Below are 72,089 nucleotides of genomic sequence, written 5' to 3' on the forward strand. Positions count from 1 at the left end.
GTTTGGAATGGCGAGTTAATAAATATGATACAAAAACAATGCAATGACACGGTTAATAGTAATAGAGCCACTCTTTACCTTCGCCTTGCCGCCAAAGAAGTGCAAACGAGCTTGGACAACAATAACAACAACAACAGAAGATCATTGATCATTAGAGTGTCTGTTGGTGCAAGTTTTGCATTCTTTAGTCTATTGTCACTCTTCTTTCTATTAATGGTTAGGAGAAGAAGGAGTTTGTCTGCTCATAGGATGATTTTTCGTGAAGATAGTGTTGGCATTACTTCATTCAGATACCTTGACTTGCAACATGCAACAAAAAACTTCTCGGAGAAGCTAGGGGCAGGTGGTTTTGGTTCTGTATTCAAGGGGTTTCTAAATGATTCTTGTGCCATAGCAGTTAAAAGGCTCGATGGTTCTCGTCAAGGAGAGAAGCAATTCAGAGCTGAAGTGATGTCAATTGGAATCATTCAACACGTCAATTTAGTTAAACTAATTGGCTTTTGTACTGAGAGGGATAGTAGGTTGCTTGTCTATGAACACATGCAAAATCATTCTCTTGATTCTCATTTATTTCAGAGTAATCATACAGAAATGAAACTAACGTGGACCATAAGGTATCAGATAGCTCTTGGAGTTGCTAAAGGATTGGTCTACTTGCATGATAGTTGCCAGGATTGCATTATACATTGTGATATTAAGCCTGAGAACATACTTCTTGATGCTTCATTTGTCCCGAAAATAGCAGATTTTGGGATGGCAAAGTTTCTTGGAAGGGATTTTAGTCGAGTTCTCACGACAATGAGAGGAACTGTAGGATATCTTGCGCCTGAATGGATTAGCGGAACTGTTATCACACCAAAAGTTGATGTCTATAGCTATGGCATGATTTTGTTGGAACTCATATCAGGAAGGAGAAACTCGGGTGGAAACAGTACTTCTGATATTGATGTTATTTATTTCCCTGTGCTAGTTGCAACTAAGCTACATAAGGGCGATGTGGGGAGTTTGGTGGACCAGAATTTACACGGTGATATCAGTTTGGAACAGGTTGAAAGAGCTTTCAAGGTTGCGTGTTGGTGCATTCAAGATCATGAGTTTGATCGACCTAGCATGGCCGAAGTTGTTCAATATCTAGAAGGTTTTCTTGAAGTTGACATACCCCCAGTGCCAAGATTTCTTCAAGCTATTGCTGGGACTCCACACTCAGAATGTAAGCAAGATTTTATTTGTACATATTTATTAAAACATGCGTTATTATAGTCCAAGAATAGATGCAGGAAACATGCCAACCTTTTCAGCTATTGCCTTTTTATAGTACCATCAGAAGCATTGCTAGCATGCCGAACAACCTAACTATGTTCTATTTCTATATAGGTGTGCTAGCCAATCTGTAGCTGACCAAAGTTCAGAAGAGGCGGAGAATCTGGAAGATTTCAAATTAATCAAATTACGAAGCTCACACTATGTAGGAAGACGCATCACAACCTACAATCATGGAGCAAATCTTCCCTCCAGGGGCTGCGTGATGGACGAAAACTCCCAATTTAGCAGATGATCTATTACACTGAGTATCATTGAAGTTTATATGCACAATAATAGTAGCATGCAACTTAAATTGTATTATCGGGTTGTACCTCGTACTTATTGGGATCCATGCATAGCTTAGGCCAAGCCCACTATTTCTAACAGGTGCCGTAGCTCGTTGCTGGCCATGGCCACCTGCATGCGGACCCCGAGACCATGCACAATACTTCTATAGCTAGGAAGGGGCTGGAATAGGATACTAGAGGAGATAATTGTTTTTTTTCTCTTTTTATGAGAAAAGTATATTTGTAGTCCCTCAAGTTTACAAGAAGTCAACATCTAGTCCCTCATCTTTTTTTGTTGGCAATTTTTAGCTCATCGCGTTTCAAAACAAGAGACATTTCATCCAACCCGGAAAGAAGGGGGTAAATTGCCAATGTGTTCCCTGTTTTGGAATCCCACTTTGCCATGTGGCATTCAAAGTCAGCTCCATTACCATTTCCTCGACACTACTAGTAAGCTTGCACGTGCAATGAACGATTACACAATAGAAAAAAAATCTCGTTCATCTAATTATGAATAGACAAAAAAAATCATCATATTTAAATTCCCACATGCAAGATTCAACTGAATAGTTGCAGAGAAAATATTCCGGTAAGATTTTTGAACCTCTCTAGTTGCAAATTGAAATGCATAATCAATCTAATCATTGTAATAAATGCTTGATCATCTAAAATTCTAACAGCATGAATGTTCTATAATCATCTCAAGCATCAGATAAAAACATATTCATGTGAAGCAAATTGATTATACAAGTACATATTTCTTTTGATCACAAAAAAAGTACAATATTCCATTCACGAAATCCTTAAGTATGCACACACAATGGAATCAAATATATCCATATTACATCGCAACAAAAAAACTCTGATCTTAAATGTTTGCGTCACTGATTCCTGTAACTTGTGTTGTCTCATGCCAATGGACAAGCTCCAAGGTTTACAAAATAAGTCCTAAAGCCACATCTTTTGAAAAGGCACACATAAAATTCGAGAATTCCATTGTCTGCACTCATTAAGTCTAGTACGTTCTCTTCTTTGCCATGAACTTCAGGAACTTGAGGCGTCCGATTTCTTCGTGTGAGTGCCAGCTTGCCATTTATGTGTATGCAACAGACAATTAGCTGAAAATCTAATTATATACAACTTAAAAAATACAAATGATAGGAATATTTGGCAGAGGTTTGAGTTGTGCAATGCCGGAACTTCCTGCCATAAGAATCGAAAGTACAAAAGAGTAGCAAACATCATTAATGAAAGAGCCAACAAGAATCCTATGGGTTTTATGTTACAGATCAACACTGACACCCTTAAAATGGTCATCACTAAAAAGACCAACTAAAAATATTAAGAATGCAAAGTACAAGATCCCAATTTGCATCCTAAAAAGATAAATAAATTGTTGTCGATTGGAACTGGTAGCATCCACAATAGCAGAAACCGGACTCTCAAAACCGACATGCATACAGGCTCTCAGGATTATTATATAGTTGATAGAAGGATACATGTTTTTGCGCCTTGTTCCCATGGTAAATTTGTGCCCCCCCCCCCCCCCCCCCCCAAACCCAACAACCCCTGTTCCGAGTGCTATGAGCATGAGAAGGGTAAATAGAAACACAACTGTAGGCCTACAAAGTGAGAGCTGGAAACTTAATAGAAGGTCATGTATACCAGGTGGTTGCCAATAGACAATCGCCCAAGCTTCTTGGTTTATGTTTTTCCTTCAGAAGCTCCACATAATCACCTTCGGAAGAACACTTCAGTAGACCAAGAAATGAGTTCACATCTTGATAGTTAAAAAATCACTTATTAGATTTAAAAAGATTTACGGATGAGTATTAGATGATACACAGCGAACAGTAAGCATACGCCTCATTCTGCACTTGGGAGCCTAATGACTTTTTTAGCCAATATATGCAGCTATGCGTGTCAGGAACAACTTTACACATTCAGTTACATCCGCGTGAGCATCCGTGCTGCTGGTATCGTGCTCTCAGCCATTTATGCAGGGCCAAAAGTTGCATTACAAAAAAATTAGACATTGAAGACAGTGTCATGGGTTGAATCGAGATGCTAACATGCATGTACATGTGGTTACAATTCCTATAGGATTTTAAAAAGATCAGATTACCTATAGGATTTAACAGAAGATCAAATTACCTAATCAGGTCCAGGCGTATTCTTGATGATGCAGAGTGCGGGATGGCCACCGACGCGTACACCTACGCCCGGATGCTCCATGCTGCGGCCGCACAGCCGGGATGCCGCATCGCCGTCCACGGAGGGGTGGGCTATGCACGCCCTCAGAGCCGGGCTCGACGATGCGCAACCCACTCGCCCCTGGGTTCCTCGCTGGCGTGGACTGCCGCTCTGCCCGGTTCGATGCCCAGCTCGGCCTCGTCGAGCTCCTCGTTCATGTGCTGCACGCCCGACTTTGTCCTGGCAGTTGGTGGGGAACAAACTCCAACAAGATATCCTGTGTGTCTTCCTCACGGACAGTCCCAAGGTACCTCTCCTCAAAGCACAGAAAATAGATCAAGCAACTACAGGAGCTAAATAGATCAAACCAGCAGTCCTAATGAGCGTATATTGCTTTCAACACAACCAACAGTCCTAATGGGCGTATAAGGGAAGGGAGTACTATTGAAAAGAACCTCAAGATCTATTTGGTCAAGCAAAGCTTGAAATTACCGCAAGTTGTAATCGCCAAAAGCCATGCATTCACTTTAGCTTCTTGTATTGTAAGTATGGATTGCAATCTAAGAGTACCAGTTTAATCGGCTAAAATATACTGTAACTCAGATCTCTCGTCGCATCTAGAGTTTTACTCGAGCAAAAATAAAATGAAGATGAAACTGAGCCAAACACATACACAGTGTCTAACTCCAACCATGGATTGTTTGAACAAGTTACTCGCTCAGGAGATAAACGTCACCCATAATCCCCACGAAAAAAATTATATGAGACCAGGTCTCACGGTTAGCAGGTGAGACCCGCCCTGATGAATGACACGTGTCATTCACAAATCAAAAAGTATCTAATCTCTTCCCGTCCTGATTTCAAGTAGGAGTAGGGTAGATGCTTTGTGATTTGTGAATGTCACGTGTCATCCATCAGAATGGGTCTCGCGTGAGACACGGTCTCATAGAATTCTTTTCCTCTAATCCCCATGTCTACAGGGAGATAGAAACATACAGGACAACCAAATTTACACACATTTATTTGATTTGAAAAGCACTAAGAAGGATTTGCAGACGAACCAACACGGAAATAAGATGGCCACTTCCCTTACCTTGGATCCAGACGGCGGCACTGTCGACCTGAGGGACAACGGCCGCGGTGGCAGACTCGAGGCGACAGGCGGCGGCTTCGACCCGAGGCCGGCTGCGTCGGTGGGAGGTGGGGCAGCGCGACGGGGAGAGTGGAGAGGGCTCGCTGGAAGATAGCAGCGGGGGTGGGTGGGTCGCGGCCTCGAGAGGGCAGGGTTTGGGCAGGAGAACGCTACTGGAAGAAAAAACGGTGGCCAGCTTGCGATTTGGGTGGCAATTCGATCCACATAATCAGGGTGTTGCGGCACGTAGCGGAGGAAGGTTTGGCAGACGTCTGTCCGGGCAGAACATTTAATCCGGACCCTTAGATTAGATCGCAGACCATAAAAAAAATCTGAACTGTTCAATCTCATTAGGCGGAGAAGATCATGCGGTGCTGGTTAATCCGTGTACAGTAAGTTTGGGTGGCTGTAGAAAAGAAAATGTTTGCTTTTCTAATAATAGTGTAAGTGTAGACGTAGATATAGATAGATGTAGATGTAGATGTAGATTTTCTTCTTCTGTCTGTGTGGGGTAGGCATTTTGTCGAGCACCTTGTGTGCCACCAACTCTTTACATATATACTCGGGAACGGTCGGCTTCTTGCTGCTTACCAGCACAGACCACGGTGCGGATTCTTGGTTCGTCCCCTGCTGCTCCTGCTAGCCCTCACCAGGGCATGTCCATGCACCAACTTGCAGACGCGGTTCCACGATGACGACCATCGCCTCTGGTACTACGCCTTGCACCCAATCACGTCTGTGTGAGCCAACATTGCTGAGGCTCTGCAAGCCTGCATCCCGTGCGCTTGCCTACGCCACTCCACTCTCTCTTATCTCTTCTTCCTCTACTGACTGGTGCCGCACACACAAATACAAGCTCACGCTCCATGAAAATTGTGTTTGCGCTGAACCTGCTCCCTCACTTTTCTCCATTTACCCTCTGTGTATCCACCGAGCATAGTGGTACTACCGCGGCATGCCGTCCTCGCCCATATTATCACCTTTAAAATCCACCATGGACATCATCCACGGTACAACTCTGCACGCTCCTATAAACGGTCCATCCGAGCATCTCTTCTCTCACCACCCTCCTTGTAAACATCCCAATCGAGCCTGAGCGAGCCATCTCTCCTTTCCAAACTGATGTCCTGCAAGTGCACATAGCTTGTAGCATAATCTACGATAAGTAAGTGTCCAACCCACGTGGAACAAATTGTATGACACTACTAACCTCACAAAAAGTTTTCACCAAGTAGTTAGGGACGTGCCCAAACAAGAGTTTGGAAATAGTTTACTTTTATCGGGTGCTAGGGGAAATAAATAAAGAGGGGTTTTATCTAACTACGAATGAAAAGGTAAAAACTGAAATAAAAAGGGACTAAATGAAATGAGGTGGTGCTTGAGTAGTAAAGGCATTCTCAGGGATGGTTCAGAGTCAATCAACACTACTAGTACGGTCTGCATAACATATGCACACATATAGTTCTAGGTCTGCATCTCTAATCCACTTTGTAGGATCAAAGAGTATCGACTAGATGATGGGAGGTGAATAGGAGATTTAATTTTTCTTCTGAAAAGCAAACCTCTTGGCACAACACAGCTGAATAAAATGAACAGGGGCAATTCCACTTGAAGATGAACGATAGATATAATTGACTTAGATGAAAAACTAATATAAGCTACTGCGAGATAGTCTCATCAGAATTAAAGCTAGAAGAACAACTAAGTAACAGTAGATGAAAACATGCGACACATAGAGACATGTCATCTTAAGATGAGCAGGTTTCTTTCCTTTTCACATCAAGGTGAGCAGAGCACTCCCATCCCATCCTATCCAAGTTCAGCAAGACAGTACATAGCTCTGTCTGTAGCAAGTTGACCAACACGGCAATCAGGTTTCTCGTGCACAATACTATCATTCCTGAGATGCAGCAGTAAGAGGTGATTTTGGGTACGTAGAAGCAATGTACATAGAAGCCCCCAAATCCATTTTACTTTTTTACACACATGGTGCACACACACTGAGACCCACACGAACATGAATGAGCAGCAGGGAAGCACACTGGCAATGAAGCCCCCTGAATTTTTATCATTTGTATGATAAGGTTTTTCACTGATAGTGAGCAGTGTAGAAATGCATGCTCTAGCCAATGCAACCAAAAAACTGATCTGATGGAAGAGACTGTGCAGCACATTATACGTCAACACTCCCCTTCACGTGTGGCTCCCTCAGGCCTAAACGTGGACTGAAAGTGGGCTGCAATTTAATTGCGTCATCCGGTTCTTGAACTCAAGACCTCTTGGCTCCGATACCAGCAAGAGAGCGAAAAAACCAGGAGCAAGGGCTCGGGAAAAAGACTCTCTAGGGCAGCCGGTCAACACGACCGGCGGACGAACCCTAGGTCGGTGGCGGTCATGGAGGCCGACCGCCCTGGGGGCAGCGCGCGGGTGTGGAAGCCGCGGAGGCTAGGGTTTAGAACCCGAAAACTGATACCATGTAGAAGTGCATGCTCTAGCCAATGCAACCAAAAAACCGATCTGAAGAAAGAGACTATGCAACACATTATACGTCAACAAGCAGTAGTACACGTTCAGAACACACGTTGGTGATGCGGAAATCTACTTTGTTCTGCCCCCATTTAGAGCTGAAAAACAGAGTTCCAGTTCGGTGTAACTAGCTAGTAAGCAAAGGTGCATCAGTAAAAACATGTAGCTATCTCGCAGAGTTGCACTTCATTGGGGCCTTGGTACCTGGCATGAATGAACGTTCTGCAGTGTTGTAGGCACACCCATTAATTGTTGGAGTCGTCGGGTCAGTGAATAGCAATCCTTGGTGCATTCTGTCTTCCTTTGGGTGCCCTGAACTGTTCAGCAGCATCTACACCTTCTCCATTGCAGTCATACCTGCAAAATTCGGCCAGCCATTTAGCGGCATCTAAACCTTCTCCCTATACATAATGTCCCTCTACTCAGAGTAGAGGGGAATCCATAATCTCCTTCTTCCCTTTGCAGTGCCAGTGTTCAGTAAACAAAGTAATCATAGAACTCAGAATAAAGACAGAACAAAGTAGTGCTTGATAAATGGAGGGTTTCTAGATTTCATAAGCTGCATTACCTATAGCTGTTGTGCAAAAACAATAACCAGCAGTTTTTACTAGACAGGCGTGAGAAAATTAGTGTTTGGGTTGAACGCTGTCAGTATGTATCTATTTAATATAGGCGATTAGAAAGCTTGAGCACTGAAAAGTGATATGGCTCAAAAATGAAAAATAAGTAATGTTCACATTAAATGGTTTTGAGGTGTTCTTGGTACAAATGATAACCGGCACTAGTCCTACTGTCAGGGCAATAATATATGAGGTTATTGATCCTACAATACTTCAAGATGATAGCATTAATGCACCCGAATCAAGCATGTCACATGGGAAAAAGAAAAGAACAGGCGGTTGGTGACAATGAGAAGACAACAGGAAGTGCCACCATGTCAGATACCTGGCTGCTTGGTTACATCTTCAAGCGTACAGAAGGTTTCAAAGTTGAATTCTACCACATGAAGTTATGTTCACAAAGCTACAACTGGATAAAGAACACTAACTTACCAACAGCTTTATCATCTATTTAAGTTGTCTGGAGCTACCTAGATAGGCGTGGGAAATTAGTGACCTATGAACTTAGCTTGGGCCCGTAATTAAATAATTATATTCCATTTAAACACTTAAGCAGCTGGCCTTCATTTTACGTGGTGGTCAATCCATGAACGTACACCTACTCCACATGATATTAAATATTACTAATACCATCACATAATCAATGAGATCATCATTACTAAACGTATGGTTCACTCTAACCAAAAGTTGCCATCGGATAAAATATATAAAATAAAATAATAACAAAGAAAAAGTAAGACAACCTTATTTTTTGGGTTCGCCTCTACACGTTGTTGGTTGGGCCACATAAACAAGAGTAAGTTGCACTAGCTCCTTGCTAGCTGCAACTATGACACTCAAATTGCTATTAGTTTTAAGCCAACACCTGGCATGTTCGGTTACAGCAACTCTAGTTGATTTTGCATATCTTCCTCCCTTTATAATAATTGTCAATATGGAGGCTAGAGGGACAAAACATATATCAACAGAATCATCGTAAGCTCATTTGTCTCCATAATTTTTGGGGGACGCTCCACCAAAAGATGGGGTCTAGACTCCGTATTTGAAGAATGTGGGGGGCTATTTTGTAGAACGCCCAATCCAATCAATGCGTGGGAGTGTAGTTTTAGCCACATCTTTCTCCAATATTCTCTTCAGTTTCTCCCCAGTTCTACAAGGTTTTTGTTGTGTTCGTGTTCTCCCTAGTTTATGGTATAACCCCCCCCCCCCCCACACACACACACACACCATTTCCCACTGGTAAGAAGGTACCACATTAATGGCGTGTCGCTCACAGACCCACCATTTCCATCTCATCCTTCCCATTTCCCGACATGCACCGCCTTCTGCGCGTGCTAAAAATGCCCATTAGTGACACAGGTAGGGGCACACCACCCAATCCCTAGCCACCTCTCACCAGATCCGGTTCCACTACCCCTTTCCGTCAGTCGCATCCCTTGTTCGTCCCTTTCCTGCAATATTGTTGCGTTACAATGCCTCGTACTAGTTTAACCTCCTAGTAGGGGGAGAACAAGCCCCCGCAGGTGGCGCAGGGCGACGGGGCATCCTCACCATTATTCTTTGCGGCTCTCTCTGTCTGCGATGAGGATGCCCGCTGCGGCAATGATATCTAGCGTTGCCGGCTCTGGACTCTACCCTTGACGCAACATACGAGCAACAATAGCTAGAGCTTGCGACGCGCAGGTCCATTGATGACACCACATTTCAGGAAGGAGCGCCAGTGCCACTTGGCCACAGATGAGCCTTTGGACTCCAACAACAAGCTCAGAGTCGACTTCGACAACGACAATGGCTCTGAGTAGATGTTCGTGATCCCAAAGTCCGCCGCAAATACCAATGTCGATTAGTGATGTCATTCCCCTACAAACTAGTAGTTTGTAGTTTAGTTTATGAAAATGGCATATTACCCATTTGCAACTTTGTTGTCAGTGTTATTCAACTTTAACTGGATGTTTAGATGCCTCTAATTAGAATTAGAAATACCTAGTGTGTGCAAAGAAATGAAGGAAAATTGAGAAAAAGATATGGAGGCAGCGTTTTGGTGAATCGCCTCCACGGTCACTAAAAAAAATCCTGATTCGTTGATTATCACCTAGATGAGAATTAACAAATTATCATCTATAACTCCAATGCAAATATGATTTTACGCAAACGTTTATGCCAAAAAGATTTTTCTCTTTTTATGTTGACTTACATTTTATATTTTATATTATGAATTTCATTTACGCTTCTTTTTCATGTTGCACCTCCATGCAACTAACCCTATATATAAGCTCACCAGGTCACGGCAACTGTAGTTGCATGCCGTGTACACTTTCAGTTGCATGCGTGCCGTATCTGTGTCCAACTACAAGTCCATTGGGTGCACATAACTGCAGTTGCACGCCCATCAGTGTTCGCATTTATATTATTTTAGCTTCATTTTTTTGTCATTTCCACGCCGCACTCAACTACACTTTCATGCATGGTCATGCATTTGGGCGCAACAACTACAGTCGCACATCCGCGTACAGGCACGCAAATTTAGTTACACCTCTGTGTACGGGCGCACAAGTATAGTCTCACCACCATCAGCTATGTACAACTGCATATCCACTCGTCGCACACAATTGCATGTCACCGAAAACGCACAATTGCTTGTCCGTCGATCCTACACAACTGCAGGTGCACGCCCACAAGTGTGATGCGTCAGTGGCTGGAGTGATTGGACCTTTTTTATAGCTGGTAGAAGGGTTGAAGGTCTTTAGAGGATTGAGGTGGCGAGCCATGTAGGAAGCCTCAGCGAGCGCATGAGAACGGAGGCGCCCACCCTTAATCTCCGCGTCTGTTGTGGTCAGGCAAGCATGGCAATACACTTGCAGGAACATGTCGAAAGAGCACGGGAGAAGACGAGGGGTGACGCGTGTGCACATGTTTATGCTTATACACCCATGTGTGATACAACTTACATTACACATGACCATTTCTTAGTAATCGTGCGAACTAAGTCGCTGACGATTCACACAGACAAATATGCATTGGACCTAGTCATTGCACACTTTGGCTATCTATGAAAAGTGTGCAAATCATGGCACACAATTTCTGCAGACAAGCTGTTTGTGATGTGAAACCTCACTGCTAACGATTGAACTATGTGAATCATGTGTACGAGACATGTCGGTTTTAACAAGGTATGAATGATGTGTTCTCTATCTCACATCATTGATCTGCACGCACATGTTTGTTTCCTCTAACTATATCACACACACTAGGACGGGGGGAAACAAAATATTAAATTGGATGTACTCATCACATCAATTTGTGATCGACGTCAGAAGGCTATAAGTTTGTGAGTACATAATTAATACTCCCTCCATTTCATAATGTAGTGCATATAAATTTTCTGGAAAATCAAACTTTACAAACTTTGACCAAGTTTATAGAGAAAACTATTTATATCTACAATACCAAATATATACAATATGGAAGTATGTCTTGTAATGTATCTAAGGATATGTATTTGGTATTCTAGATGTATCTGTTCTTCTCTACAAACTTGGTCAAATTATATAAAGTTTGACTTCTCAAAAACTGTATACGCACTACATTGTGGAACAGAGAGAGTATAAGAAATACCGCCACACACTGTACGAAATGCAGAAACAAAATACTAAACTGAATGTAATCATCACTGTAATTTCTGATCAACTTCACAAAGTTTGTGAGTATATACAATAAGAAACACTGTTCATGGTCGCCGGGATGGAAAACAGAGAGCAGCAAATCAATACAAAAAAATGATGGCAATGGTGCATGCGAGAGCAGCCGTACTCCTGCTGTTCAAATATATAGGACCTGATACATTTTTTGAGGTTACCTTTGACCACTGGTTAGAGCAAAAAAATGAAATGCATGTTACACAAAGCATACTGTCAAATTCATGTGAAAGTAGGTTCTAATGATATAAATTTTATATCATACATCTCATATTTGCCACTATATATTTGGATGGAGGGAGAATGTGTTCTTTCTTTTTTTTAACACGGGAATATGTATTCTGCTGGGTGACAGCTGTACGACTCAATAACAGCCCAGAGTCCAAGTAAATAAGAAACAACTTGTTATTATTGGGAAAATATCACATGATACCACCATTCAAGTGATACCATGATACCAGTTTAAAAAAAAATCCAATTTTAGATGTGTCAAAAAAATTCGATTTTTTTGTGAATATTCATCGCATATATGTCTAACTCCCATAAAAAAATTCAGATCAAATTGTGAATATTCATCGCATTTTGATCTGAATTTTTTAGGGGAGGTAGACATATATGTGATGAACATTCATAATTTTTTCGAATTTTTTTGACACATCTAAATTGGATATTTGAAACTGGTATTATGGTATCACTTGAACGGTGGTATCATGTGATATTCTCCCTGTTATTATTGTGCCGTTTGTGACTCATAATTTTAATAATTGATTTTCCTTTCCACACGGCGAACTAAAGCACACGCTCTTCGGCATGCCGTGGTGAGGTGAGTGAGCACTTGCACGCGTTGTTGTATGGTGTTATATGTTCCAAGGAGGTGGTAGAGAGAACCCCTTATATCGTGGTACCAAGTCTGAATTCCCTTCCGATCTTCTTGTGGGACTAGATTTTACAGATGAAATGCCACCGTAAATAGGCCGTTGAAAATGTCCAGTAATTTATTTGTCTATGTATGTTCTTTTTTCTTGCGGTCTATATATTCTACGTCTCTCCAAGCAGAAAGAAGCCAACAGATTGGTTATCTTATCACTGCACTTCCAAGCTGCTGGCCATGGAGATGGAGCGCTGCTTAAGCTTGTATTTCATAGGCATATCCACGGTGCTAGCCCTCTGGTTTCTCATATTCTTTGGCAGCAAGAGAAACCCCAAGAAGAAGCAAGTGCCTCCCGGGCCGTGGACTCTCCCGATCATCGGAAGCCTCCACCACCTCGTTGGTGACCTCCCACACCGCAGGATGATGAAGATGTCTCGCCAGTATGGGCCGCTGATGCATCTCAGGCTAGGTGAGGTCCCAACAGTAATCGTCTCAAGCGCTGAGGCAGCGGCACTGGTTATGAAGACCAACGACCTCGACTTCGCAAGCCGGCCCCGCAGTCCGTTGCAGGATATCATGGGCTGTGGCGGTATGGGCATCATCTTCGGCCCCTACGGTGATCGGTGGCGCCAGATGCGCAAGATCTGCATCGTGGAGCTCCTCAGTTCCAAGCAGGTGAGGCGTATGGAGGGCATCAAGGCCAACGAGGTAGGTAACCTCCTCCATTCCATCGACGCCGCCGGTGCTACTGTAAATGTGAGCGCGAAGATGGCAACACTCAGCAGCGATGTCGTGACGCTGGCAGTTTTCGGCGGCAAGTTCACACGGCAGGATGAGTACCTCCACGAGCTAAGCAAGGTGAACGAGCTTATGGGCAGCTTCTGCCTCGTGGACCTTTTCCCGTCATCACGGCTGGTGCGGTTGCTCAGCAATGGTGAGCGCCTTATGAGGAGGAGCTATGGCCGTATCCAGCACATCATCACTGAGATCATCGAGGGGCGCAAGGCTGCGCGAGCTGCCGGTGGCCATGCCCGCAGCACCAATGATGAGGACCTACTGGACGTACTACTCAGGCTGCAGGAAGATGACTCGTTGACCTTCCCTCTAACTTCAGAGATTATCGGAGTCGTCATTTTTGTGAGTACTTTTTCCTCAAGAATCTACAATAATTTTATTGGTTGAGGATTTCGTTGAAAATTTTGATGTTGACTTCAATCATTTTTCAACACATGGGCTCAACTAATATAACGACATAAAAGATATAGAGTAGATGGACCATGTCATGCCATGAAGCAATTTACAATTTTATATACTATATTTGTCATATGCATCATCAGATTCTTGGCACGCAGAGTCAAAATAAATCCCGAATAGATTGGTACTACTGGTACTTCTGTAGGTGAAACGATTTATGTTTGCATTTACACATACACAGTGGTTCATCCCATAGGACATATTTTGTTTCAACTTAATATTTTTCTCTTTACAATATAAATCGTAAATACCCATCGTTGTTTACAGGACATATTTGGAGCTGCTACTGAGACCACCGGAACTGCAGTGGAGTGGGCTATGTCAGAGCTATTGAACAACCCTGAAGCAATGGCTAAAGCACAACAAGAAGTCCGAGAAGTGCTAGGCCAAGGTCGACATGTCATCAAAAGTACCAACCTCAACGAGCTCCGATACATGCAGATGGTCATCAAGGAGGTGTTAAGGTTGCATCCTCCGGCTCCGTTGCTCGTCCCCAGAGAGACGAGAGAGGACTGTGAAATCATGGGCTATAACATGCCTAAAGGCACTAATATATTTGTTAATGTCTTTGCAATTTCCCGGGATCCCAAATATTGGGACAACCCCAAAGAGTTCAAGCCGGAGAGGTTTGAGAACAGCAATGTCGAATATTATGGGACGCATTTTGAATTCACTCCTTTCGGGGCTGGGCGAAGGCAATGCCCTGGGATATTGTTTGCCATGTCGACCGTGGAGGTTGTCTTGGCAAACCTACTCTACCACTTTGACTGGGTGCTTCCTGGAGGGGCAAGTGCAGAGTCAGTGGATATGTCTGAGAAATTTGGGGTCAGTGTAAGGAGAAAATTGGACCTGCAGCTGATAGCCATTCCATATAAACGTTCCAAGGCTATTTCGATATAGACATGGTAATGCATATGCATATAACAACACCTTTACTGAACCAGGATGCCTGTGTTGCCCTGTATCTCTATACATTACTGTAATAAGAATAGGGCTCTCATTGGAAAAGTTGCACTATCAAAATATTTTCAACATTTATTCGACATTAGCTATGTAAAGAATTATCTCTGTATAAATATTTACAAGTACCTCTATGAAAAAAGGTCTGAGCAAGTTTGTCACTATATAGCAGACCACATACTTTTCTTGCTCACCATGATTCTTGCATTACCAGCTCCACTCCATGAGCAACGGCGCAACACGTGGAGTAGGGGTGAGGCTGTGGGTGGGTCTCTCTACAGCATATCTACGATGGTACGCTCGTGCCTCTGCGAGTGGGCCAGTCTGCCTCTCCGCCTACATGAAATGTGTCGCGTGGGTCCTCAGTGTACTACAAGTGGGTCTCTTTAGTGCCACTAATGGCAATGACGCTGATCTTCTCTTGGAGATTTTCTTCTGTTACCTGTGTTTTTTGTTGGGGATTTTATTGGTAGTTTTTGGTGTAGTTTTTTCAGGTGAGGGGGTGCATGTCTTTTCCTTTTGCTTAGTGCCCCTGCCATGTAGCCTTGAGAGCGAGAGATCACAACGTTCTTTTTTTCTATCTTGTAATATATAAAGAAGGGCGCACAAAATACGTGTTCTCTAATATTGTCGGGGAAATATACCATCTAGAGACAGAGACGTAGTTTTGAAGTTACTGCATACTGCACATGGTTCAAACTTATTCCACACCTCTAGTAAAAAGTGTAACAAAAATTAGTAAACTTTGATCTACACTTTCTTTCAGCTGGGCGGCCTGGCCGAGTAACATATTGGCTAGCAGTTAGCTAGCTTATCCGCTATTTTAAACCAAGCTGTAAACTAGCTTTAAGTTTGTAAGTACATGCATAATTAATAATTAGTCAAAGAGTATTTCGCAACACAAACATGACCACACCCATCTAGTACCCATCAGAAGCTCGTTTTCTATTCTCAACCATAAAGTAGACCAAGGAAAATTTCGAATACATTCCAATCGATGACGCATTGCCGTGTGAGTTAGTAGAAAATCGTATGTTTTCTCCTTGTCCGAGCTAATTAGCCATCACTATATTATATGTTATAAGGCTGCTGCTAATAGCCGCCCCTACGTCATATAATATAAAACATTTGTTCCGAGGATTACCAACAAAAGTCACTATGTTATATGTTCTAAGGCGGCTAATAGCCGCCGCTATGTTATATATTAACAGGGAGCCATTATGTTATATGTTATAAGACGTCTAGTAGCCACCCCGATGTTATATTTTATAATGGTCAATTTGCACCTGTTGATCATTTCTTGTTTGACTGTTGTTGAGAGAAATTTTACACTAGAACTTCTCCCTGGGCTTGTTGGGGGAGATTTTAGATGGCTAGGCTATAGGGGTGATCAGAAAAATTGGTAGACTCTTTGAAATATCAGGATTAAGTTGACATTTCACAAGTGTTACATCGCCCCAAAGATGTTGTTTCTATGAAACAACAATGGATTGTATTATGGGATCATAGTACTCAACAACTCTTTGAAGCTTTCGTGAGGCAATGTAAGCATGTGTTGAGGCATTTGAAGTACCGACCACTATAGAAAAAAAATCAATTTTTTGCGTAGTGTACAGCTATTTGCCAATTGTTTTCCAGGGGTCCCCAGCAAAGTTACTGAGTAGCATATAAAAACACACGGCAAATAACAAAGACATGGTATAGCTCTATCTTTGTTGAGAGCCAACAAAAATAACTCGAGAAACGCACCACACTCGGCAACATTGGAATAAGGCACTCATCAATCACAAGGTGCTTGTCAAACAGGTAGCCACTTGTCCAACCTCGATACACTTGACAGAGCCGTTATGGTGGGGCCTGTTTGCCGAGTTCCCTGGGTTAGGTATGATATTCTCTTGGAGATGTTCTTTGGTTATCTGGTTTTTTTCTTGGATATGATATTGTGTGAGATATGATTTTGGGGTGTTTCTAGTTTTGGGGTGTTTCTGGTAAGAATGATAACCCGCAGTATTCTTGCTCTCAGGGTAATAATATATGAGGTTATTGATCCTACAATACTTCAGCATGACAACAATACAACCGACGGACTAATTAAGGCATAGCCTAGTGGTAAAAAGGGCCTGATGCATTCCCACTCTCTCATATGGGCATCCCTTACAGTCTTTCTGTAAAAAAAGAGACTGCAATGCAACCGAATCAAGCATGTCATAGGGGTAAAAGAAAAGACCCGGTGGTTGCTGACAATGCGAAGATAACAGGAAGTGCCACGATGGAGGCATGGTGATACTGAGATAGCTTGCTACTTGGTTACACCTTCAAGCGAACACAGGGTTTTAAAGTGGAAATGTACTGCATGAAGTTATTTGCACAAAAATACAACTGGATAAAGAACACCAACTTTCCAGCGGCTTTATCATCATCTATTTATTCCGAGGGAACTAATTTAACTTGTCTGGACCTACCTAGCTAGGCGGGGGAATGAGTTACCTAATGATCTTAGCTTGGCCTTGTAATTAGCTAATTGTATCCCATATTAAATGCTTAAGCAGCCAGCCTTCATTTGACTTGGTGGTCAATCCATGTACGTACACCTACTCCACGTGATATAATACCATCACGTAATCAATGGCATCATCACTATCTAACATATGGTTTCACTCTCACCAAAAGGTGGCATCATATATAAAATAGTACTCATTCTGTCGCAAAATAAGTGGCTCAACTTTGTATTAACTTTAGGGGTACATATAATATAAATAAAATAACAAAGATAAATTAAGACAACCCTATCTGTTGTGTTCACCCCTACACATTGGTTGGTCCATATAGATTTCTAGCCAACTGCAGCATGGCCTCCAGCGATCTTTGAGAGAGTGTGGTCTGCAGCAATCTTCGAAAGAGAATATGGCGAGCGAAGAATTAATATTGTAGTATATGATTAGCTATTGACGAAATAGCGATGAGATAGATTTAGCAGAACCATAATCTAAAGAGGCATGCACAGAATAAATTTAAGCATCATGATTTGAACTCTAGCGTGTCAAGTCATGCACCCACAATTTCGCCATTGCACCCAGAGCAATCTTCTTCAGCCATAGTATGTCACCATCCATGACTAGTCTTCCATTGTCCTTTTTTCTCCAGGAGTAGAAAAAAATTGTGGGCATTGTAATCTGGTCTCTGGGCAAGGTGGTTTTGCAAAGTCGTACTTGTGCATGTTTACTAGCCGAGCATTAAAAAAAACAATTCATGTTGTTTGAATATATTTGTGCTGCTCTCAGCCCTGCACTGATCCCTTCACGTGCTTTCACTATATAAAGCATGGGATCAGTACATTCATAGCCATAGACCCAGTGACAAATCCTAGCCGTGCAAATGGCAACCAAAAACTCTATACCTCCTCTGGTACAGGACGACGTGCACAAGCCCCGGCCTTACCCGGCAAGCCAATGGGGCGATTTCTTCCTCGACTACAAGCCATGTACCCCACAACAGGTAAGAGTTCCATACCACATGTATTTCCTAAAGACAGTCCGCAACAAGCTATGTCCTTTTCATCTCAGCAATCAGCAATGTGTCTCTGCAGTATCGGTCTATGGAGGGCACGGCTGAAGCTAAAAAGGAAGAGGTGAGGCAAATCATAATAGACACTGCCAAATGCTCTGACCTACCTCAGAAGCTGGAGCTTGTCGACACGTTGCAGCGTATTGGGGTTGACTATCACTATGGAAAAGAGATTAATGAACTTTTGTCTGATATACATGATGAAAATATTGAACTTTTGGACCTCCGTACAGCTTCCCTGCAGTTTTACTTGCTCAGGAAACATGGTTACTGTGTATCTTCTGGTACGTACGTACACTTCTACGGGTAAATGTTGTGGTACAAAAAAAAATTATATTTGCAGATATGAGTTACGGTATTACGAATTGAACTCGTGCAATGGTAAATATATTGTTTGCAAAAATCTATTATTTATTTACTTACCTGAATATCTGGATGTAAATATATATGCAGATGTGTTTTCCAAGTTTATAGACGACGATGGAAATATTGGAAGCACTGATGCTACATCTTTGTTGGGCCTCTACAATGCTGCATATCTCAGAACCCATGGAGAAAAGATACTTGACGTTGCCATGAGTTCCACAAAGAAGACCCTAAAATCTATTCTTAACAATTTGGACCTGACCATTGCAGACGAAATTAGACACAGCCTGGAAACTCCACTTTTCAGGGGGACTAACAGAGTTGAAACAAAGCGCTACATCTCGGCCTACGAAAAAAATTCTACAAGAAATGAGACCATACTTGAGTTTGCAAAGCTGGACTACAACCTCGTGCAAGGTCTGTACTGCGACGAGCTGAAAGATCTTACCATGTAAGGATCTCCAGTACTTTTAACACCTTTAGATATTATGAATTAACTATTATTAGTTGGAGACATATTCACATGTTCTTTTACAGATGGTGGAACGGATTTGACATCCAGACTCATCTAACTTGGGCGCGCAATCGAATGGTTGAGATTCACTTTTGGATGATGGGAGTTCTCTTTGAGCCTCATTATTCATACCCAAGAATCGTGCTAACAAAGCTGTTTACGCTTGTCTCAGTTTTTGACGACTTCTACGACAATTATAGCACCACAGAAGAAAGCAACATGTTCACTGCAGCAATAAACAGGTTGACTTTTGCCACGACACTTTCCATTCTATTTTCATTAGATCACTTGTAACTAATTTTAAGCACACCATATGTAAGCATATATGTACTGTAATTGGCTTCAAAACAACAGGTGGGACGAGCATGCAGTTGAGCAAGCCCCAGCATACATGAGGCCTTTCTACAAGGGTACAGTTGCTTCTATAAATCAGATTGAAGAGGATCTGAAGCTTCAGAAAAACAAACATGCTGAATTGGTGAAAAAACTGGTAATTACATATCATATCTCTAGTATACTTGACTAAAATTTTATGTGAGACAAAATTAGTAAATATCTTCCACAATTAAAATCTAGCCATCAATAAAAAAAATTCTCATCTCAAGAATACTATGTTTCAAGCAAGTACAAACTGTTAGTCATGTTGGTCATTATTGATGGGGAAATAATATTGATGAGGCGATGAATTGCACATGCTAGATCTTCACCTCCACTTAGGATGCATACCTTATGCACTACTCAACTCAAGCCACTTCCCAAAAGAAAAGAAAAAAGCAATCCCTTTCCTCCTCATTCCCACATTCTCTTCCTAAACTGTACTACACCCATATTCAGCAACGAAATGCAGGCCCCACAAACCCACTGGCCAGCTGTTGTCTGGTTCCTAACCTCTCACCACTTTCACTTTCCATAGTCCCAACAAGTCGCCCAACCAGTGGTGCTTGGGGCCAACCAGATTCGAACAACTATGGAGGTTGGGCCGGATGTCGCTGAGCTCTTGGACCGCTTGGGCCTGTTGTCTGTAGCAACGCGTAGGAGGAGCTGGCCTTGTCAGAGAAGTTGCTAACCAGCATGGATCGATGTCTCTTTTGGAGTCGGATAGAGGGATTAATGTGTCAATGGCAACTTTTGAATGTTGCAGTCGTCCGTTTTCTTTTTGTTGTGATCAGATGTGGATGATTCTCATGAGATTATTTTGCTGCCTTTTGGTTGGATGCCATAAATGATTTTGGTTCTTACAAGTACAGAATGAAATTATGTCAGATCATAAGTCATGCATATACCCATAAGTTACACATTTTTGCATTAATCTATCCATGCAAACCATGTCACCTCATGATGTCATGCACATTAGTCAAATAGTTACATTTTTTCATTAAGTTTTTTGTGGTCATGATCGGTATATGTGTTGGACGCTTGCAAAAAATATATGTAGGTCATGTTTCAATTTTTTGTTCAAAGATTGTTCACATTAAGTTCAATTTATGATTCAACATAAGAAAAAAAATGTTAGAGTTGTGGTATCGACTGGCGTGGGAAAGACCATAAAAGGATATTAAAGATAACTGAAATACATACTGAGATTAGAATTTTCTGTGGATTTTTGTAGTTTATTGATGCAGCAAACTGCTACCACGTGGAGGTGAAATGGCGGGATGAGAAGTATGTTCCAGCGAACCTCGAAGAGCACCTAAAAATCTCTGCGCCAAGCACTATATGTATGCAAATATCAAACATTGCGTTCCTATTAATGGGAGACATCACGTCAAGTGAGACTATACAATGGGCTTGGGCATACCCAACAATCATCAGAGCCGTCTGCATCATCGCCCGTGTGATGAATGACATTGTGTCCCACGAGGTAAATAATTTCTCTAGCAAACGTGATAGCAGTTTTGCACTATAAATATAATATTTGACCTTACAAAAAATTATTTTCTATCATTAAAGCGGGAACAAACTTCGCAGCATATGGTATCCACCGTGCAGACTTGCATGAATGAAAACGGGTGCACGGTAGAGGAGGCAAATGAAAAGCTTAATGAAGTAGTGGAGCAAGCTTGGATGGACATATGTGAGAGCTGCATCCAGCCGATGGTTTATCCATTGGCATTCTTGTCAAGAGTGGCCAATCTCGCACGGGTGACGGATTTCCTATACAAGCACGATGACGGATACACCCTCGGCTATTCAGTCAAAGGGACATTGGATTCAGTATATGTGCACCCAATGGATGCTTGATTAATTCAAACATATATGGTAGCAGATTATCGTGGCCTTTAAATCTTTATATATAAACAATACATGATACTCTATATATTACCATATGTAGTGTTTGTATCATAGCAATAATGCATTGTTTGATGATTGTGTGTAATGCCTGTAAGCACTAAGCTATTTCTATGGTGTTTTCAAATAAATGTTATGTTGTGACTTAAGATTTGTGGGAATGGGCATTACTATACTATAATAAGTGCAAGGAATAAACGGTGAAGAGTGAAACAAGGATAAATTTGGAATGGATGTGTGGGCTTTGGGAGAGCCCTTTTATATACACCTCCATCCCTAGCCGCCGCCATCATCCTCATATCCAACCATTCACAATCCATCCCTCCGTATCCAGCCACGGTCCATATCAAGATGCACTTGGGGGTTGTACCAAGCCCCACCTCTATCGTTCCAACCTTGAAGAAAGGCCGGGAAGGAAGCCACCAGGGGAGCAACCCTCGCCTGGGGATGTCCATGGGCCACCGCCTCTACTGCCGCACCATCACCAACATCGCCGCCATCACCACCACTGTCGATGAGGTCCTATGTCACATCTTCGATAAGAAGATTCAGGGTGATCCATTCGATATGATTTATATGAAGTTGCAACCTGTTCATACTTGAACAAGATCGGATTGTATTCACGTTGGGAGAAGTAAAAAAATTGCCGGACTCACAGGGTGAACGAATGAATGGACGACAAGAAGAGTAAACAACCACATTGATGCATGGCTGCAGAAACCGGTAAAAGACCATGAATTAAATATTTGTCAAACTAACTTGCAGCAAATAATGGGGAGCACAAAGAACAACTTATCACGGATGAACAAGTGTGCCTAGAAGAAGGAAGCCTAAGAGAAGAATAAGTGGAGGAATACCCGCCTCCCACTCCCAATAGTAATCTTTTGCACACAATTAGTAAGTAGAAGATCATATAGTTATGGCACATCAAGATGAGATGTGGGTTCGCATTTGTAACGACACTGCAAATAAAGTTTGCAGAATACTTACAAATTTCGTGTGGAAGATCACATAGTTATACATTTCTCTTAATGCAACGAAGAAATCCAAGAAAATAGCACCACCTTTGGCAGATGTAGAAGATGACATAGTTACATGCTTATCTGGATGCAAAGAAATAAAGAAATCTCCAGCCAACCTTTGCATCATGGAAACGAATTAAGCTCTGTTCCTGAAATAGAAATTAAGCTCTGTTTTCCGGTGGAGTAACAACACTCGGGAAAACAAATAGTTTAAAGAACAGTCGGGGAGACCTTGGGCGGATGTTCAACTGATATGACTGAAAAGCAGAAGCATCTGTGAAACAGCAAGTGGCTTCCCACATGCCCTCAATGATCTTCTCATCACCTCTTACGAATCATCCAGGATTATGATGACTCTGTGGTGAAGGAAGAATGAGTAAGTGAACAAAATTTATGTCCTGCCAGTCTATATCTTGGGCACAGCGGACACGGGGCCTCACAAAGCACCAGTAAACGAAATGTAATCCATCTCAGGGTCAGAATACTATGCAATAGACTAATATTGAATGGAACAAAATACTAACCATCTGCCTAACTAGAAGCAGGATACACTTTTGCTAGCCTTAGGATGGATCCAGCAACCATATCGCATATGTATCTGCATAACCATTACCCAGTGAACTTGTTGCAAGGCAATTCGTCGCCCGCACTTACCACCTCAATTATGAAACATTTTCAAGTCAGTTAACCTAAATTCTGAAACGTTTTCAAGCAAGCAAGCTACTGTAGCTCCGGCAGTTCAACGGGGCCTACTCACCTCAAGTGAAATGAACCTTGTGCCCTGTTTTAGGCACACCAATTGCTGGAGTCATGGAGTAAGTGTATGACAGTCCCTGCGTGTTGTTCTTGGCGGCAACCATGAGTAACATGTTCCTTTCGGTACCCTCAGTTGATCAGCATCATCTAAACCTTCTCCAATCACTCACATATGCAAAATTCGACCACGTATTCCAATTATACATGATGTATCTCTACTCAGGCAGACGAGCATAGTCCCCTTACCCTGCTTGCTTGTCATCATGACCTACACGGAGTAGTTGCTTATTAGTCAATGCAAAAAGGCATCATCTCTCCATCTAGTTAAAATTAACCAGATCTGAATATTTAGACCGAGAGTGGTTTTTCTACACCCCAGTTCGGTGCCTTCAAGGAGATTCATCTACAAAATGGAGCAACATCATAGTTGAAATTGGCTACCAAGCATGTCTGCCTGAAATAGGTAAAATCCAATCAAAGCGAGACGTACTTACAGTTGCATCACTAGTTAGGCAACTTTCGCATCTAAACAGTTGGGGACACCAAGAACAAAGTAGTGCTTGATAAATGGAGGCTTTCGGAATATCTTAAGATGCATTGCGTATGGTTGGTGACCAAAAACACAATCCGACAGTGTTTACTAGACCAACGAGAGCAAACAAACAGAATCAGACAGTATGTGTCTATTTAAAGAAGGAGATCAAAAAGATTGAGCACTGAAAACTGTTGCAGCTCAAAAGCATGTCTTTTCTCACTTTATTACTTTTATTCAATAAGGAAACAAACTGTTTAAGCGACGATACAACATGACTAACTAACTCATGCATGCAATACAACAACGTAAACATGATCGACTTGGCCGCATGCAATGTGGACTCAGCACGCTTCTGGACGTACGTACAAATAATGAAATACTCCCTCCGTTCCTAAATATAAGTCTTTTTAGAGATTCCACTATGGACTACATATAAAGCAAAATGAGTGAATCTACACTCTAAAATATGTCTATATACATCCGTATGTAGTTTGTAGTGGAATCTCTAAAAAGAGGAAGTACAGATCATGCCACCCAGCCGGCCGGTGGTAGAAGCTATGAAAACAGGAGTGAAAGAAACACGCATGACATATTGGCATGATATGGAGAGGAATTCAAAGCGAAAAAACAAAACACCAATGGTCTTGGCCTCACTCCTCTAGTCCTGCTCCTGCAGAAGGAGAAGCAGTAGGACGAGGTGTTCCTGTCAGCAGGAAGGCCTTGTACGTCACCTTGCGGGCAAGCTCCGGCCCTCCCCATTCTTCCTCCAGCTCCTTGATCACGCTTTCGTCCAGCAGGTCCATGCTATCCTGCTGCCTGGCTCTCGCCACCGCCCCGGTGGACCTAAGCATGCCGATGAGCCCCGCGAATGACTTCTCCTGCTCCATGTCGAAGCCGGCCGGCTGGCCCTATCTCCCGAGGCCGATGTGCGCGAATGGGAACGGCAGGTTCCGGTACCCTTCGATGGGGTACCATGATCTGGGATCCCGGTAAGGCAGGGTGCTACGGAAGAAGCGCGACAGCATGTCCTCCACGGGGATCACGTGGTAGTTATAGCCCCACACTGCGATCACCCCTCCGGGCTTCCGCAGCACCCGGTTGTTAGGTAATCTTGTCCTAGTCATAGTATTGGTTGAGTCTGTAGTAGGAGTTTATTCTAGATTTAGACTAATGATGATCAAGGTAGCGGGTGATTAGGCTAGGTGTATAAGTTCACGTTAGAGAGTCTTGGCTGTGTCCATATTAGTTTGGATAGGATTAGTTGTACGTGTCCATGTTGAGTCCGGCCAGGAGTTTGCTTTGCTGTTCAGGCGTGTTGGGTCCGTGTAGTATTAGGACAACTAGTGCGTCTAGGATTGTTTAGGTCGGTCAGGCCTGCGCATATTTATATGCAGCACGTCGTGAGGTTTGTAACACCGTGGTATTGAGAAAAAGAGAAAAAGAAATAAAGAAAAGAAGGGGCACGACACGTGCCCTTGGCCAAAGTTTTTGCGCGTGTGTGTTCATCGTGATTTGATATGATTGATTCTGTGGGCGAATTCCAACACCGGTTAGCCACGGTGTAAAACCCCGGGAGGTCGAACCAGTGCACCGCTTGCGCCAGCGTGATGAGGTCGACGCTGTCGTCGCCCCCGAGGGCGGCCACGAGCTCCTCCTGTGGCGTTGTGTCGGCAGTGTGGAGGTACCGGACATTGGGATGCGGGACGGCGTGCCGCAGCTGGTCCGCGCTCGCGTCTGTCGCTAGAACCTTGTCGTAGTGCTCTGCAACCTGCGAGACATGCACGCATGCATCGCCGTAATCTGTCACCCTAGGCTAGACATGCATCAACATGATAGCTAGTGGCGTCTACCAAATGGCGATAATAGCACACAGAGAATTAGCTTACACCGATGGCGGCCTGGCCATTGGCAGTGCCAACATCCCAGGCGAAGCGGTGACCATCGGTGAGAGTCGCGAGCTTGGCAAAGGGACGCAGATTTTTTGAGCATATGCACTCAGGCCCATCTATCTTAGCTCTTCAATATTGCTTTGATATCTGTGCTATACAACTAACATTTTACATGTAAATTTCTCTTTTTTGTTTCTCTCATATAGAACATGTCTTGAATCTCAAATTTTGCAGCACAATAAAGCTTCCTAACTAGAACGTGAGATAAAACTTTCATATTTTTTGGTCTGACATAAATTCTAAAAATAAGATTTTTTAACCAAAAAAATAATCTTATTTCGTATATTTATATTGGATGAAAAAATCTGAAAGTTTTATCACAGATTCTAGATAGAAAGCTTTGCCGTGCTGTGGACGTTTGAAGTTCAAAACATGTTCTATGTGGGAGAAACAAAAAAAAGAAATGTGCTTGCACGAATCGTGATGCGAAAAATGAATGGCTAGGATAGATGGGTCTGGGTGCTGGTGCTCTAAAATATATTTTCCCTTGGCAAACAGATCCTTAGGGTAGACCGGCTGGGCCGCAGCGTAGACGGCAGCCTGCTCGCTGAACAACTCAGCCATCAGATCTCCACCAACCGACTTGTTCTAGCTGATCTGCGAGATCTAATAAGGATACATAGGTGGATATATAGGAGCAATAATTAGTTTGGTGATAATTAAGCAGGAAGGCCAAGGCTAACTGACCGGATCCCATGGGGAACTTTGCACCACAGGAAAATCAGTGTTTATCGACTGCGAGTACCGTTTCACGGGCTCACGACACACCATCCCTTTGCCGAGAACTGAACTCGCAATAGCGCGCATTCGGTAGAAACTTCCTTTCGCCGAGAGCTGTAAAAACAGTAGTCGGTAAAAAGTAAAACACTCGGGTAATACATTGTTTGCCGATCGAGAGCCCGTCCCATGGATGCGCTTCAGAAAGATACATCAACAGCTAGGGAGGGAAGAAACGCATTGGATACTCTGGTCTCGAGTAGTAGTTGACTCATTGCTAGTACTCTCATCGAGCTGGGCTAGAGCATTACACGGCCGGGCCGGGGCGCAGGGAAGATGCTGCATACTGACTGGGATGTTCAATATAGTCGTTGACAGCGTGAGCCAGGGAGGATGATGATGCCAGTGGCCACTACCCACTAGAACCCCAAACAAAGCTCGTGCGTGGTTGCTCACCATAGCACAACGTAGTACACAACTACTGGAGCAACCACGTAGTTGAAAGCACATGCACGGCGCTAGGTCCGTCCCAGTGGAAGAGAACGTCACGGGCATAAGCACAAGCACTTGGCGCGCAGGCAGGTGGATGAAAGCTGACCTGACCTGGTGGCACTGCGCTCTCTTTCGGTTCCAGCCCAGCAGGCGGAGGAGTGGGCGGGCTGGCGACCACGCCAGCCGGCCGGGGAGACAGAGCAGCCGGCGGGAGACGACGCTTCCTCGTCGCCCTCCATTCGTCTCATCGCCATCGCCGCCGCCGCCGGGCTCGTCGGAGCAGAGCAGAGGAGGAACGAATGGGGTGGGTTGCAGGGTTGGGCGATGGTGGACTCATGGGCCTCACCGGCTGGCCCCATTCTTTTTTCTTCTGTGAATTGATGTGCGTGTACCTTATACTCTTTAGACACTTATTTTGGCACAGAGGGGGTATTACTCAAGTAGTGTCCAAACAAAAATGCTAGACGTAGCCTTTAAAACTTTGTATTACTCAATCACGTAGTCCTTACAATCATCATGAGCTAGAACCATAGAAATAGAAACATCAAGGTCGGACATTAACAATGTCATAGTTCCGCCCTCAACTCCAGCGAATTTAGCCAAGATATCGCTAACTTTATTTTGAGTTACTCCCTCCGTTCCGAATTACTTGTCTTACATTTGTCTAGATACGGATATATCTAGCACTAAAATGAGTCTAGATACATTCGTATCTAGACAAATCCAAGACAAGTAATTTAGAACGGAGGGAGTAGATTAATATGAGTAATACAAGTTTTCATGTAAACCCATGAGGTGCCTAATTTCCTCCTGATAGAAGCATAGATTGGTCTATCTTCTTCCCGAGCTTGCATCAACTTAACAGCAACTATAGTGTCCATTCCCATCGTGATTGGGAACTCACTTCTTTGAATGGCAAAAGAGGGCACCTCCACGCAACCACATAACTCGGCTTCAATAGCATCACGACAAGAAAAGAGAGCCATGCAGGATGGAAGATGACACTGCCTTTGTCATCCCTAAGGACCATACCTCACAAGCATCCCATCATCAGCAAAAGCTCCATCCGAATTGCGCTTTAGCCAGCCACTCGTAGGTGGGATCCACTTGTGCTGCGCCTTCTCTATTATTATTATCATATGTGAGACTTTCATTGTTTTTTCATAAGTGATGATAGCCTTGGCTTTTCTAGGATCCAAAGATAGCTCGGTTTTAAGGCCAATCAAGGAATCAAGATAACTAATAAGAAAGTTCTGGAGGGTTTTGGCAAAATGGCATCCCTCATTTATTAGTAGCAGAGCTAGGCGGGAAATAACATTCAGGGCAAGAGAATAGCACACATCTGCAACATGCAAACACGTCGCATAATGACTACCCACATTACAAAGTTAAGTTTGGTAGTCCCTAATCACATAGATTCAAATCCTGAGAACAAACATACACCCACCTTGATAATGCTCCAAAACTTCTAGCAGAAGGTGACCAAAAAAGCTATCCAGGACGGGGGTCGAATTAGCCTTTAACTCCATTGTCACCCGACCAACCCCCATTATGCGAGAAAGGGAGCGTGAGGTCCACATACTCAACGACCGAGATTATAGCATTTACATGTCAGCGATCCAAGCCGGGCACAACCTCAAAGGAGGGTTGTGCCATGAAGAGATCCTTCTAGAAGTAAGCATAAATATTAGTCACAACGCTTCAATACATTGTGGTGCCCATCGGCAGATTTGAGCTAATCTTCCTCCACTTTTGATGTTGGTCCATTAGAAATTGCATCTCGTTGCAATATGTCATGCAACACTTGTCCAATCACTTGACCCCATAAGCTAAATTGACATAGGGAAATTTCTCTGGACCTTTGGTTCTTTTCAGCACCTAAGTAATAGCTGACTAATCCCAGATTGCTCATGCTAAACTTCTTCTTCATGTGCAGCTTGAAACCTTCAATTTCTTATGTGCTATCTCCGGTGATAATCAGATCGTCGAGATAAACTCCAACTAGCAGGTTTGAACCCGACCGAGACCAAACTTTGGTCTAACCTTGAGTTCCAAACTTTTGGCGCTTTCTTCAGACTGTAAAGTGCCTTTTTGAGCTTTTAAACTTTCCTTCTTTGCCTTGCTTCTTGTAGCCGACGGTCTTTTTCATCTACACTTCTTCTATGAGATCACTGTTGAGGAAAGACGATTTAGCATCCATATTATAAACCTTCCAATCCTCTTGTGCTGCCAAAGCTAGGAGCAGCCTCAATGTCTCGAGTCGAGCAACTGGTGCAAACACATCCTCATAGGCAACTCATTGGCATTGTACATAGCCCTTCGCGACGAGACTTACCTTATACTTCACAAAAGCACCCTTTGAGTCATTCTTTACCTTGTAAACCTACTTTAAGCCTATGGCATTTTGGTTCAGAGCTCGGGTTACCAAAGTCCACGTGCCATTGCTCTTAACTGCCTTCATCTCCTCATCAATGGCATGCTTCCAGCTAGGACTTCTTCTCGCCTCTACAAAGTCCCCCAACTCCTCAACTCCGAGCAAACATAGTCTAGAGTACTCGAGCTTAACTGGCTTCGCGTACTTGTAGACTTTCTTGAGGGTCTTGAAATGACGAGGCCCAGAGGAGTCAGTTGTGGCTTGCAAAGGAGGCGACACAAATTGTGTTGGCATCGATGAACTTGAGGAAGACGACAGCGTCCCGGGCATGGTAGATGTTGGGTCGTCAGCATCTGTGTCATTGTCATAGTCATCATGACCATGACCATCATCTTGATTGTCATTATCATTATGCACCTCGTTGTCGATGTCGTCACCGAGATCTTTTGGCAAGGCAACATCCTGGTTGTGATTGATCAAGGTTGAGGATAGAGAGCTTCTTTCGCATGCGATTTACATGCTCTAGCATGTATCAGAGGTTATCGAAGATCGTCATCACTCCATTCTAAATATCCACCTTGCATCCATTCTCCAAAAGTTTCCCAATAAAGATGATGTTGTTGTGAAGCCGCGGGGTGTATTATGCTCCGATGAGTATGCGATCTTTGCCTATGATACCCTCGAAGAGGTCAGAACGTTGCTCGCAAATCTACATAGCTGAACCATAACCGAATTTTACCGAGCCTTCAACATGAAATTCCAGCTCGAGGAATTTCTCTTTGCACCCCGTCATGTGGTTACTTGCATCTTTGTGTAGATACTACAACACCATCTGATTTCCGAATAACTTAGGTGTTACTTTCTTCTCATGAAGTAGCACCTTTCGATTGGTTCCACAACCACCATTTGGATGAGATCATAAACTTTGGTCATCAGAAGAGCTGGATGTTCATCTTCCCGCTTCACCAAATTTGCCTTGATTTCCCTCTTGTTAGGCTCTGGACAATCCTTCGCAAAGTGACCCATCTCTTTGCAGTTATTGCACTTGACCTTGGACATATCTGAAGGAAATATGCCCTAGAGGCAATAATAAAGTTGTTATTTATATTTCCTTATATCATGATAAATGTTTATTATTCATGCTAGAATTGTAGTAACCAGAAACTTGATACATGTGTGAATACATAGACAAAACAGAGTGTCCCTAGTATGTCTCTACTTGACTAGCTCGTTAATCAAAGATGGTTAAGTTTCCTGACCATAGACATCTGTTGTCATTTGATGAACGGGATCACATCATTAGAGAATGATGTGATGGACTAGACCCATCCATTAGCTTAGCATAATGATCATTAAGTTTTATTGCTATTGCTTTCTTCATGACTTATACATATTCCTCTAACTATGGGATTATGCAACTCCCGAGTACCGGAGGAACACCTTGTGTGCTATCAAACGTGACAACGTAACTGGGTGATTATAAAAGATGCTCTATAGTTGTCTCCGAAGGTGTTTGTTGGGTTGGCATAGATCAAGATTAGGATTTGTCACTCCGAGTATCGGAGAGGTATCTCTGGGCCCTCTCGGTAATGCACATCACTATAAGCCTTGCAAGCAATGTGACTAATGAGTTAGTTGCGAGATGACGCATTACGGAATGAGTAAAGAGACTTGCCGGTAACAAGATTGAACTAGTTATAATGATACTGACGATCGAATCTCGGGCAAGTAACATACCGATGACAAAGGGAATAACGTATGTTGTCATTGCGGTTTGAACAAGAAAGATCTTCGTAGAATATGTAGGAACCAATATGAGCATCTATGTTCCGCTATTGGTTATTGACCGGAGATGTGTCTCGGTCATGTCTACATAGTTCTCGGAGATGTGTCTCGGTCATGTCTACATAGTTCCGCTATTGGTTCGCATGCTTAATGTTCGATGATGATTTTTATTATGAGTTATGCGTTTTGGTGAACGAAGATTGTTCGAAGTCCCGGATGAGATCACGGGCATGATAAGGAGTCTCTAAATAGTCAAGAGGTAAAGATTGACATATTGGACGCTAGTATTTGAACACCGAAATGGTTTCGGGACGTTTCAGATATTTATCGGAGTACCGAGGGGTTACCGACCCCCCCCCGTGGGGGGGGGGGGTGGAAGTAATGGGCCTACATGGGCCATATGGGAGAGGGGAGGCAGCCCACAAAGGGGTGGCCGCGCCCCCTCCCATAGGGAGTCCGAATTGCCCAAGGGGAGGGGGCGCTGAAGGAAATATGCCCTAGAGGCAATAATAAAGTTATTATTTATTTCCTTATATCATGATAAATGTTTATTATTCGTGCTAGAATTGTATTAGCCGGAAACATAATACATGTGTGAATACATAGACAAACAGAGTGTCACTAGTATGCCTCTGCTTGACTAGCTTGTTAATCAAAGATGGTTATGTTTCCTAACCATGGACAAAGAGTTGTCATTTGATTAACGGGATCACATCATTAGTTGAATGATCTGATTGACATGACCCATTCCATTAGCTTAGCGCCCGATCGTTTAGTATGTTGCTATTGCTTTCTTCATGACTTATACATGTTCCTATGACTATGAGATTATGCAACTCCCGTTTACCGGAGGAACACTTTGTGTGCTACCAAACGTCACAACGTAACTGGGTGATTATAAAGGAGCTCTACAGGTGTCTCCAAAGGTAGATGTTGGGTTGGCGTATTTCGAGATTAGGATTTGTCACTCCGATTGTCGGAGAGGTATCTCTGGGCCCTCTCGGTAATGCACATCACATAAGCCTTGCAAGCATTGCAGCCAATGAGTTAGTTGCGAGATGATGTATTACGGAACGAGTAAAGAGACTTGGCGGTAACGAGATTGAACTAGGTATTGGATACCGACGATCGAATCTCGGGCAAGTAACATACCGATGACAAAGGGAACAACGTATGTTGTTATGCGGTCTGACCGATAAAGATCTTCGTAGAATATGTAGGAGCCAATATGGGCATCTAGGTCCCGCTATTGGTTATTGACCGGAGATGTGTCTCACTCATGTCTGCATTATTCTCGAACCGTAGGGTCCGCACGCTTAACGTTACGATGATAGTTATTATGAGTTTATGCATTTTGATGTACCGAAGTTAGTTCGGAGTCCCGGATGTGATCACGGACATGACGAGGAGTCTCGAAATGGTCGAGACATAAAGATTGATATATTGGAAGCCTATGTTTGGATATCGGAAGTGTTCCGGGTGAAATCGGTATTTTACCGGAGTACCGGGAGGTTACCGGAACCCCCCGGGAGCTGTATGGGCCTTAGTGGGCTTTAGTGGAAAGGAGAGGGGGCAGCCCAAGATGGGCCGCGCGCCTCCCCCCTCCCCTAGTCCTATTAGGACAAGGAGAGGTAGCCGGGCCCCCTCTCTCGCTTTCCCCCTCAGCGAATCCTATTCCAACTAGGATTGGGGGCAGGAATCCTACTCCCAGAGGGAGTAGGACTCCCTTGGCGCGCCCTCCTTGGCCGGCCGGCCCCCTCCCCTTGGCTCCTTTATATACGGAGGCAGGGGGCACCCCTAGACACACAAGTTGATCATTGAGATCGTTCCTTAGCCGTGTGCGGTGCCCCCTGCCACCATATTCCACCTCGATCATATTGTAGCGGTGCTTAGGCGAAGCCCTGCGATGGTAGAACATCAAGATCGTCACCACGCCGTCGTGCTGACGGAACTCCTCCCCGACGCTTTGTTGGATCGGAGCCCGGGGATCGTCATCGAGCTGTACGTGTGCTAAGAACTCGGAGGTGCCGGAGTAACGGTGCTTGGATCGGTCGGATCGGGAAGACGTACGACTACTTCCTCTACGTTGTGTCAACGCTTCCGCAGTCGGTCTGCGTGGGTACGTAGACAACACTCTCCCCTCTCGTTGTTGTGCATCACCATGATCTTGCGTGTGCGTAGGAATTTTTTTGAAATTACTACGTTCCCCAACAGTGGCATCCGAGCCTAGGTTTTATGGTTTGATGTTATATGCACAAGTAGAACACAAGTGAGTTGTGGACGATATAAGTCATACTGCCTACCAGTATGTCATACTTTGGTTCGGCGGTATTGTTGGACGAGACGACCTGGACCAACATTACGCGTACGCTTACACGAGACCGGTTTCCCCGACGTGCTTTGCACATAGGTGGCTTGCGGGCGACTGTCTCTCCAACTTTAGTTGAACCGAGTATGGCTACGCCCGGTCCTTGCGAAGGTTAAAACGGAGTCAAATTGACAAACTATCGTTGTGGTTTTGATACGTAGGTGAGATTGGTTCTTGCTTAAGCCCGTAGCAGCCACGTAAAACTTGCAAAAACAAAGTAGAGGACGTCTAACTTGTTTTTGCAGGGCATGTTGTGATGTGATATGGTCAAGGCATGATGATGAATTTTATTGTATGAGATGATCATTTTTTGTAACCGACTTATTGGCAACCGGCAGGAGCCATATGGTTGTCGCTTTATTGTATGCAATGCAATCGCGATGTAATGCTTTACTTTATCACTAAGCGGTAGCGATAGTCGTGGAAGCATAAGATTGGCGAGACGACAACGATGCTACAATTGAGATCAAGGTGTCGCGCCGGTGACAATGGTGATCATGACGGTGCTTCGGAGATGGAGATCACAAGCACAAGATGATGATGGCCATATCATATCACTTATATTGATTGCATGTGATGTTTATCTTTTTATGCATCATATCTTGCTTTGATTGATGGTAGCATTATAAGATGATCTCTCACTAAATTATCAAGAAGTGTTCTCCCTGAGTATGCACCGTTGCCAAAGTTCGTCGTGCCCAGACACCACGTGATGATCGGGTGTGATAAGCTCTACATCCATCTACAACGGGTGCAAGCCAGTTTTGCACACGCAGAATACTCAAGTTAAACTTGACGAGCCTAACATATGCAGATATGGCCTCGGAACAAGGAGACCGAAAGGTCGAGCTTGAATCATATAGTAGATATGATCAACATAACGATGTTCACCATTGAAAACTACTCCATCTCACGTGATGATCGGTTATGGTTTAGTTGATTTGGATCACGTGATCACTTCGAGGATTAGAGGGATGTCTATCTAAGTGGGAGTTCTTAAATAATATGATTAAATTGAACTTAAATTTATCATGAACTTAGTCCTGGTAGTATTTTGCAAATCATGTTGTAGATCAATAGCTCGCGTTGTTGCTTCCCTGTGTTTATTTTGATATGTTCCTAGAGAAAATTGTGTTGAAAGATGTTAGTAGCAATGATGCGGATTGGATCCGTGATCTGAGGTTTATCCTCATTGTTGCATAGAAGAATTATGTCCTTGATGCACCGCTAGGTGACAGACCTATTGCAGGAGCAGATGCAGACGTTATGAACGTTTGGCTAGCTCAATATGATGACTACTTGATAGTTTAGTGCACCATGCTTAATGGCTTAGAATCGGAACTTCAAAGACGTTTTGAACGTCATGGAACATATGAGATGTTCCAGGAGTTGAAGTTAATATTTCAAGCAAATACCCGAGTTGAGAGATATGAAGTCTCCAACAAGTTCTATAGCTAAAAGATGGAGGAGAATCGCTCAACTAGTGAGCATGTGCCCAGATTGTTTGAGTACTACAATCGCTTGAATCAAGTGGAGTTAATCTTCCAGATAAGATAGTGATTGACAGAATTCTCTAGTCACCATCACTAAGTTAGTAGAACTTCGTGATGAACTATAATATGCAAGGGATAACGGAAACAACTCCCAAGCTCTTCGTGATGCTGAAATCAACGAAGGTAGAAATCAAGAAAAACATCAAGTGTTGATGGTTGACAAGACCACTAGTTTCAAGAAAAGGGCAAAGGGAAGAAGGGGAACTTCAAGAAGAACGGCAAGCAAGTTGCTGCTCAAGTGAAGAAGCCCAAGTCTGATCCTAAGCCTGAGACTAAGTGCTTCTACTGCAAAGGGACTGGTCGCTGGAAGCAGAACTACCCCAAGTGATTGGCGGATAAGAAGGATGGCAAAGTGAACATAAGTATATTTGATATACATGTTATTGATGTGTACTTTACTAGTGTTTATAGCAACTCCTCAGTATTTGATACTAGTTTAGTTGCTAAGATTAGTAACTCGAAACGGGAGTTGCAGAATAAACAGAGACTAGTTAAGGGTGAAGTGACGATGTGTGTTGGAAGTGGTTCCAAAATTGATATGATCATCATCGCACACTCCCTATAATTTCGGGATTAGTGTTGAACCTAAATAAGTGTTATTTGGTGTTTGCGTTGAGCATGAATATGATTTGATCATGTTTATTGTAATACGGTTATTCATTTAAGTAAGAGAATAAATTGTTGTTCTGTTTACATGAATAAAACCTTATATGGTTACACACCCAATGAAAATAGTTCGTTGGATCTCGATCGTAGTGATACACATAATCATAATATTGAAACCAAAAGATGCAAAGTTAATAATGATAGTGCGACTTATTTGTGGCACTGCCGTTTAGGTCATATTGGTGTAAAGCGCATGCAGAAACTCCATGCTGATGGGCTTTTGGAATCACTTGATTATGAATCAGTTGATGTTTACGAACCATGCCTCATGGGCAAGATGACTAAGACTCTGTTCTTCGGAACAATGGAGCGAGCAACAGATTTGTTGGAAATCATACATACTGATGTATGTGGTCCGATGAATATTGAGGCTCGCGACAAGTATCATTATTTTCTAATCTTCACAGATGATTTGAGCAGATATGAGTATATCTACTTGATGAAACATAAGTCTGAAACATTTAAACAGTTCAAAGAATTTCAGAGTGAAGTGGAAAATCATAGTGACAATAAAAATAAAAGTTTCTACGATATGATCGCAGAGGTAAAATATTTGAGTTACGAGTTTGGCCTTCAATTAAAAAACAATGTGAAATAGTTTCACTACTCACGCCACCTGGAACACCATAGTGTAATGGTGTGTCCGAACGTCATAACCGTACTTTATTAGATATAGTCCGATCTATGATGTCTCTTACCGATCTACCACTATCGTTTTGGGGTTATGCATTAGAGACAGCTGCATTCACGTTAAAATAGGGCACCATCTAAATCCGTTGAGACGACACCGTGTGAACTATGGTTTGGCAAGAAACCTAAGCTGTCGTTTCTTAAAGTTTGGAGTTGCGATGCTTATGTGAAAAAGTTTCATCTCGATAAGCTCAAACTCAAGTCGGAGAAATATGTCTTCATGGGATACCCAAAGGAGACAGTTGGGTACACCTTCTATCACAGATCCGAAGGCAAGACATTCGTTGCTAAGAATGGATCCTTTCTAGAGAAGGAGTTTCTCTCGAAAGAAGTGAGTGGGAGGAAAGTAGAAAACTTGATAAGGTAATTGTACCTTCTCCCTTATTGGAAAGTAGTTCATCACAAAAATCTGTTCTTGTGACTACTACACCAATTAGTGAGGAAGCTAATGATGATGATCATGTAACTTCAGATCAAGTTACTACCGAATCTCGTAGGTAAACCAGAGTGAGATCCGCACCAGAGTGGTACTGTAATCTTGTTCTGGAAGTCATGTTACTAGACCATGATGAACTTGCGAACTATGAGGAAGCGATGATGAGCCCAGATTCGGCGAAATGGTTTGAGGCCATGAAATCTGAGATATGGTCCATGTATGAGAACAAAGTTTGGACTTTGGTTGACTTGCCCGATGATCGGCAAGCAATTGAGAATAAATGGATCTTCAAGAGGAAGACGGACGCTGATAGTAGTGTTACTGTCTACAAAGCTAGAATTGTCGCAAAAGGTTTTCGACAAGTTCAAGGTGTTGACTACGATGAGAGTTTCTCACTCGTATCTGTGCTTGAGTCTGTCCGAATCATGTTAGTAATTGCCGCATTTTATGAAGTCTGGCAAATGGATAAACAAAACTGCATTCCTTAATGGATTTATTAAAGAAGAGTTGTATATGATGCAACCAGAAGGTTTTGTCAATCCGAAAGATGCTAACAAAATGTGCAAGCTCCAGCGATCCATCTGTGGACTGGTGCAAGCATCTCGGAGTTGGAATATACGCTTTAATGAGTTGATCAAAGCATATAGTTTTATACACACTTGCGGTGAAGCCTGTATTTACAAGAAAGTGAGTGGGAGCACTACAACATTTCTGATAAGTATATGTGAATGACATATTGTTGATCGGAAATAATGAAGAATTATTCTGTAAAGCATAAAGGAGTGTTTGAAAGGAGTTTTTCAAAGAAAGACTTCGGTGAAGCTGCTTACATATTGAGCTTCAAGATCTATAGAGATAGATCAAGACGCTTGATAAGTTTTTTCAAAGAGTACATACCTTGACAAGATTTTGAAGTAGTTCAAAATGGAGCAGTCAAAGAAAGAGTTCTTGCCTGTATTACAAGGTGTGAAGTTGAGTAAGACTCAAAACCCGACCACGGCAGAAGATAGAAAGAGAATGAAAGTCATTCCCTATGCCTTGGCCATAGGTTCTATAAAGTATGTCATGCTGTGAACCAGATCTACCCTGCACTGATTTGGCAAGGGAGTACAATAGTGATCTAGGAGTAGATCACTGGACAGCGGTCAGAATTATCCTTAATGAAATAAGGATATTGAAAGTGCGTTATATCGACTAGAGGGGGGGTGAATAGGCGATTTTTATGAAAGTCTTCAAAACGTGGAAGTTATGAAGACAAACAGAGTGGATAAGCCTATCACTATGCAGCGGAAGTTAGATTACACAAGGCAAGCCATAGTCAAGTATACAATATAGTGAAAGCACAGTGACAAACAGCTTCAGTGTAATGAGGATCAGGTAGGAAGAAGTTATGAAGCCAAACAGATCATATAGTCAAGTTGTGAAGACAAAAGATAAAGCAAGCATGCAATGGCTTCACAATGTGTACTGGTAAGTAAAGGGAGGTGAAGATGAAACCAGTGACACGCTGAAGACAATGATTTGTTGGACCAGTTCCAGTTGCTGTGACAACTGTACGTCTGGTTGGAGCGGCTAGGTATTTAAACCAAAGGACACACAGTCCCGGACACCCAGTCCTGAACACGCAGCTCAGGACACCCAGTCCTCACCGTTTTCTCCTTGAGCTAAGGTCACACACACCTCGCCCAATCACTCTGGTAAGTCTTCAAGGTAGACTCCCAAACCTTCACAGACTTTGTTCACCGGCGATCCACAATTTCTCTTGGATGCTCAGAACGCGACGCCTAACCGGCTGGAGGATGCACAGTCCTCAAGTGTAATAAATCTTCAGATCACTCAGACAAGAAGACTTAAGTGATGCCCAATTACTCTGGCTTTGGGTGGTTAGGGATTTTCTCCTCGCTAGGGATTTTCTCTCAAAGGCTTCGAGGTGGGTTGCTCTCAAACGACAAAAGCCGTGCACTGAAATCTGAGCAGCCAACCGTTTATGGTTGTAGGGGTGGACTATTTATAGCCACTTGGCAACCCGACCTGATTTGTCCGAAATGACCCTGGGTCACTAAGGAACTGACACGTGTACCAACGGTCGAATTTCGAACTCACACGGCAACTTTACTTGGGCTACAAGTAAAGCTGACTTGTCTGACTCTGGACAAGATTTTCTCTCATTGTCTTCACTCGAAGACATAGGATTTGAATTAGGCATCACTTCAGTCATCCTGACTGGTTCTCTTGGACCCCACTTAACAGTACGGTGGTTCCTATGACACAACATGAATGAAGTAAAACTACGAAGGATCTAAGTCTTCGAGTTCCATAAGCTTCATGGGGAGTCTTCACATGTCATTGTCTTCGACATGAATGTCTTCATAAACCACCATTGTCTTCAATGTCTTCGTACATTTTTAGGGGTCATCTCTGGTAGCTAAACCGAATCAATGAGGGACTTCTACCTGTGTTATCCTGCAATTCTCACAAACACATTAGTCCCTCAACTAGGTTTGTCGTCAATACTCCAAAACCAACTAGGGGTGGCACTAGATGCACTTACAATCTCCCCCTTTTTGGTGATTGATGACAAACTAGTTGAAGTTTTCAACGGGGAATATAATTTGTGAAATTGTAAAGGAATTGTCTTCATAAGCTGCAAGGGCTCCCCCTGAAGATGTGCATATAAGTAATTTGCTTCTGGAACGCAAATGCACATGGCAGGTTGTACTTGTGGGAATCCACTTCAACTTATGATGACAATCCACCATGCATGTAAAGGTATATGAAGAGAATGACATGCATAATGAAAAATGGACGTCTGCGAAATGATATAAGTGCGGAAATTATCGTCGTACATGCGGAATTTATCTTCGCAAAAACATAGTGACAAACAAGTAGCAGACGACCATCAAGTTTAAGTGTTACAACTCAAAGAACCAAATGTAGCAAAACGAGAGTTGTAAGCACGAAGCAAAATGCAAAATATAAAGCACCCGCCCATATTATTGACCCGCTTGAAGACTATAAACATCATATGCTTCTCCCCCTTTTGTCAGTGATGACCAAAAAGGTTTGTAGACATAGAGTTTTCTACGCGTTCCCAGGCGCAGCAGGGTCGGCGGAGGCGTTTGGTGGTGCTGACGAGCTTGGTGCAGGGTCGACGCGCGCTGAAGAAGGTGGTGGTGATGTAGCGTCGTCTTCTTCCTCAATGATTCTGCCAGTCACGGTGGCAGCAGAGGAAGAGAACTCTGAATCTTCAAGCGACGGAGTTCCGCGCAGCACAGCTCTTCTGGGGGGTATGGAGTCAAACTTGAATCTCTCTCTGAAGCCATCCTCTTGAAGTTCAGCTTCAGTGCACATCATGGTGAGGCCCTTCCAAGTGCGGCGACAGGTTTCATGTGCGACAAAGGCATTCTTGGTGGCCAGATTTCTGATGCGATTGACGTCTTGCATGATACTGTGCATCTGCCTTTTGAGCCAGTCGTGATGCCTATCTTGCTTTTGGTGAAGAGCCACAAGAAGTTCACGATCATTGAGTGTACGAGCGCGTTTCTTGGGTCTCTGTGCAGCTGTGCTGTCAGTGGCTTCAGTTGATGCAGGGGCACGTGTGGTGCCAGCCATTGGATATACTCTGGAGATGGCTTCAACACCTTCATCATTCTGAGTGAAGCTCTGGTGTTCTGCATTCTGAAGACTTAATGGCTGCTTGGCAGGCTCAGGATATATTGCTTCAGCAGAGGTGTCCACATCAGGTAAGAAGATTCTATGGTTGTGGGCAGAGGGCTGATAGGAGATAGCAGAGTGGAGCTTGATTAGCCTCATAACCCATGGAGCATAAATCTTCAAACCAAAGAGATCTGAGCCAGACGCTGCAAGTTGGCGTATAAAGAGATCCTGGGCGTTGAAGCATTTGCCGTGCAAGATACAGAAGATGAGAGTCTTCATGGCACCTTCAACCTTGGCATATGGAGAGTGCCCCTTAATGGGCCATAGAGTCCGCCTGACGATGTGATATATAGTTCTGGGCAGGTACTCTAAGTCTTCAACAAAGAACTCAGTTGGATAAGGTGCATCCAGAGGCAAGGGCTTCATCATTGAGAGCATCTGACTCATATTTGGCTCAGGTTGCTGGAATATGCTCTCAATTGCTTCAGCATGGAGTTGGCAGCCTTCTTCGAAGAGTTCGCCAGGAGTGGGTAGTCCGGTAAGCTCAATGATATCGAATGCATTGGCTTCATGATGGACATTGCCGGTCATCCACTCCAGGACCCAAGTCTTTGGATCTCTGTTGTAGCCTTTGATATGCAATGTGGCATAGAACTGGAGCAGAAGCTCTTCATTCCAGTGCTCTTCATCTATGATAAACGGCAGCAGACCAACTTGCTTGAAGCAATCAAGTGCTTCTTCCAGACCGGGCAGACCAGCAACAGCTTCAACCTCAAGGCGCTGGTGAGGAAGATACGGCCTTGGTTGTATAGAACACAGGAGTAGTAGCTGCGCTGTGGGTAGCTCCAGAACCTATCTGATACAATCTGTTCCCGTGAATAAGGGTTCTCGGAGCTGTTGAAGAAGGTGTTGTCTTCCCTGAAGCTATTGACATTAAAGGAGCCAGGAGCTGATGCAGGACCTGGGAACCTTGGCAGTCGTGGGATTGGCTTCTGGACCTGGGGCCTGTGCGCAACATGATAGTTGTACTGTGGACCGGCAGCAGACTCAGGCACAGAAGGTTTAGATGCAGTAGCTTCAGTAGCTGTTGGTTGGTCGGGCTCCACAATTGGTTCAGTGTTGGTTGTGGCAGCCGCAATGTTTTCAGCCTCAACACGTGTAGTGAGAGGGACGGATTCAGGTACGTTCTCCTTGAGAACTTCTTCTTGTTGGTGCGGGGGAGATTGAGCTTGAGGTTCTTCTTCATGCTCTTCTTCATGTTCTTCGGCTGATGCAGTCGGAATGTCGTCAGCAGCCTGAGCCCTTGGCCCTTTGCGAAGCCTACGGAATGCAGGCGACGCCGGTAGAGTTGCAGTGGGCTGGGGCTCATTCTCTTCCTCCCGCGGGCGATCTACCCACGATGCATCTTGGGTGATTGGCGTCAATGGACGACCAATGCTGATCATTTCGCTTGTTTCAAGCTGAGGAAGGGCTGCATCACCTTGTACATTGTCTTGGAGACCAATGTCTTCAGCGGCATTGGGGTCGGCTGCTGGAATGTCTTTAGCGTGCGAAGCCTCTGTGAAAGCAGGCTCATGCACGGTCAGCTGACGATCTTCGTCAGGATAGCGGACGGAGAGGGGTTCGACTATCAGGGGCTCTGTGGGAGCAGCCCGAGATTTCTTGGTCTTGCGCTTCTTGATGGTGGGGTCAGAAGGAGAGGCTTCAGGGTGTTTCCTCTTCCTTGCTTCAGCTTCGGCTGTCCTTGTCTTCTTAAGCTCAGAAGCGGTTGAGCGGTGCTTTGGCTTCGGGCCAGTCTTAGCAGTGGGGAAGACAATCAAAACAGCTTCTTGCCTTGGTGCCTCTTGTTCAGCCACAGTGGGCTTCTTCTTTTTCTTCGCGGCCATCCTGGGGTCGATGCCGGGACGCCCAAGTGCCTTGCGCTTCTCGGCCTCATTGTAGGCCTGCACACAGAGGTCAGCCAAAGTCTTCATTCGCTCACGCGAACCCTGAGCTTCTGCACGTTTCTTCATAAAGTTTTCCTTCAACTCGTGCAGCATGACCTTGAAGTCCTTGACTTCTTGGACGCTGAGCTTGGCCATATTCTGCTTGAACTGAGCCTTTTCAAAATCAATCTTTTTCTTCAGTTCAACAATGCGCTGGGCAATTGCAAGTTCTGAAGCAATAGCGCCTTGGAAGGCAACGCTTAGGCCAATGGGCAGCTGCAGATCATCGAAGCTGATATTGGGTGTATCAAACCACTCATCGATGAAGTTGTGGATGATTGCTGCATCAAACAGAGGCAGATCGTTGAAGATTTCATCCTCCTCCTTGCTCTTGATGAGCTGTTCAAGAGCGTCATTGCCAAGATCTTCGTCACTGGACAGATCAATGGCATCGCTGCGCAGAATGGCAGCAGCTGTGAGCTCTTTGCCAGTGTGTGGCTGAGGCCTCTTGGCTTCTTGGGGCTTGGAGACTCGTGATAAGTCTTCAGACTGCACACTTGCTTCAGGAGGTGCAGTGGCCAATGGCTTCGCTCTGGAGATCTTGGGAGAAGCGGCTGGCTTTGAAGCTTTTGGCTTCTTCTTCGTCTGCTTCGGCTCTGGTGCAGCAGGAGCGTCATCAGACTCAGTGTCTGTTGGAGGGTCGTTCACATCAGTCCCTTGGACTAGAATGCGAGTGATGAGGCCTTCAAGATTGGCATATGGCCCGATGATATTGGGATTTGCGTCACGTGTGCCATTTGCCCTTGGTTTAGAGGGACCAGGGTTGAAGTCCAACCCCCACTCCTTCTTGTTTTGCTTCGCAGAGTTCTGAGCAAATTGGAAGTTGCGCTTGAACAGAGTGTCATCGCGACACCAGAGAAGTGATGACGGATGTGCGTCAGCTGGCTGTGGTCCTCTGACCATGCATGGAAAGAAGCCTTGAGCAATGGCTTCGTCTCTGGACCGGGGTACGAGATTTTTGTACAATGCATCTCCCCATGGTCTCTTGATGGCGCACTTTTCTGCATATTCCTTAGTGACGAAGCGGTATTGGAACCACTGCTCTGCCCAATATCTTCGAATCCATTGGATTCGTGTCTTGTGCTGACCATAGCTCTCTTCAGGATCAGTTTGGTACATTTCTGCCAAGTCATCAGGCAGATCTTTAGACGTTTCACCACGTCTCTGTCTGCCTCCCTTCCTTGCTGGTTTTTCTGCTGCCATGAAGCTTAACTTGGAAGGCTTCAAGAGATTCAAAGTCTTCAAAGGCTTCCTTTTGCTTCACCAACAGGAACTCGCTTCGGGAGAATTGATGTGACGCTGTAAGAACTCACACTTGGAACTGCTAGACGAAGAGAGAGTTGAGGCCGAGCAGTTCGATCCTCCGTGCCCTAACTTGGCGACGGAAGACACCTACGGTGACGGCGGAGAGACCGATGTCCGCAGTCGGCGTGAAAACGGCGTCGGAGAGGTTGCGGCAGTGAAGCACTTCGTCGCCGGCGTCGTTGAGAGTTAGCGGTGGCGCTAGGGTTCATGCGAGGGTGGAAGAAGGGATAATGACCGCAGTGAATCGTGTATTTATAGGGATAGGGGCGGCACTGCGCTATTACTCAGGTGCCCCTGGCGATTCGCATCTGATCAGTACGTGGCCAGCATGCGGTATTGTGGGGGCAGTTCCACATCCCACGCACGCCTTGTTTGTCGGGTGTCGTTCCTACTTCTCCGGATTTCTTGTTGATGTAATAACATTGAAAACGGTTTTAAAGTTTGTCTCTGTGTCTTCTGCTGACAAGGATGCAGTGAAGACATTCGACAGTTTCAATAGAATGCATACGACTTGGAGAGATAGAGTTTGAGGTAGGAAGCATGGAGAGGTTGGGGGTCCGATCACATTCACTTAGTTCAAAAGATTCAAACAAGAAGACATAGCTATAAGTGAATGCTGTAGAGGACAGAACACTAGTATATATATATATAATCATAATTAACGCAGTGAAGATAATCATGAAGACAAATTGAGATTGAAGCCAAACCAAATGTGAAGACATAGCAAATGTAATGTCATGAGTGAAACACTTCAAGCAGAAAATTTGGTGGTGGCGTTACCCACCATATAGGAAGTATTAGACCTAGACACGGCGCACAATTATCGTGGCGCTCCGAAGTCAAATTCCATGTTAATGTATTCATACTTAGAATGTATGTCTTCATTGATTGAAGATATACGTTACTTCGTGTGTTGCACATCTAAGTCATCAACATGCATAAGTGTTAGGATGTGTGCCTGATCACAAGACATTTGAGGATTCCAAGATATTTAGCTCACACCGTAACTTGCAAAATCTCTTCTCATCCAAGGGCTTGGTGAAGATATCTGCCAATTGCTCTTCAGTGTTGACGTGTATGATATCAATGTCTTCCTTTGCAACATGATCTCTGAGAAAATGATGACGAATTTCAATGTGCTTTGTCTTCGAGTGCTGAACTGGGTTGTTGGCGATCTTGATGGCGCTTTCGTTGTCGCAGTAAAGTGGCACTTGCTTCAGATGAATGCCATAATCCTTGAGGGTTTGCTTCATCCATAGAAGCTAAGCGCAGCAGGATCGAGCAGCAATGTATTCATATTCAGCAGTGGAGAGAGATACATAGTTCTGCTTCTTTGAAGACCAACATACAAGTGATCGGCCCAGAAAGTGACATGTGCCTGATGTGGACTTCCGATCAACCTTGTCACCAGCGTAATCAGCATCCGAAAATCCAACCATATCAAACTCTGAGCCCTTTGGATACCATAACCCTAGAGTTGGGGTGTGAGCCAAATATCGAAGAATTCGCTTCACAGCTAAGTGATGCGACTCCTTTGGTGCCGCTTGGAATCGAGCACACATGCAAACACTAAGCATAATATCTGGCCTAGATGCACATAAATAAAGCAAAGAACCAATCATGGAGCGGTATACCTTTTGATCGAACTCTTTACCATTGTCGTCAGGACCCAGATGATGTTTGGCTGGCATTGGTGTTGTGAAGCCTTTGCAGTCTTGCATACCGAACTTCTTTAGGCAATCTTTGAGATACTTCTCTTGAGATATGAAGATGCCATTGCGTTGTTGTCGTATCTGAAGACCGAGGAAGAATTTCAGCTCCCCCATCATAGACATCTGATATTGCTCTTGCATCATATATCCGAACTCCTCACTGTACTTCTGATTGGTGCAGCCGAAGATAATGTCATCCACATATATTTGGCACACAAACAGTTCACCATCATATGGCTTCGTGAAGAGAGTGGGATCTAGGGAACCAGGTATGAAGCCTTTACTCTTCAGGAAGTATTTGAGTGTATCATACCAGGCCCGAGGGGCTTGTTTGAGGCCATATAGTGCCTTATTGAGCTTGTAAACCATGTCAGGATGTTTTGGATCTTCAAACCCAGGTGGTTGTACAACATACACTTCTTCTTCAATTTTGCCATTGAGAAAGGCACTTTTCACATCCATTTGATACAGAATTATGTTGTGATGATTTGCATAGGCCAGCAGTATACGGATGGCTTCAAGTCTGGCCACAGGAGCAAATGTTTCATCGAAGTCAATGCCTTCCACTTGAGTATATCCTTGAGCAACGAGACGAGCCTTGTTTCTGACGACTTGACCATGCTCATCTTGCTTGTTGCGGTATATCCATTTGGTGCCTATTATTTTATGCTTCCATGGATCAGGACGCTTAACCAACTCCCATACATTGTTCAGCTCAAACTGTTGAAGCTCTTCTTGCATAGCTTGAATCCACTCAGGTTCCATAAAAGCTTCTTCAACTTTCTTGGGTTCTGTGATTGAAACGAATGCGAAGTGTCCGCAGAAATTTGCCAGTTGAGTTAACCTTGAACGAGTCAGTGGACCAGGTGCATTGATGCTATCAATTATTCTGTCAATCTGCACTTCATTGGCAACACGAGGATGTAAGGGTCGAAGACTTTGCTCTTGCTGATCTATGTTGTCATGGGGAGGAATGTCTTCAGGCTGAGCATTGTCTTCGTGTGGATCAGGTGCTGAGATGATAAGTTCTTCTTCAGGATGAGCTTCAGAAGGTATAATTTCTCCAGTTCTCATTAGCTTGATTGATTCACTGGCTGGAACTTCATCTAGCACATCTGGCAGTTGCTCTCTTTGTGACCCATTGGTCTCATCGAACCGCACATCCACTGTTTCAACCACTTTGTAGTGAAAGAGATTGAAGACTCTGTAGGAGTGCGAATCCTTTCCATATCCAAGCATAAAGCCCTCATGTGCTTTTGGAGCAAATTTTGAGGTGTGGTGAGGGTCCTTGATCCAGCACCTTGATCCAAATACTCTGAAATAACTGACATTTGGCTTCTTGCCAGTTAGAAGTTCATAAGATGTCTTGTTCAGAAGCTTGTGAAGATAGACACAGTTGATTGTATGGCATGCAGTGTCAATGGCTTCAGTCCAGAATTTTCTTGGAGTCTTGTACTCGTCTAACATTGTTCTGGCCATCTCAATGAGTGTTCTGTTCTTGCGTTCGACGATGCCATTCTGCTGTGGCGTGTACGGAACTGAGAATTCATGAGTGATGCCCAATGTATCAAGATATGTGTCAAGACCAGTGTTCTTGAATTCAGTGCCATTGTCACTTCTGATGTGCTTAATCTTGGCGCCATAATTGTTCATAGCCCGATTTGCGAAGCGTCTGAAGACATCCTGCACTTCAGTCTTGTAAAGGATTATGTGCATCCAAGTATATCTAGAGTAATCATCAACAATGACGAAGCCATAGAGGCAAGCAGTAGTGGAAAAGTTGAGTAGTGAGTGGGACCAAAGAGATCCATGTGAAGCCGTTCGAAGGGTTGAGTAGTGGTCATGATTGTCTTCGAAGGTTGTTTTGCCCTTGTCATCTTCCCAGCTTCACAGGCACCACATAAGTGATCTTTCTTGAACTTGACGCCCTCGATGCCTATGACATGCTTCTTCTTCGCAAGGGTGTGGAGGTTCCTCATGCCAGCATGCCCAAGCCTTCGATGCCAAAGCCAGCATTCTGAAGCCTTTGCGAGAAGACATACTGCAAGCTGTGGCCCTGCTGAGAAATCTACCACGTACAAATCATCTTTCCGATACCCTTCAAACACTAGAGACTTGTCAGATTCCATTAGTACCAGGCAACGATATTTTCCAAAGATTACAATCATGTTCAAATCGCAAAGCATTGAGACAGACATTAAGTTGAAGCCAAGGGATTCAACAAACATGACTTTATCCATGTGTTGATCCTTTGAGATTGCAACTCTACCTAGAGCCAGTACCTTACTTTTACCAGTGTCAGCAAATGTGATGTGGCTCTTGTCAGATGGGCGTAAGGTTGAGTCCATAAAGAGACTTATTTTGCCAGTCATGTGATTTGTACACCCACTGTCAATAATCCATTCTGAAGACTCTGAAGTCACTGGTGTCATACCCTACAGTGCAGTTAGGGGGATAGGCTTCACGAAGAGTATTGTGAAGCAAAAACATTTGACGAACCAGTGGATTATGAAAACTTAGATCCAGGTTAGGACAAGTAGGGAGAGTAGCATGCGATTCAGGTATGAAATACATAGTGATGCCATTCGGGCATTTGATCTTGCGCCCCACAAGATTTTTAAGGTCCCCAGCAATAGCGTCAGAAGATTTTGGTTTTCTGCTGGAGACCTTTCCCTGCAAAAGAGAGTTAAGCTTTCTTAACCACCCACATCTTCAAGGGTGGCTTAGAAGCAATAAGTCTAAGTGCAGCATCTGAGAATTTTGGCTTTGGAGCCCTAGCAAACAGTCTAGCATGCGGGCAATTGTACTCATAAGAATAAGCAGAATAGTTCTTGGTCATATGAGCATGACGGTTTGAAGAACCGCTCTCATATGCCTGAGCATGGTTTCCCTGCAAAACATTTGCGTTAGTGCGACTCAGGTGAGTCCTCTGCCTGTATGAAGCCTTTGGACCATATGAAGCCTTTGGTCTGAGGTTTGTCTTCTTCATGTGAGGTGTCATGAAGACATTCACAGGAAGATTCTCCAGACATGTTTTTGGAACCCATATCTTCTTCATAGGCGGTCCATTCCTGCAGTTAGTACCAATGTACCTGGCAAATACTTCACCATTCTGATTTTTAAACAGTTTATAGTTTGCATCAAAGGATTCATAAATGATAATAGGATCAGCACAAGTGAAGCCAGATAGATTGGATGGATCTGCTGAGGATTCCTTTGCAGCAACCCATGTGGTTTTGGGGTACTGCTCAGGTTTCCAGTAAGATCCATCTGCATTAATTTTCCTCACGAACCCAACACCCTCTTTCCTAGGGTTTCGGTTCAGAATCTGCTTCTTGAGGACATCACATAATGTCTGATGTCCTTTGAGACTTTTGTACATACCTGTTTCAAGCAATGTCTTCAACCTAGCATTCTCATCAGCAATAGCAGTGGTATCCTCAGCAGAGGGGTTAGTTACCACTTCAACAGTTGAAGATATTGCAACAGCAGTAGCAGTGGAACATTCAGCAACAGAAGTAGCATTATCACGCTCAATGCATTTAAGGCATGGTGGTTCAAATCCTTCCTTAGCAGAACGGATCTGTTCGGCTCGAAGTGACTCGCTTTCCTTTTTAAGATCATCATGATCCGCTCTCAACTTCTCAAGATCTTGCTTCTTTTGAAGATAATCATAGGAAAGCTTTTCATGAGTAGTTGAGAGAGTCTCAAGACGATCTTCGAGTTCCTGATACTTAACATGAAGATTTTTTATGTCTTCAATTAAGGATTCAGAACGAGTCATTTCAGCACCCAACAGATCATCGCTTTTGTCTAACAGTTTTTGAATATGTTCCATGGCCTTTTGTTGTTCAGTTGCAATTTTAGCAAGTGTTTTGTAGCTGAGTTTTGAATCACAATCAGAGTCATCGTCACTGGATGTTTGATAGTGAGTAGTGCGTGTGTTTACCTTGGCACCACGTGCCATGAAGCAGTAGGTAGGAGTAGAGTCGTCCTTGTCATTTGCATCGGTGTTGGTGATGAAGTCATTGTCTTCAGTGTTGAAGATGGACTTGGCGACGTAGGCTGTAGCCAGACTCGCAATGCCTGAATCAGACTCCTCCTCAGACTCTGCCTCTGCCTCCTCAGAAGCGGACTCCTCCTATGAATCCATTTTCTTGCCAACAAACGCACGAGCCTTGCCAGATGAACTATTCTTGTGTGATGAAGACTTTGAGGAAGACTTGGATGAAGACTTTGAGTATTTCTTTGTCTTCTTATCGTCAGAGTCATATTCCTTGCTCTTCTTCTTCTTTCTGTTCTCATTGTCCCACTGTGGACACTCAGAGATGAAGTGTCCAGTTTTCTTGCACTTGTGACATGTTTTCTTCTTGTAGTCATGAGCAGAAGCTTCATCATTCCTTGAGCTTGATCGTGAAGACTTTCTGAAGCCTTTCTTCTTGGTGAATTTCTGGAACTTCTTCACTAGCATTGCAAGTTCCCTTCCAATGTCTTCAGGATCATCAGAACTGCTGTCAGATTCCTCTTCAGATGAGGATACAGCTTTTGCCTTCAAGGCACGAGTTCGCCCATAGTTTGGACCGCAGATATCTCTTTTCTCAGAAAGCTGAAACTCATGTGTGTTGAGCCTCTCAAGTATGTCAGACGGATCGAGTGTCTTGAAGTCTGGACGTTCTTGAATCATCAGGGCTAGGATGTCAAACAAACTGTCAAGTGATCTCAGCAGCGTCTTGACGATTTCATGTTTGGTGTTCTTAGTGGCGCCGAGGGCTTGAAGCTCATTTGTGATGTCAGTGAGCCGGTCAAATGTGTGCTGGACATTCTCATTGTCATTTCGCTTGAAGCGGTTGAAGAGGTTGCGAAGAACACTGATTCTCTGATCTCTCTGGGTTGAGATGCCTTCATTGACTTTGGAGAGCCAGTCCCAAACCAGCTTGGATGTCTTCAAGGCACTCACACGGCCGTACTGTCCCTTGGTCAGATGACCACAGATGATATTCTTGGCAGTAGAGTCCAGTTGAGTGAACTTCTTGACATCAGCAGCAGTGACACCTTCTCCAGCCTTGGGAATGCCGTTTTCGATGACATACCATAGGTCGACATCAATGGCTTCAAGATGCATGCGCATCTTATTCTTCCAGTAGGGATATTCGGTTCCATCGAAGACGGGGCACGCAGCGGAGACTTTAATTATCCCTGCAGTCGACATAGCTAAAACTCCAGGTGGTTAAACCGAATCACACAGAACAAGGGAGCACCTTGCTCTGATACCAATTGAAAGTGCGTTATATCGACTAGAGGGGGGGTGAATAGGCGATTTTTATGAAAGTCTTCAAAACGTGGAAGTTATGAAGACAAACAGAGTGGATAAGCCTATCACTATGCAGTGGAAGTTAGATTACACAAGGCAAGCCATAGTCAAGTATACAATATAGTGAAAGCACAGTGACAAACAGCTTCAGTGTAATGAGGATCAGGTAGGAAGAAGTTATGAAGCCAAATAGATCATACAGTCAAGTTGTGAAGACAGAAGATAAAGCAAGCATGCAATGGCTTCACAATGTGTACTGGTAAGTAAAGGGAGGTTAAGATGAAACCAGTGACACGCTGAAGACAATGATTTGTTGGACCAGTTCCAGTTGCTGTGACAACTGTACGTCTGGTTGGAGCGGCTAGGTATTTAAACCAAAGGACACACAGTCCCGGACACCCAGTCCTGAACACGCAGCTCAGGACACCCAGTCCTCGCCGTTTTCTCCTTGAGCTAAGGTCACACAGACCTCGCCCAATCACTCTGGTAAGTCTTCAAGGTAGACTCCCAAACCTTCACAGACTTCGTTCACCGGCGATCCACAATTTCTCTTGGATACTCAGAACGCGACGCCTAACCGGCTGGAGGATGCACAGTCCTCAAGTGTAATAAGTCTTCAGATCACTCAGACAAGAAGACTTAAGTGATGCCCAATTACTCTGGCTCTGGGTGGTTAGGGCTTTTCTCCTCGCTAGGGATTTTCTCTCAAAGGCTTCGAGGTGGGTTGCTCTCAAACGACAAAAGCCGTGCACTGAAATCTGAGCAGCCAACCGTTTATGGTTGTAGGGGTGGACTATTTATAGCCACTTGGCAACCCGACCTGATTTGTCCGAAATGACCCTGGGTCACTAAGGAACTGACACGTGTACCAACGGTCGAATTTCGAACTCACACGGCAACTTTACTTGGGCTACAAGTAAAGCTGACTTGTTTGACTCTGGACAAGATTTTCTCTCATTGTCTTCACTCGAAGACATAGGATTTGAATTAGGCATCACTTCAGTCATCCTGACTGGTTCTCTTGGACCCCACTTAATAGTACGGTGGTTCCTATGACACAACATGAATGAAGTAAAACTACGAAGGATCTAAGTCTTCGAGTTCCATAAGCTTCATGGGGAGTCTTCACATGTCATTGTCTTCGACATGAATGTCTTCATAAACCACCATTGTCTTCAATGTCTTCGTACATTTTTAGGGGTCATCTCTGGTAGCTAAACCGAATCAATGAGGGACTTCTACCTGTGTTATCCTGCAATTCTCACAAACACATTAGTCCCTCAACTAGGTTTGTCGTCAATACTCTAAAACCAACTAGGGGTGGCACTAGATGCACTTATAGATATGTTTCTCGATTATGGACGTGACAAAAAGGTTCGTCGTAAAGGGTTACGTTGATGCAAGTTTTTGACACTGATCCAGATGATTCTAAGTCTCAATCTAGATACATATTGAAAGTGGGAGCAATTAGCTAGAGTAGCTCCGTGCAGAGCATTGTAGACATAGAATTTTGCAAAATACATACGGATCTGAATTTGGCAGGCTCGTTGACTAAATTTCTCTCACAAGCAAAACATGATCACTCTTTGGGTGCTAATAACATAGCGATGTGAACTAGATTATTGAATCTAGTAAACCCTTTGGGTGTTAGTCACATGGAGATGTGAACCAATCACATAAAGATGTGAACTTTTGATGTTAAATCACATGGCGATGTGATCTAGATTATTGACTCTAGTGCAAGTGGGAGACTGACGGAAATATGCCCTAGAGGCAATAATAAAGTTATTATTTATTTCCTTGTATCATGATAAATGTTTATTATTCATGCTAGAATTGTATTAACCGGAAACATAATACATGTGTGAATACATAGACAAACAGAGTGTCACTAGTATGCCTCTGCTTGACTAGCTTGTTAATCAAAGATGGCTATGTTTCCTGACCTTGGACAAAGAGTTGTTATTTGATTAACGGGATCACATCATTAGTTGAATGATCTGATTGACATGACCCATTCCATTAGCTTAGCACCCGATCGTTTAGTATGTTGCTATTGCTTTCTTCATGACTTATACATGTTCCTACGACTATGAGATTATGCAACTCCCATTTACCGGAGGAACACTTTGTGTGCTACCAAATGTCACAACGTAACTGGGTGATTATAAAGGAGCTCTACAGGTGTCTCCAAAGGTAGATGTTGGGTTGGCGTATTTCGAGATTAGGATTTGTCACTCCGATTGTCGGAGAGGTATCTCTGGGCCCTCTCGGTAATGCACATCACATAAGCCTTGCAAGCATTGCAACCAATGAGTTAGTTGCGAGATGATGTATTATAGAATGAGTAAAGAGACTTGCTGGTAACGAGATTGAACTAGGTATTGGATACCGACGATCGAATCTCGGGCAAGTAACATACCGATGACAAAGAGAACAACGTATGTTGTTATGCGGTCTGACCGATAAAGATCTTCGTAGAATATGTAGGAGCCAATATGAGCATCCAGGTCCCTCTATTGGTTATTGACCGGAGATGTGTCTCAGTCATGTCTGCATTATTCTCGAACCGTAGGGTCCGCACGCTTAACGTTACGATGACAGTTATTATGAGTTTATGCATTTTGATGTACCAAAGTTAGTTCGGAGTCCCGGATGTGATCACGGACATGACGAGGAGTCTCGAAATGGTCGAGACATAAAGATTGATATATTGGAAGCCTATGTTTGGATATCGGAAGTGTTCCGGGTGAAATCGGTATTTTACCGGAGTACCGGGAGGTTACCGGAACCCCCCCCCCCCCCCCCGGGGGAGCTGTATGGGCCTTAGTGGGCTTTAGTGGAAAGGAGAAGGGGCAGCCCAAGATGGGCCGCATGCCTCCCCCCTCCCCTAGTCCTATTAGGACAAGGAGAGGTAGCCAGCCCCCCTCTCTCTCTTTCCCTCTCAGCGAATCCTATTCCAACTAGGATTGGGGGGAGAAATCCTACTCCGAGAGGGAGTAGGACTCCCCTGGCGCGCCCTCCTTGGCCGGCCGTCCCCCTCCCCTTGGCTCCTTTATATACGGAGGCAGGGGGCACCCCTAGACACACAAGTTGATCATTGAGATCGTTCCTTAGCCGTGTGTGGTGCCCCCTGCCACCATATTCCACCTCGATCATATTGTAGCGGTGCTTAGGCGAAGCCCTGCGACGGTAGAACATCAAGATCGTCACCACGCCGTCCTGCTGACGGAACTCCTCCCTGACGCTTTGCTGGATTGGAGCCCGGGGATTGTCATCGAGCTGTACGTGTGCTAAGAACTCGGAGGTGCCGGAGTAACGGTGCTTGGATCGGTCGAATCGGGAAGACGTACGACTACTTCCTCTACGTTGTGTCAACGCTTCCGCGGTCGGTCTGCGTGGGTACGTAGACAACACTCTCCCCTCTTGTTGCTGTGCATCACCATGATCTTGCGTGTGCATAGGAAATTTTTTGAAATTACTACGTTCCCCAACAGGCGCGCCCCCTTTCCTTTTAGGACTAGGGGAGGGGACTGGAGTGCTACTAGGACTCCCCTCTCCTTGGCTCGCCCCTGGTGGCCGTCCTCCTCCTCCCTTCCTTTATATACAGGGGCAGGGGCACCCCAGAGCACAACAGTTATTCTCTTAGCCTTGTGCGGTGCCCCCTCCACAGTTTACTCCTCCGGTCATAGCGCCGTAGTGCTTAGGCGAAGCCCTGCACGGATCACATCATCATCACCATCACCACACCGTCGTGCTGACGAAACTCTCCTCAACCCTCTATTGGATCAAGAGTTCGAGGGACGTTATCGAGCTAAACGTGTGCTGAACTCGGAGGTGTCGTATGTTCGGTAGTAGATCGGTTGGATCGTGAAGACGTTCGACTACATCAACCGCGTTAACCTAACACTTCCGCTTTCGGTCTACGAGGGTACATGGACACACTCTCCCCGTATCGTTGATATGCATCTCCTCGATAGATATTGCGTGATCGTAGGAATTTTTTTGAAATTGCATGCTACGTTCCCCTATAGTAGCATCCGAGCCAGGTCTATGCATAGATGATATGCACGAGTAGAGCACAAAGAGTTGTGGGTGATAATACTCATACTGCTTACTGTTGGAAATATGCCCTAGAGGCAATAATAAAATGGTTATTATTATATTTCTTTGTTCATGATAATTGTCTATTGTTCATGCTATAATTGTGTTATCCGGAAATCGTAATACATGTGTGAATACATAGACCACAACACGTCCCTATTGAGCCTCTAGTTGACTAGCTCGTTGATCAAAAGATAGTCATCGTTTCCTGACTATGGACATTAGATGTCATTGATAACGGGATCACATCATTAGGAGAATGATGTGATGGACAAGACCCAATCCTAAGCTTAGCTCAAAGATCGTGTAGTTCGTTTGTTGTAGCTTTTCTGATGTCAAGTATCATGTCCTTAGACCATGAGATTGTGCAACTCCAGGATACCGTAGGAGTGCCTTGGGTGTGCCAAACGTCACAACGTAACTGGGTGACTATAAAGGTACATTACAGGTATCTCCGAAAGTGTCTGTTGGGTTGGCATGAATCGAGACTGGGATTTGTCACTCCGTATGACGGAGAGGTATCTCTGGGCCCACTCGGTAATGCATCATCATAATGAGCTCAATGTGATCAAGTGGTTGATCACGGGATCATGCATTACGGTACAAGTAAAGTGACTTGCCGGTAACGAGACTGAACAAGGTATTGGGATACCGACGATCGAGTCTCGGGCAAGTAACATACCGATTGACAAAGGGAATTGTATACGGATTGATTGAATCCTCAACATCGTGGTGTTGGGAACGTAGTAATTTCAAAAAAATTCCTACGCACACGCAAGATCATGGTGATGCATAGCAACGAAATGCAGAGTATGATCTATGTACCCTTATAGATCGCAACGGAAGCGTTGACACAACATAGAGGAAGTAGTCGTACGTCTTCTTCCCGATCCGACCGATCCAAGCACCTCCGGCACCTCCGAGTTCTTAGCACACGTACAGTTCGATGACGATCCCCGGGCTCCGATCCAGCAAAGCTTCGGGGAGAAGTTCCGTCAGCACAATGGCGTGGTGACGATCTTGATGTTCTACCGACGCAGGGCTTCGCCTAAGCACTACAACGATATGATCGAGGTGGAATATGGTGGCAGGGGGCACCGCACAGGGCTAAGGAACGATCTCAATGATCAACTTGTGTGTCTAGAGGTGCCCCCTGCCTCCGTATATAAAGGAGCCAAGGGGGAGGGGGCCGCCGGCTAGGAGGAGGGCGCAGGAGGAGTCCTACTCCTACCGGGAGTAGGACTCCCCCCCCCCCCAATCCTAGTTGGACTAGGATTCCCCGAGGGGGAAAGAGAGAGAGAGGGGGGCCGGCCGGCCACCTCCCCTAGTCCTAATAGGACTAGGGGAGGGGGGAGGCGCGCGGCCACCTTGGGCTGCCCCTTTCTCCTTTCCACTAAAGCCCATAAAGGCCCATATGACTCCCAGGGGGTTCCGGTAACCTCCCGGTACTCCGGTAAAATCCCGATTTCACCCGGAACACTTCCGATATCCAAATATAGGCTTCCAATATATCAATCTTTATGTCTCGACCATTTTGAGACTCCTCGTCATGTCCATGATCACATCCGGGACTCCGAACTAACTTCGGTACATCAAAATGCATAAACTCATAATAACTGTCATTGTAACGTTAAGCGTGTGGACCCTACGTTTCGAGAACAATGTAGACATGACTGAGACACATCTCCGGTCAATAACCAATAGCGGGACCTGGATGCCCATATTGGCTCCTACATATTCTACGAAGATCTTTATCGGTCAGACCGCATAACAACATACGTTGTTCCCTTTGTCATCGGTATGTTACTTGCCCGAGATTCGATCATCGGTATCCAATACCTAGTTCAATCTCGTTACCGGCAAGTCTCTTTACTCGTCCCGTAATACATCATCTCACAACTAACATATTAGTTGCAGTGCTTGCAAGGCTTATGTGATGTGCATTACCGAGTGGGCCCAGAGATACCTCTCCGACAATCGGAGTGACAAATCCTAATCTTGAAATACGCCAACCCAACATCTACCTTTGGAGACACCTGTAGTACTCCTTTATAATCACCCAGTTACGTTGTGACGTTTGGTAGCACCCAAAGTGTTCCTCCGGCAAACGGGAGTTGCATAATCTCATAGTCATAGGAACATGTATAAGTCATGAAGAAAGCAATAGCAACATACTAAACGATCGGGTGCTAAGCTAATGGAATAGGTCATGTCAATCAGATCATTCAACTAATGATGTGATCCCGTTAATCAAATAACAACTCTTTGTTCATGGTTAGGAAACATAACCATCTTTGATTAACGGGCTAGTCAAGTAGAGGCATTCTAGTGACACTCTGTTTGTCTATGTATTCACACATGTACTATGTTTCCGGTTAATACAATTCTAGCATGAATAATAAACATTTATCATGATATAAGGAAATAAATAATAACTTTATTATTGCCTCTAGGGCATATTTCCTTCAGTCTCCCACTTGCACTAGAGTCAATAATCTAGTTCACATTGCCATGTGATTTAACAGCAATAGTTCACATCACCATGTGATTAACACCCATAGTTCACATCGTCATGTGACCAACACTCAAAGGGTTTACTAGAGTCAGTAATCTAGTTCACATATCTATGTGATTAACACCCAAAGAGTACTAAGGTGTGATCATGTTTTGCTTGTGAGATAATTTTAGTCAACGGGTCTGTCACATTCAGATCCGTAAGTATTTTGCAAGTTCTATGTCTACAATGCTCTACACGGAGCTACTCTAGCTAATTGCTCCCACTTTCAATATATATCCAGATTGAGACTTAGAATCATCTGGATCAGTGTCAAAAACTTGCATCCACGTAACCCTTTACGACGAACCTTTTTGTCACGTCCATAATCGAGAAACATATCCTTATTTCACTAAGGATAATTCTGACCGCTGTATAGTGATCTACTCCTAGATCACTATTGTACTCCCTTGCCAAATCAATGCAGGGTATACAATAGATCTGGTACATAGCATGACATACTTTATAGAACCTATGGCCAAGGCATAGGGAATGACTTTCATTCTCTTTCTATCTTCTGCCGCGGTCGGGCTTTGAGTCTTACTCAACTTCATACCTTGTAACATAGGCAAGAAACTTTTTCTTTGACTGTTCCATTTTGAACTACTTCAAAATCTTGTCAAGGTATGTACTCATTGAAAAGACTTATCAAGCGTCTTGATCTATCTCTATAGATCTTGATACTCAATATGTAAGCAGCTTCACCGAGGTCTTTCTTTGAAAAACTCCTTTCAAACACTCCTTTATGCTTTGCAGAATAATTCTACATTATTTCCGATCAACAATGTGTCATTCACACATATTTATCAGAAATGTTGTAGTGCTCCCACTCACTTTCTTGTAAATATAGGCTTCACCGCAAGTCTGTATAAAACTATATGCTTTGATCAACTTATCAAAGTGTATATTCCAACTCCGAGATGCTTGCACCAGTCCATAGATGCATCGCTGGAGCTTGCATATTTTGTTAGCTCCTTTAGGATTGACAAAACTTTCTTGTTGCATCATATACAACTCTTCTTTAATAAATCCATTAAGGAATGTAGTTTTGTTTATCCATTTGCCAGATTTCATAAAATGTGGCAATTGCTAACATGATTCGGACAGACTTAAGCATAGATACGAGTGAGAAACTCTCATCGTATTCAACACCTTGAACTTGTCGAAAACCTTTTGCGACAATTCTAACTTTGTAGATAGTAACACTACTATCAGCGTCCGTCTTCCTCTTGAAGATCCATTTGATTTCAATGGCTCGCCGATCTTTTGGGCAAGTCCATCAAATTCCATACTTTGTTCTTATACATGGATCTCATCTCAGATTTCGTGGCCTCAAGCCATTTCGCGGAATCTGGGCTCATCATCGCTTCCTCATAGTTCGTAGGTTCATCATGGTCAAGTAACATGACCTCCAGAACAGGATTACCGTACCACTCTGGTGCGTATCTTACTCTGGTTTACCTACGAGGTTTTGTAGCAACTTGATCTGAAGTTACATGATCATCATCATTAGCTTCCTCACTAATTGGTGTAGTAGTCACAGGAACAGATTTCTGTGATGAACTACTTTCCAATAAGGGAGCAGGTACAGTTACCTCATCAAGTTCTACTTTCCTCCCACTCACTTCTTTCGAGAGAAACTCCTTTTCTAGAAAAACTCCGAATTTAGCAACAAAAGTCTTGCCTTCGGATTTGTGATAGAAGGTGTACCCAACAGTCTCCTTTGGGTATCCTATGAAGACATATTTCTCCGACTTTTTCATATAAGCATTACAACCCCAAACTTTAAGAAACGACAACTTTGGTTTCTTGCCAAACCACAGTTCAGATTGTGTCGTCTCAACGGACTTAGATGGTGCCCTATTTTACGTGAATGCAGTTGTCTCTAATGCATATCCCCAAAACGATAGTGGTAGATCGGTAAGAGACATCATAGATCGCACCATATCTAATAATGTACGGTTATGACATTCGGACACACCATTATGCTGTGGTGTTCCAGGTGGCATGAGTTTGTGAAACTATTCCACATTGTTCTAATTGAAGACCAAACTCGTAACTCAAATATTTGTCTCCGCGATCAGATCGTAGAAACTTTATTTTATTGTCACGATGATTTTCCACTTCACTCTGAAATTCTTTGAACTTTTCAAATGTTTCAGACTTATGTTTCATCAAGTAGATATACCCATATCTGCTCAAATCATCTGTGAAGTTCAGAAAATAACGATACTTGCCGTGAGCCTTAACACTCATCGGACCGCATACATCAGTATGTATTATTTCCAATAAGTCAGTTGCTCGCTCCGGAGAACGGAGTCTTAGTCATCTTGCCCATGAGGCATGGTTCGCAAGCATCAAGTGATTCATAATCAAGTGATTCCAAAATCCCATCAGCATGGAGTTTCTTCATGCGCTTTACACCAATATGACTTAAACGGCAGTGCCACAAATAAGTTGCACTATCATTATTAACTTTGCATCTTTTGGTTTCAATATTATCATTATGTGTATCACTACGATCGAGATCCAATGAACTATTTTCATTGGGTGTGTTACCATATAAGGTTTTATTCATGTAAACAGAACAACAATTTATTCTTTTACTTAAATGAATAACCGTATTACAATAAACATGATCAAATCATATTCATGCTCAATGCAAACACCAAATAACACTTATTTAGGTTCAACACTAATCCCGAAAGTATAGGGAAGTGTGCGATGATGATCATATCAATCTTGGAACCACTTCCAACACACATCGTCACTTCACCCTTAACTAGTCTCTGTTCATTCTGCAACTCCTGTTTCGAGTTACTACTCTTAGCAACTGAACTAGTATCAAATACTGAGCGGTTGCTATTAACACTAGTAAAGTACACATCAATAACATGTATATCAAATATACTTATGTTCACTTTGCCATCCTTCTTATCCGCCAAATACTTGGGGCAGTTCCGCTTCCAGTGACCAGTCCCTTTGAAGTAGAAGCACTTAGTCTCAGGCTTAGGACCAGACTTGGGCTTCTTCACTTGAGCAGCAACTTTCTTGTCATTCTTCTTGAAGTTTCCCTTCTTCCCTTTTGCCCTTTTCTTGAAACTAGTGGTCTTGTCAACCATCAACACTTGATGTTCTTTCTTGATTTCTACCTTCGTTAATTTCAGTATCGCGAAGAGCTCGGGACTTTACTTTCGTCATCCCTTGCGTATTATAGTTCATCACAAAGTTCTACTAACTTGGTGATGGTGACTAGAGAATTCTGTCAATCACTATCTTATCTGGAAGATTAACTCCCACTTGATTCAAGCGATTGTAGTACCCAGACAATCTGAGCACATGCTCACTAGTTGAGCGATTCACCTCCATCTTTTAGCTATAGAACTTGTTGGAGACTTCATATCTCTCAACTCGGGTATTTGCTTGAAATATTAACTTCAACTCCTGGGACATCTCATATGGTCCATGATGTTCAAAACGTCTTTGAAGTCCCGATTCTAAGCCGTTAAGCATGGTGCAACAAACTATCAAGTAATCATCATATTGAGCTAGCCAAACATTCATAACGTCTGCATCTGCTTCTGCAATAGGTTTGTCACCTAGCGGTGCATCAAGGACATAATTCTTCTGTGCAGCAATGAGGATAAACCTCAGATCACAGATCCAATCCGCATCATTGCTACTAACATCTTTCAACACAATTTTCTCTAGGAACATATCAAAATAAACATATGAAAGCAACAACGCGAGCTATTGATCTACAACATAGATATGCTAATACTACGAGGACTAAGTTCATGATAAGTTTAAGTTCAATTAATCAAATTACTTAAGAACTCCCACTTAGATAGACATCCCTCTAATCCTCTAAGTGATCACGTGATCCAAATCAACTAAACCATGTCCGATCATCACGTGAGATGGAGTAGTTTCATTGGTGAACATCACTATGTTGATCATATCTACTATATGATTCACGCTCGACCTTTCGGTCTCCGTGTTCCGAGGCCATATCTGTATATGCTTGGCTCGTCAAGTATAACCTGAGTATTCCGCGTGTGCAACTGTTTTGCACCCGTTGTATTTGAACGTAGAGCCTATCACACCCGATCATCACGTGGTGTCTCAGCACGAAGAACTTTCGCAACGGTGCATACTCAGGGAGAACACTTCTTGATAATTTAGTGAGAGATCATCTTATAATGCTACCGTCAATCAAAGCAAGATAAGATGCATAAAAAGATAAACATCACATGCAATCAATATAAGTGATATGATATGGCCATCATCATCTTGTGCTTGTGATCTCCATCTCCGAAGCACCGTCATGATCACCATCGTCACCGGCGTGACACCTTGATCTCCATCGTAGCATCGTTGTCGTCTCGCCAATCTTATGCTTCCACGACTATCGCTACCACTTAGTGATAAAGTAAAGCATTACATCACGATTGCATTGCATACAATAAAGCGGCAACCATATGGCTCCTGCCAGTTGCCGATAACTCGGTTACAAAACATGATCATCTCATACAATAAAATTCATCATCATGCCTTGACCATATCACATCACAACATGCCCTGCAAAAACAAGTTAGACGTCCTCTACTTTGTTGTTGCAAGTTTTACGTGGCTGCTACGGGCTTAAGCAAGAACCAATCTCACCTACGCATCAAAACCACAAGATAGTTTGTCAAATAGACTCCGTTTTAACCTTCGCAAGGACCGGACGTAGCCACACTCGGTTCAACTAAAGTTGGAGAGACAGTCGCCCGCAAGCCACCTATGTGCAAAGCACGTCGGGGGAACCGGTCTCGCGTAAGCGGACGCATAATGTTGGTCCGGGTCATCTCGTCCAACAATACCGCCGAACCAAAGTATGACATGCTGGTAGGCAGTATGACTTATATCGTCCACAACTCACTTGTGTTCTACTCGTGCATATAACATCAAACCATAAAACCTAGGCTCGGATGCAACTGTTGGGAACGTAGTAATTTCAAAAAATTTCCTACGCACACGCAAGATCATGGTGATGCATAGGAACGAAAGGGAGAGTATGATCTACGTACCCTTGTAGATCGCAACGGAAGCGTTGACACAACGTAGAGGAAGTAGCCGTACGTCTTCTTCCCGATCCGACCGATCCAAGCACCGTTACTCCGGCACCTCCGAGTTCTTAGCACATGTACAGTTCGATGACGATCCCCGGGCTCCGATCCAGCAAAGCTTCGGGGAGGAGTTCCGTCAGCACGACGGCGTGGTGACGATCTTGATGTTCTACCGACGCAGGGCTTCGCCTAAGCACTACATCGATATGATCGAGGTGGAATATGGTGGCAGGGGGCACCGCACACGGCTAAGGAACGGTCTCAATGATCAACTTGTGTGTCTAGAGGTGCCCCCTGCCTCCATATATAAAGGAGCCAAGGGGGAGGGGGCCGCCGGCCAGGAGGAGTTCTACCGGGAGTAGGACCCCCCCCCCCCCAATCCTAGTTGGACTAGGATTCCCCGAGGGGGAAAGAGAGAGAGGGGGGCCGGCCACCTCTCCTAGTCCTAATAGGACTAGGGGAGGGGGGAGGCGCGCAGGCACCTTGGGCTGCCCCTTTCTCCTTTCCACTAAAGCCCATAAAGGCCCATATGACTCCCGGGGGGTTCCGGTAACCTCCCGGTACTCCGGTAAAATCCCGATTTCACCCAGAACACTTCCGATATCCAAATATAGGCTTCCAATATATCAATCTTTATGTCTCAACCATTTCGAGACTCCTCGTCATGTCCGTGATCACATCCGGGACTCCGAACTAACTTCGGTACATCAAAATGCATAAACTCATAATAACTGTCATCGTAACGTTAAGCGTGCGGACCCTACGGTTCGAGAACAATGTAGACATGACTGAGACACATCTCCGGTCAATAACCAATAGCGGGACCTGGATGCCCATATTGGCTCCTACATATTCTACGAAGATCTTTTATCGGTTAGACCGCATAACAACATACGTTGTTCCCTTTGTCATCGGTATGTTACTTGCCCGAGATTCGATCGTCGGTATCCAATACCTAGTTCAATCTCGTTACCGGCAAGTCTCTTTACTCGTTCCGTAATACATCATCTCACAACTAACATATTAGTTGCAGTGCTTGCAAGGCTTATGTGATGTGCACTAGTAGAAAAAGGGTCAAACGTGAAGCACATTAGTGCCGGTTTGTATTTGAGCCGGCACTAATGTATACATTAGTGCCGGTTCCAACGGCTAGCCGGGCCGCTTTCATTAGTACCGGTTCGTGGCGAACCTTTAGCACCGGTTCGTGCCACGAACCGGTACTAATGAGAGTGGTGGCAGGATGTTGCCAGAATGGGGCCCCTCCAGCCCCTTTAGTACCGGTTCTTGGCACGAACCGGTACTAAAGGTCGTCCTACATAGACCCTTCGTCCACCAGCACTCTGTTCTTCCCCCTTTCCCCTCTCCCTCTCCTCTGTTCTTCCCTTCTTCCTCTCGAGTTCATCACAAAATTTGCCCAAAATTTGTCAAGATTTGAAGGCCCTCATCCATTCAAATGATCACAAAGGTTAGCAACTTTGTCCTTTCATCTCTCATTGCTAGATTAGCTCTTGCATTGGTTTATATAGTGATTAATTTGTGAGTTTAGTAATTTGGGAGGATATATGTATGTGCTAGTATTTGATTTATATGCAATTTGAGGTCAAAAATAACACTTAGTTTGCATATGTAGGTGTGGTTTACTTAGTGCCTTCTAAATCTCCATCGTAGCCACCGTCGATCGCCCGCACCGTCCCGTTGCCGGCACCACCTTGTGGTGAGCCTCTTGTTCATGAAATTTTATATAAAAATTGATGTTTGTGTGATTTGGATATATAGTTACTCGTATAATTATCTTACCCGTACGTTGTTTGTTATATATATAGTGCCATGGTTTTGATATCCGTCCCCGTCGGCCCTAGTCCTTGTTATGATTCTGATGGGGTATGTATATTCTCTTTTAAAACTAGTTGCATTTCGTGTTTATGACAAATTATGCCCATCAAGTTGACATAGAAATTTTTTCTAGGAGGTATGTGAACCGGAAATTCCAACCGACCCTATTGCCGAGAGGTTAAATTTAGTTGAAAGAGAAAACGAGTACTTGAAAGAAAAATTGAAAAGAATTGAGGGGGAGAAGATGGAATTGGAGTTGCATGTTGCCGATGTCGTCGATGATCACAAGATCAAGATGGAGAAAATGCGCTTGAAGATTAGAAAGATTAGAAAATATTCCATCGATAGTGAGGCTTGGTATCATTGTGCTGTTGGATCCATTGTTACCTTAGTTGCGATCTTGATCATATTTGTTGTTGCATTTAAATGCTTTAGCTAGAGAGTTATTTGTTTGTTGGATTTAAGTGTTGTATGAACTTTATGTATGAACTTGTATTAATTTGGTCTATTCGGTGTTGTGTAATGAAGATGAGCCGGCAATGGATGTACGATGACCGATGCTCTCCCCAGTTCATTGAGGGCGTGCATACTTTTCTGCTTGCGGCTGAGGCAAACAAGCGGGCGGATGGTTTTATGCCTTGTCCATGTGCTCGCTGTAAGAATGGTCACAATTACTCTACGTCAAGAACCATTCACGTCCACCTGTTTAAGTCCGGTTTCATGCCCCATTATAATGTTTGGACCAAGCACGGAGAAAGAGGGGTTATGATGGAAGACAATGAAGAAGAAGAGGACGACGACAGCTATCCTGGCCATGGGTTCCCTGAATACGATGATACAACAATGGGGGAAGAAGCTGAGCCGGTAATGCGGGAAGAAGCTGAGCCGACAATGCGGGAAGAAGCTGAAGAAGAGGCATCAGATGAGCCCGTTGATGATCTAGGTCGGGCCATTGCCGATGCAAAGAGAAACTGCGCAAGTGATTTGGAGAAGAAGAAGTTGAAGCGCATGTTAGAGGATCACAAAAAATTGTTGTACCCGAATTGCGTAGGTGACAAGAAAAAGCTGGGCACCACACTGGATTTGCTGCAATGGAAGGCAGAGAATGGTGTATCTGACAAGGGATTTGGAAAGTTACCATCTTCGAATATAATGACTTTCAAAGGGTACGAGATAAATGGTAATACATTTTACATGATCGCCCAAGATAAGAAGAGCACCAACCAAAACAGTGGTGTCCGCTTTGATGTAAGACAGGAAAGGAAACATATTATGGTTATATACAGGACATATGGGAACTTGACTATCGACGTGGTTTGAAGGTCCCTTTGTTTCGGTGCAAATGGGTCAATATGACACGAGGCGGGGTAACGGAAGACCCGCAGTACGGAATGACAACAGTGGACCTCAACAATCGTGCGTATGCAGACGAACCATTCGTCCTAGCCAATGATGTGGCACAGGTTTTCTATGTGAAGGACATGTCTACCAAGCCAAGAAAAAGAAAAGATAAGGAAGCGAATTCATCGTACGATGAGCCAAAGCGGCACATAGTTCTTTCTGGTTAGAGAAACATCGTGGGAGTGGATGACAAGACAGACAAGTCAGAAGATTATGAAAAGTTTGATGAAATTGCTCCATTCACAATGAATATTGACCCGAGCATCCCGTTAAATGATGAAGATTTTCCATGGCTACGACGCAAAGGGACACACGTGAAGAAAAAGTTTCACACCCAAAGATCTGGGATGTGATCTGGGATGCAAGCAAATTCTTTCATGCATTTACTGATTTTTTCAGCTAAATGACCCTGAAGTTGAAAAGCATTTCAAATGAACTCAGAAAAGGATAAAAGTTGGCATGGCATCATAATTTCACCCACATAGCATGTGCAAAAAAGTAGAGAGGGTTACCGCAAAAACTGAATGCACTTCGTATACAAAATGGACAATCTGTTTCGAAGTATCAGGGTTTCGGACGAAAATTCATCCGTTACAAAGTCATTTCATTTTTTAAATAACTTAAGCATTACCAAATTGAATATAATGATAAAACACACTAATATTAAACATAAGAAAAAAGAATCACTGGAAAATGTATTTTTAAAGTTAAGTTATTCACAAACTAGTGATTCACACAAATTTCAAATAATTCAAAATTTAAACTATTCAAATTTAAAAACTACCGGCACTAACTGAAAGTTTCTAAAAACTATCAAAAATATTCACAAAGAAACTCTAAATACAGCAAAAAACAACTAAAAATAAATAAAACAAAATAAATAAAGCAGAAAAGAAAAAACTAAATGAAAAAAGCCCACCTACCGGGCCACAGCGGCCTGCATACGACTAGAAACCCAACCTGTTATTGGGCCAGGATGCAGGCCTGCAAGCCCAATAGGCCCCACAGGGCAGAGTAGCAGAGGTAGGCCCAGAAGGCCTGTTTAGAGAGGAGCTCGAGACAGCACCGGCGGCGGGGCTTATAAGCAGGTGTAAGCGCCCTTCGGCTAGCGAGGTGGGACTAAACTTCTGCGCCCCTCGCCTGGCAGTGCACCCCCCTTTAGTACCGGTTCGTGGCATCAACCGGTACTAAAGGGGGGCCTTTAGTACCGGTTGGAGCCACCAACCGGTACTAAAGGGGGTCGCTTCCCGCCGCTTGGGCTAGCCAAAACAGACCTTTAGTACCGGTTGGTGGCTCCAACCGGTACTAAATGTGCCTTCTATATATACAACACTTCGAAAAATTTCATTCTCCCACTCTGTTTCTTCCCGATCGACGCCGCACCCGTCCTACGCCGTCGCCGTCGCCGCCCTCGTCCCCGTCGCCGCCCCCGTCGCCGTCGCCGCCCTCGTCCCCGTCGCCGTCCCGGTCGCCGATCCCCTCGCTTCGCCGTCGTCGTCGCCGTCGCCGTCGCCTCGACCTCGCCTCGCCGTCGCTGTGAGCCCCTCCCCCGGCCCCTCTCCTCCCTCCAATCGATCGTAGCGCACACCGGCGCCGGCGCCGGCGCCGACCGTAGCGCACGCACACGCGCACGCGCACACACACACTACAAGCGCACACACACACACACACACACACACACACACACACACACTACACACACACACACTAGACGCGCACACACACACAATTTTTCTGTTTTTAGCTTTTAGTTTTTTCTGTTTTTCTGTTTTTCATAAAAAGTTTTAGATGAATTAATTAATTAGATTAGATTAATGTCAAATAGTATGTAGAAATGGTAGTTATGATATATATATAATGTCAAATGTTATAGAAATGTTAGTTATATAGAAATGTTAGAAATTTTGGAAATGTTAGTTTTAGCTAGCTAGATGAATTAGATTAATTTCAAATTGTTAGACGATGATCGATGTTTTTTTAGTTTCTCATATTTTTAGTTATAAAATTTAGAATTTGCATATATGAAATCATCACAATCCATCATTTAAAAAATGTTACTTTACTTTTGCGGCATATAGTATTTTGTTGTCGACAATGCCCGGCCCGCATCCTCGCCGTCGACACGTCCGCGATGACGTCCTACTTCAGAGGACCCATGTCCGGGACTGGGCTCCGCCGGGCTGGCACTGGGAGGTGCTACCTTCAGGGGCGCGACGCTTGGTGAGGAACCCGGCCCCCGGTCCCGTCGTCGACCCTCATCTTCTTTGGTGGCATTCGCGTGGGCCACTTTCGGTGCGGAGGGAGCCGGCCCCGCCGGAGGTGGTACGTTGCCGTGTCAGGGAGGAGGACGAGCACGTCCATCGCTACATGGCTGCTATGGACGTCAGGTTCTCCAATACCTGGCAGGTTCTTTGGGGAGATCACCCGAGCTATGATCCAGTGATGGTTCCTTCTCTTTGGGTGTCCACCGCCCGCACCTCAGGAACCGCGAGTGGCCTAGATTACTCTGTAGTATTCGATCTTTATTAGCTAGCTAGCTAGCTAGTGATGTATTCGATATATAATATTCGAGATGATTATATCTATTATTCAAGACGACGTATTTGAGATTAAATCTATTATTCGAGACGATGTATTCGAGATTATATCTATTATTAGAGACGATGTATTCGAGATTATATCTATTATTCGAGATTATACTAAATTGTTTTCTATTTCTTTTGGCATAGTTAAATAAAAGCTATGGCGGACAATACCGACAGAGAGAGAGAACAGACCATGTTCGATATCATACGCGGGCCAGATGATGATCAGAATGAAGAAGATTTTGACGGCTCCGAATTTCTAAACAACACTGGAGAGGGTGATATGATATTCGATCGCGACGACCGAGCAGATGAAGTCATGAACTACGACGAAGAACATGTTGATCCTGAAACAACAAACACCGGCGAGGTATATATATTTATATAAGCAGGAATCTGGTGATCATCGCATGTTTTAAATGAGTTGAAGATATATTAACGAATCGATCTTTCTTCCTTCAGCCATCCGGATCGAGCAAATCTTCAGGCAAAAGGACGAAACGAGGCCCGAACAAAAAGTTGAAGGAGGGCGTAAAGTACAATATCGAGGCATTCAAACCTAATGGCGAACCATTAGCGCCTAAGAAGATTGCGGACAAGTTCGTTCGTCAGTGCGGAGTTCTTGTGAAGGACCTACTCCCGATCTCCCTTCAAGAATGGAGAAAGCCAGCAAAGCCACGTCCAGATGTTACTTTTGTCGACGAGAATCAAAAAAAACTGCTTTGGGATACTCTCATGGAACATTTCACCCTACCAGATAATATCACAGAAGCAGATGTGCGGAAAGTCAAGGACGCTGCTTTTAGGAAGATGGCGGTTGCATTCAAGAACCACAAGAGAATGACGTGGGAGAAGTACGTCAAGGGAGGAAAGAAGACTCCAGTATTCGAGGGGATACTAGAGAATCAAAGTGCTCATTGGGACGATTTCGTGAAATTCAAGGATTCAGAATTAGCTAAGGAACGGTCGAGAATAAAAAAGGCCAATGCCGGAAAAAAGGATAAGTTCCATAAGCTGGGGCCAGGTGGCTACGTGGTGGCAATGCCTAAGTGGGATAAGTCTGAGAAAGAGATGGAGGATGCAAGTGTCACTCCGGTTACTAAGAACTGGCCCCCCAGGTGCAGGACTTGGTTCTATGCGCATGGGGGGAGTTGGACCCGAAGACAGGCAATGTTTCGACGAAGGCATGTCTGAACGGAGCCGACGATGCGCTACTTGTTGCAATAGAAGAGGCTCGATCGGGGGTGTTCCAGCCCAACAGAGAGAACGACGAGCTTACGCGTGCCCTGGGAAATCCTGAACACCCGGGAAGAACACGAGGCAAGGGCGCTATTCCGTGGTATGAGGGGTTTTCGGACTGGAACGCGGACTACAGAACCCGTGCGAGAAAGAAGATTGCGGAGGACAAGAAGAGGAAGATGGAGGAGGAGCAGAGGAAGCGGGACTATGAACGCCTTCAAGGCCTAGAAGCAAGTCAAGCGGAATTGGCAGCTAAATTCTAGCGGCAGCAGGAGCAGATCGACTCACTTAGCCAGCAAAGGGGGTCTCAGCAGCTACAGCAGCTAGCGAATGATCCAGCCTTGGATACCACCGCCCCATCCATGCCGAGAAGCAGCGTGGGTTCCGCCCCGGGCGACGCAGTAGTGCTGGATAGATACCCCGTGGATGACATCACGGAGAACACTAACTGCGAGCTACACTTCAAAATGAAGAACATATCCATGAAGGTGGCGGACGCCGTTGCTTTTTCAAATTCCCCAGAGGCAACCTTCCATTGCAACCCGATTCCAGCGGGCTATGCTCGTGTCTTGGTTGATGAGGTGGCGGACCAATATTCGGGGCTAGAGCTTGACATTCCTGGAGGTGACGAGGAGCACACACTCGGAGATGCCAAACATCGTATCATCCTATGGAGAAAGGATTGCATCATTTTTCGAAGGCCACCGACACCGCGTCACCCGACTCCTCGTCGAAGTCCGCCACCGAGTCAGCAGACTCCCGCTCCTCCAAGTCCACCAACGCGTGAGGCCACTCCTCCTCCTCCAAGTCCGGCAAAGTGTCAGGCCACTCCTCCTCCAAGTCCGACACAGCGTCAGACGTCCACTCCTCCTCCAAGTCCGGCACAGCTTCAGGCCACTCCTGCTCGTCCAACTCAGCCCCGTCAGCCGTCTCCGCCGCCTCAGCAATCGCAGAAGAGACACCCCGCAGCTATGGTGCGTAGCGGTACGAGTCGAGGTCATAGTACAGGAAGTACAGGCGGAGGCAAGCGATATAAATATGGTCCAAACCTCAGTACTCCTCTTCCTGTGAGGGCTTACGATAGGACCGAGGAGCAAACCAATGCCATAGTGCGGGCAGAAGTCGACGCCCATTTTGGACCGAAACCGCCACCGCCGACAAGGGAGAAAGTGCCTGTGGAAGTAGTTGACCACTTCATTCGTATGGCTCAACCACCAGCTCCTAAGCCTGTTGACTCAGACTATGAGCGCCACATCAGGAAGTTACATCGACAACGTCTACAGAAGGAGGCGAGCTCGAGCTCGAGCAAACAACAAGCAGCTGTCAAAAAATGCGGGAAAACTGTTGCACAGCTGGGAAAACAGGCGGCGCAATCGATCCCCCTGCTTGTTGTGCCGCCAACAACACGTGACAGTACGCGCACCCAATATTATTGTGGCCAAACAGTTTACGTTCCCGAGGTGGGCAATGTGGTAATAACCCGGAGCATATAATGCAGGCTGAAGAACTCAAGATCACTGTTGGAAAACTCCTCGAGATCGAGGACATGCCTCCGATTAGAGAGGAGGAAATAAAACGGAAATTTGTCCGGGGCCAACCTTTGGTCGAGCCAGAAGATGTCAAGAAGCTCCCAACGAGAATGTATGAATTGCATCAATGGTACATGGACATTAGCAAGAGATCCGATCGAGAGTCCCTCATGGTGTATGTCAAGAAGGATGATTACTACCATGAGAAAGCTGTGGCCATTGAGTATTCTGAACTGTTTCAGTTATACAATCAAGACGCACTCGACAAATCTATCGTCAGTTGCTATTGTCTGTAAGTGATTTCTTTCTGTAATTTAAGTCTCAAGCTAGCTGTAGTGATCCTTTTGATCAATCATTACGTGTAATTATCCTCACTATATTCTTTTTTGTGGTATTATGCAAGATGAAGATGTATGAAATGAGAAAAGGTGGACGCTATGGCATTGGGTTCATTGACCCAAACACCGTTAATGAATACACATGGAAATTAGATGCATATTATGAAAAAGAGGTAGAGGACAGCATGCTAGAGTTCTTGAAGCGCCTCAAATACAATGAAGATTACTTCCTTACAACTTCGAGTGAGTCACACTTTCTTGTACTACAAATTCTCTGTTTTTGCCTACTAGCTAGCTACATGTTTTTGCTTACACATGCCCGCTTAATTAAGACATGCAAACGTGTGTGCATGCAGATTTCATTGGATCTTGTGTATCATTAAAGTTGACGCCGGAACAGTTGAAATACTGGACTCGCTACTCACAGCAAAAGGTGACTACAACATCTTGTATGGGATAGTCAACAGGTAATTTCAATCATTATTTATAACTACATATCTCGGCCTATT

At 44.1% G+C, this 72,089-nt stretch overlaps 4 protein-coding genes across 4 annotated transcripts in view; 3 read left to right on the forward strand and 1 right to left on the reverse strand.

Annotated features, from left to right (window-relative positions):
* LOC125534455 (G-type lectin S-receptor-like serine/threonine-protein kinase At2g19130) overlaps nt 1-1,568 on the forward strand; it is a 2,792-nt gene extending 1,224 nt beyond the window's left edge. The window contains exons 1-2 of the mRNA XM_087539319.1: nt 1-1,228; nt 1,395-1,568. The exon at nt 1-1,228 is cut by the window's left edge and continues 1,224 nt beyond it. Coding sequence (XP_087395445.1) covers nt 1-1,228; nt 1,395-1,555 — 1,389 coding nt within the window. The 3' untranslated portion in view covers nt 1,556-1,568. The remainder of the gene's footprint in view (nt 1,229-1,394) is intronic.
* Nucleotides 1,569-12,790: 11,222 nt separating this feature from the next.
* Nucleotides 12,791-14,915, forward strand: LOC147982708 (desmethyl-deoxy-podophyllotoxin synthase-like). Its single transcript, XM_087542652.1, has 2 exons — nt 12,791-13,763; nt 14,148-14,915. Exons 1-2 carry the CDS (start codon nt 12,864-12,866, stop codon nt 14,778-14,780), a joined length of 1,533 nt encoding a protein of 510 aa, XP_087398778.1. The 5' UTR covers nt 12,791-12,863; the 3' UTR covers nt 14,781-14,915.
* A 3,291-nt stretch (nt 14,916-18,206) lies between these two features.
* Nucleotides 18,207-21,551, forward strand: LOC125534520 ((E)-beta-caryophyllene synthase-like). Its single transcript, XM_087539320.1, has 7 exons — nt 18,207-18,335; nt 18,427-18,688; nt 18,858-19,221; nt 19,308-19,526; nt 19,639-19,774; nt 20,894-21,145; nt 21,235-21,551. The coding sequence occupies exons 1-7, from the start codon at nt 18,216-18,218 to the stop codon at nt 21,523-21,525; spliced, it is 1,644 nt and encodes a 547-aa protein (XP_087395446.1). The 5' UTR covers nt 18,207-18,215; the 3' UTR covers nt 21,526-21,551.
* Nucleotides 21,552-24,536: 2,985 nt separating this feature from the next.
* On the reverse strand, nt 24,537-26,399 carry LOC125534538 (uncharacterized). Its single transcript, XM_087540536.1, has 4 exons — nt 26,332-26,399; nt 25,773-25,902; nt 25,445-25,654; nt 24,537-24,794 (listed from the first exon to the last, which is right to left on the reverse strand). Exons 1-4 carry the CDS (start codon nt 26,397-26,399, stop codon nt 24,537-24,539), a joined length of 666 nt encoding a protein of 221 aa, XP_087396662.1.
* Between the last annotated feature and the right edge of the window lie 45,690 nt (nt 26,400-72,089).

The sequence above is a fragment of the Triticum urartu genome, chromosome 2A (genome assembly GCF_056163025.1).
Source record: "Triticum urartu cultivar PI428250 chromosome 2A, HENAU_Tu73, whole genome shotgun sequence".
Lineage (NCBI taxonomy): Eukaryota > Viridiplantae > Streptophyta > Magnoliopsida > Poales > Poaceae > Triticum > Triticum urartu.

What these genes read in the sequence shown, in the direction of transcription:
- LOC147982708 (XM_087542652.1), top strand. Translation starts at nt 12,864, where the DNA reads ATGGAGATGGAGCGCTGCTTAAGCTTGTATTTCATAGGCATATCCACG. An exon ending in TTATCGGAGTCGTCATTTTT is followed by an intron (nt 13,764 to 14,147) that starts GTGAGTACTTTT and finishes CGTTGTTTACAG; the next exon opens with GACATATTTGGAGCTGCTAC.
- LOC125534538 (XM_087540536.1), bottom strand. Translation starts at nt 26,399, where the DNA reads ATGGCTGAGTTGTTCAGCGAGCAGGCTGCCGTCTACGCTGCGGCCCAG. An exon ending in CCGGTCTACCCTAAGGATCT is followed by an intron (nt 25,903 to 26,331) that starts GTTTGCCAAGGG and finishes GCAATATTGAAG; the next exon opens with AGCTAAGATAGATGGGCCTG. An exon ending in ATGGCCAGGCCGCCATCGGT is followed by an intron (nt 25,655 to 25,772) that starts GTAAGCTAATTC and finishes CATGTCTCGCAG; the next exon opens with GTTGCAGAGCACTACGACAA.
- LOC125534520 (XM_087539320.1), top strand. Translation starts at nt 18,216, where the DNA reads ATGGCAACCAAAAACTCTATACCTCCTCTGGTACAGGACGACGTGCAC. An exon ending in AGCCATGTACCCCACAACAG is followed by an intron (nt 18,336 to 18,426) that starts GTAAGAGTTCCA and finishes GTGTCTCTGCAG; the next exon opens with TATCGGTCTATGGAGGGCAC. An exon ending in TTCACTGCAGCAATAAACAG is followed by an intron (nt 19,527 to 19,638) that starts GTTGACTTTTGC and finishes TCAAAACAACAG; the next exon opens with GTGGGACGAGCATGCAGTTG.